Source organism: Ochlerotatus camptorhynchus, unplaced genomic scaffold, assembly GCF_037179485.1.
Source record: "Ochlerotatus camptorhynchus isolate MF236.1 unplaced genomic scaffold, CSIRO-AGI_Acam_v1.1 ptg000042l, whole genome shotgun sequence".
NCBI lineage: Eukaryota > Metazoa > Arthropoda > Insecta > Diptera > Culicidae > Ochlerotatus > Ochlerotatus camptorhynchus.
The window spans coordinates 4,135-76,223 of NW_027040533.1; the positions used below are offsets into that span (position 1 = coordinate 4,135).

At 38.5% G+C, this 72,089-nt stretch overlaps 3 protein-coding genes across 4 annotated transcripts; 2 read left to right on the top strand and 1 right to left on the bottom strand.

Annotated features, from left to right (window-relative positions):
* Positions 1 to 8,402: 8,402 nt before the first annotated feature.
* Positions 8,403 to 13,118, top strand: Spt5 (Transcription elongation factor subunit Spt5). The gene is made up of 2 exons (XM_065237103.1): positions 8,403 to 11,895; positions 13,024 to 13,118. Exon 1 carries the CDS (start codon positions 8,488 to 8,490, stop codon positions 11,752 to 11,754), a length of 3,267 nt encoding a protein of 1,088 aa, XP_065093175.1. The 5' UTR covers positions 8,403 to 8,487; the 3' UTR covers positions 11,755 to 11,895; positions 13,024 to 13,118.
* A 10,760-nt stretch (positions 13,119 to 23,878) lies between these two features.
* LOC135713899 (PC4 and SFRS1-interacting protein-like) lies at positions 23,879 to 32,756 on the bottom strand. 2 transcript variants are annotated; one of them, XM_065237125.1, is made up of 10 exons: positions 32,534 to 32,756; positions 32,420 to 32,475; positions 32,064 to 32,211; positions 27,413 to 27,484; positions 26,896 to 27,304; positions 26,698 to 26,835; positions 26,383 to 26,564; positions 26,184 to 26,310; positions 25,981 to 26,119; positions 23,879 to 24,309 (listed from the first exon to the last, which is right to left on the bottom strand). In XM_065237125.1, the coding sequence occupies exons 1-9, from the start codon at positions 32,612 to 32,614 to the stop codon at positions 26,010 to 26,012; spliced, it is 1,323 nt and encodes a 440-aa protein (XP_065093197.1). In that variant the 5' UTR covers positions 32,615 to 32,756; the 3' UTR covers positions 23,879 to 24,309; positions 25,981 to 26,009. The 2 variants fall into 2 exon arrangements, with proteins under 2 accessions (XP_065093197.1, XP_065093188.1); XM_065237116.1 differs by having other exon boundaries at positions 23,879 to 26,119.
* A 16,504-nt stretch (positions 32,757 to 49,260) lies between these two features.
* Cul1 (cullin 1) lies at positions 49,261 to 71,967 on the top strand. Its single transcript, XM_065237134.1, has 12 exons — positions 49,261 to 49,495; positions 49,634 to 49,719; positions 67,661 to 67,755; positions 67,823 to 68,312; positions 68,370 to 68,727; positions 68,787 to 69,050; positions 69,126 to 69,470; positions 69,537 to 69,668; positions 69,743 to 69,824; positions 71,303 to 71,429; positions 71,493 to 71,712; positions 71,786 to 71,967. Exons 1-12 carry the CDS (start codon positions 49,439 to 49,441, stop codon positions 71,864 to 71,866), a joined length of 2,337 nt encoding a protein of 778 aa, XP_065093206.1. The 5' UTR covers positions 49,261 to 49,438; the 3' UTR covers positions 71,867 to 71,967.
* Positions 71,968 to 72,089: the final 122 nt, after the last annotated feature.

The following is a 72,089-nucleotide window of genomic DNA, read 5'->3' on the forward strand; positions in this document are numbered from 1 at the left end:
GAAAATTATTAAGTGTTAGATATTTTTACGTTACATTCGGCCATTTTGAATCTCGCCAAATACTAATAATGGCGTAATCAATATTTTCCATCACTTCTAATTCACTTCCAATCGAAATGACGTTCGAGAAAAAGTTGTTGGAAAAAATTATTGCTTTTCAAGAAAAGCCGTTTATGGCAAAAAAATTCAAGTTATTTAGAGTAAAATGTTAAAAAATAAAATGAACCTAAACATTTTTTTTATATTTTCATTAAAAAGCTTATATAAATGCTATCTCATGTGAAAATTTCAAGTACGCTTAAAAATTAACAAAAATCATAGACCAAAAACTTTTAGTTATCAAATAAAACTAAACTTTTGGTTTTATTTTTGATCATTTTTTATAATTTTTTATAATTTTTATAATGGTTTTCTGTGCAAAACTTAACAAAAAAATGTTTAAGAATAAAAAATAAATTCTTTAAAAATAAAAAAAAGTTTTTAATGAAAATTATTCTAACAATATAGAGTTTTAATCACTACTTTGATTTTTTTTAGCCAAAATAACTTGAATTTTTTACCGTGCATAATTTTCCTGAAAAGTAATAAAGTCTTAGACGTCATTTTGATTGCATTGCAGGAATTTGTTGAACAGTTTCGAATACGCCATTTTGAAGTTTTTTGTGAGATTCAAAATGGCTTAATTTTAGCTCAAATGAATGATTGACCATAGCAAACAATTATGCAATGTTTCATGCAAATCGAAGAAGGTTGCATCAGACCGATTCGACATTTGGCGTCGAACTGCTCAAAGGTCTGAATTTCAATTGTTTCGATTGATGTAGACAATTTTAAAAGTTTAATTTTCTAACAATTTTGTGAACCAATGACTGTGAAATTTTGTAGTTATATTAAACAGTGTTTAGATCAATTATGGACACACCACTATGTAAGTGAGGGACATTCAATATTACATATTGGCCAATATCTCAGGAGTTCAATATTAATGTTAAGTGTAATTATGAGGGTTGATGATATTTTGGTTATTTCACAAGTCCTAAAAATTTAATAACAATTGGTTAAAAAACAATAGAGATGCAAAAGGGCCCGAGGAAAACAACCCGTGATACCCGTTAGAGATGTCTTCACGCAGAAAAATTTAACGTCGAAACAAAAATATTTGAGGTAAATTTAAATGTAAACTCAGTTTGTTCTGACCACAAACATAAACTAGGTTGATTTCAAACGTATTCTATGTTTGAATCCATTGATAATAATGTTTAAAACAAAAATAATGTTACGTTTATTTTAAAAATATTCGTGTTGAAAATAAACGTGAATATTTTTGATTTATTTGAAAACTATATGCGATCAAAAATAAATATGTTTATTTTATGTTTAAAATAAACAAACATATTTTGAAATTATTTTAGCATTTGAATGCGGGATAAAACAAAATAACATGGATAGCAAATAAATGGAAATCTGCAGACAGGGCATCTAAATTCCTGCGATTATGAAAAGTCTGTGGATGTTTGGATCCAGGGGGCCGTCGGGGTGGGTGTCCGATCCGATCCAGTTCAGTAAAATCAATGAAACTTTGTGATATTAGCGTCGTTTTGTCGTTTCTGACGCTGGTCCTCATACCGGCCCGAGGGGAGCGACTCTATCTCCGATGCAGGAAAGATTGTGTTTTGCTGTGGCTAGTTGCGCGCACACTAAGTGAATAGAAAGAAGATTGATGATGATTCTGAAGATTTCCTGCAAAAAGATGATGCGCGATGCAAGTAGATGCGAGAAATGAAAGATGATTTTCCCAAGATTAATTCGCTACTGTGAATTTTTTTAAGAATCAAGGATTGAAATTTAGATGTGTCGCCCCCCTTGTACCGGCCTCTTTCTAAGTTTGGTGTTCGGGTATGATCTGTTTTTCCTTCGACGTCGGGTGGGGGTTGAGGATGATATGGGGATCGGCTCCAGAAACGACGGATTGACGTTAATATTGTGAGGTTTCATCGGTTTTGTCGAGCTTGGAAGACTTGCTTGCGTGGGTTTCCGGACCCTCTACTTCGGTTTCGCCGCTTGCAGGTCGTTTTTGGTTAAGTTTGTCGAATGTAAACAAGAAGAAAAAAAGGACACACTAAAAATTTACTACCCAGATTATGTTTTGTTGAAATAAACATGCTTTTTCATTTAATTTACTTTCTTCTTCTTCTTCGCATTTCAAGCTTATTGCATATCGCATATTAGCTTATTGCGTGCTCTCAACTTAGTGTTCTAGATGCACTTCCACAGTTATTAATTGAGAGCTTTCGATGCCTGTACCATTTTTGCATTGATATGATTATGTGGCAAGTCCAATCATACTTCTATGCCCACGGAAGTCGAGAAATTTTCCAACCCGAAAAATTCCTAGACCGAACCGGGAATCGAACCCAGCCACCTCCAGCATGGTCTTGCTTTGTAGCTGCGCCTTTACCGACTGAGCTAAGGGAGGCCCCAATTAATTTAAGCATACATATTTTTGTTGAAATAAACATGTTTTTAATTTACTTTGAACTATTCATATTTTTATTTAATAAACATACATAGGGTTAATGTTGGCTTCGGCACCCATTGACTGTTTTCGGCAACCAAAATTTAAACGATAATTTCACTATGTTTTCCCATCAACACACTTCCCTGAATGTATTCAAACGATTCTTTAGTCTTTCAGCTTCAATCTGATTATATTTGTACGACCGAGCAATCCTATTATGCCAGATTTTTCTTCAAATGAAGTATACGCACTACAAAATGGGGCTGATTTCGAGTTGCCGATAATAGAACAGCTGGTTAACACGCAGTTCTAATGGGAATGTTGCCGAAGAAAAAGAGGCTGCCGACAATAGTCACACTCACCTGAGAAGTTTGGAGCGTTGTAAAATCGCTTTCAAACCGGTTTGAAAAATTCTGTCGATTGGAATGGATAGAGAAGCAAGCAGCAGATGAATGTTAACAAACAGACACGTGATATATGTGCGTAACGCTGACAAAATGCTAATAGAAGTGCGGACGCTGCTTAGATTGACGAGAATACGTAAATTCCCCTATATATTTTTAACTTAAATGAACAAAATTTGGTTCCGTGATAGATATATTATTAGGGGTATTATCAACAATCAATACGAAACTATCGATTTGAAATTCTCACTACTTGACTAGCCTATTGGTCCTAAGCAAACGATTAACATACCCCATTCTAGTCGGAATTCTAGTACTACACTATGTTTGTTTTGATTCTCTATGAAAGTTTGACAGATAAAATGAGGGGTTCGTGGATTTTCCCATGTTTCGAGGGGTGCATCGATTAGCTTTGGACCGAAGATAGTACCAGAGCTGAGCCAAAAAGTTGAGCACATTTCTTCGGGACCTTCTAGTCTTATAGTTACCTCTATGGTATTATTTGGTGTATAAGTATCACGTCAAGAGAAAAGCAGTAATTCGCATCACGGTTTATGAAAGATTCCCTTCCCTTTTTCTTAGCAACAGAGGACTTTTGCACCAACTTCAAATGAATTCTAGAGAGAAAACAAATTAGCGGCTGTAGTAAATCATTACATTAGTGATTTTTTCGAATTATCTTAACAACAAATATTATAAATTCTCTTCAGTGATCATTACCAAACGTATCCCCAAGCGTATCCCATTACAATTTAATGTTCACTGTGTGTTTATGATCATTTCTTCGATTATATTTTATTGCAATATCTTTCGTGGAGCGTTCATAGCATCGTAATGTTTATTTTCTTTGCACGATAGGTAGCCGGTTTGACAGTTCAAAACGTAGAACAGCGTTGCCAGATATACCGATTTATCGGTATTTATACAGATTTTTGAACTTGGTACCTTGATCTCAGAATACCGATTTTTGAGATTTTATACCGATTTGTACCGATTTTTTTTTAATAATCAAAACAATTAATGCCTGCTCACGTTGAAATGTCAGAGCAAACAATTGTGAGAGAATTTATCTTTTTAAATATCTCAAAGTTTTTGATCCTGCTCAAAAAATATTTATATATAAAAATGTCTTATGCTTGATACTCTTTCGACTAATGTTTCCATTTCCTCACCTTTTTTGGCTACCCATGAATCGAGCAACAGCTGATGGTTCATTTCGGTAATTCCTTGGGAATCGGTGAAAATATAGGTCCTTCCAAATGTTCATCTTATTATTTTCCGATTTCTACCACTGGTACACATGCACGGAAGATTGTTTTATGATCAATTTAAGAGTTTTCATAAAATGAGAAATTATAAAAAAGAGTTTTTTTTCCTTTGATTTGTTTTCCGTCGATCTTGTTTTCCGTGCTGAGCACCAATGCTACCGACGCCAGGGAGGCAGCTCCCACACCTGGACCCTACCTATCGACCCATCAACTCATGAACCGGGGACCAACGGCTTTACTTCCCTTCCGAAGGAAGGCGTGATCAGAGATGTTATGCCTCAGAACATCCTGGCGGCGCCGACTGGGATTGAACCCAGGCCTGCTGAATAAAAAAAAAAAAGAGTTGCCAAACACGTTAAGTACGGTTTGCCTCGCTGCCCAATAGCGATAGCAGCACGCGAAGCGTTTTTATAAATAAAAATCCACTTGGGGTTGCGGCACGGTAAAATACACACAAGACACCCGCAATTCCATGCCAGAACATAGATCCCTATTTATTATTAACTCTCCTTTGTTCTCAGCAGAAACTACAACTCTTTATTCCCATGGTGAAATTTCATAAGTTAACTGTAAATCTACAAGAAAATTCTGTGTCTTCCACACGAATAAAGCACAAGGATGACACGCATTGATCAAAGATATCGGTATTGGTGATGACGAGTGTGTTGATTTTGTATGCGGTTTTACGTGAGAAGGTGAAGGAGAGAAGAGTTTTTACTTTTTATTCACACAATAGTAAATATGAAACACCGTTGGAGTAAAGATAGTCTTCCGACTCAAATACAGTCGTCAACGTTAATATCGAATGGAAAATTGGGAAATCATTCACAATTAGGTTTTGCACCGTCGGGGTTAACCTCAATCTGATGACAGTTCAGTGGTACTGTTTACGTGGACTTAGTCGATTTTTTCTTGGGTGGATTTTCTCGATAATTTTTCAGACTGCAGTGAGATGTAAACAGCATTTCTGCAATGTTCACGAGCAACATCCTTGCAACGCGCTGTTCCTCGACAATTTTCAAGTTAAAATTCAGAAACTTTAGAAATTTTTTTTCGAAAAAACGACTAAGTGCTTGTAAACAGTACCAATGAACTGTCAAAAAGGTTCAGCCGTTTAACACTGAGTTCATTTGTGACGTCACGCTGCAGAACCTAATTGCACTTGCTCTATATCCAGAGGACCAACCAGTTCTCCCACTCCAGTGTTCTCTGGAGTGAGCTTCTGTGAGTTCACTGCAGAGTGCTTTTGAGCTCTTATGTCGCTCACTAGTTCCCACCAGTGTAGAGTGATCTAATCTCACCGCGCAGTTCATTCCAAAAACTACACACACAGTAAAGGGTCACCCACATTAGATCCGTTTGCGTTGCGTTGACGTAAATTTGACAGTTAGACAATAGATTTAGCTGTCACTTTGCCGCAACGCGTCCGATCCGGATCTAATGTGCGTGGGCCTTAAGGGTGTAGTGAATAATATATTGGATGTAGTGCTCTTTCTAGAACGAACAGAGCGAGAAGATTAGAATGTTAGCTCTTGTCTCTCACAGAGGAGAATATATGGATGTGAAGAAGGAAATCCCCACGTCATTACATTTCTTCAATCGCAAAGGAAATATTTTTTATGATGGCAACAAAGATAAATGTTTTCTGTGCAAGGCGGACGGACACCGGAAGCTTTCCTGTCCCAAGCGGAAGGCTCGGAAGGAACCGGAGAAGCAACTGAAGGAAAAGTGAAAGAAAACAAAACAGCAGCAGTACGTATGCTGGTGTAGTGGTGGAAGGTGCGTCGTTTGTCATTAGCGATCAGGAAACGGATACGGGGTTGGAGATGTTGAATGCAGATAACGAAATGGACGTGACTACCCCGACGACCGACGAGAGTAGCGGAGAGCATGCAACGGGAAACAATGTCCAGAAACAGCAGCAGCGATCACGATTCGGGTTCAATGGAAATGAGGAACAAATTCGGGAAAGCAAGAAGTTGCGTGCACGGGAGAAGATCGCTTTGTCGCCGCTTCGATCGCCACCCAGATAAATCATATGATAAAATATATTTGTACATATTTTTTTTTTTTTGTATTTTGAGTACCATAATTGGTATTCTATGTTACTCGGCTCCGCTAAGTTATTTTTATAACATTTGAGCCTGCCAAATAAACGAAATGAAAAAAAAAACCATTACCATTAATGTTCATAAATCATAAGTAAAAAGTTTCTAATATAGTTTTTTTTTCCGAAAATGTATGGAGAAAACAAGAATTTTTGGTTCTTAACAACCCATTATTTGTAAGGTTCACTTCCAAAAAACCATAATACATAAAGTTAAAGCTTTATCACACAAACGTTCGTGTAAAGTTCCATAACCATTTCAGTTAAAGTTTAGTAGGGATTATAAACATTTTGAACCCTTTTCGGTAAGGTCAAGCTATGGTTTGCGTTTATGCGGTATATTGTATCTGCTTTTTGCTATAGACGAGTGCACGGATGGATTTTAGTTCACTCTCTCGACAAAAATTGACACAACAGCGGGGCCCTGTTTACTAAAAATGAACACTTGATTAATGCACACGTAACATGTTAAAAGGGCCTATCAACTTTTGTAAACAACTTGCTAGGTGCTTTTCACGAGAACCGAAGTACGCTCACGCAAACCAAGGGCACTATTGGGAAGGGGAGAATTTACCCTACTCGATGGTGTTGTTAGTTTGCGTGGGCGTATTCGGTTCGCGCGAAAAGGGCTTAACAAGTTTTGTGTACAAAAGATGATAGGCCCGTTGCAAATGTTAAGCGAGTATTATTCATGTGTTCATTTTTAGGCTGTGAACCATTTGCCGAGTTAAATTTAACTCGTGGTTAAAAGTGACATTTCGAAAGTTATTTCTTATGTTCGAAAATCCCCGTGCTGGCGGTCGACCGATTTTCGAGCCATGGTTGTCAAAATTTAACTTCTTATCTGTAAGAAATAACCATGCTCGGATAGCAGGGTTAATCGATAACTTATCATCTGTCAAATTTTAACTAAAAGTTTAAAAAAATCGAAAAATGGTTCAGAGCCTTAGTAAACAGGGCCCCGCTGTTGTGTCACTTTTTGTCGAGTGAGTGAACTCAAATCCATCCGTGCACTCGTCTATTACACTGAAATAAAATCCATTGGAAAAAATACTATATTGCTGGTTTAAATTAGAAACACTCAGAGGGAGAGATGGGCGGAGAGAATGTTTTGAGCCAAATGAACTGTCAAAATCTGAGCCAGTCGAACATTCCAATTAGAATTTTTCCGATAATTTCTTATTCTTAGTAGAATAAATTTGAGAGTATTGCAATCGAACAGAAATTCAATCATCTTTATGTTTTGTGTGCTTCGCAAATTCAACTAGTTTTTGGAACCAAAAACAATATTTTAACTCTATTGACTAATTGATCTTCGTTGGTTAATAAATGGCACCAAGAAATGTGCAAAATATTGCAATGCAATCAATTATTATTTTGCACGTAAATCGAATCAAAAATAAATAAAAGTCATTTGAAATGCTAGCTTCCAGCAAGGGTTGCAAGATAATTTGGGAACAAATCCCTGCTGTCGAATTGTATTTTGTTTTCTCCGCCTATCTCTCCCTCTGAGTATTTCTAGTTTAAATTAAATACTTTCACTGATAGATTTTTGCAGAAAATAATTTTCATTAAATTATACTATTATTTACGTAGCATTTTGAGCAAGCATAGTAGTTTTGCTAGAACCATAGTAAATTTTATTAACATTCATAGTTAAATATATTTAAATCATAGTAGATTTAACGGTAATAAGCGTGGTTATATTGAAAATACGTGTTTTCTGCAAAATAGTATTCCTACCCTATGATAAAAATACCATAAACGAATGATTACCCAAATTATAGAACTATTCCACAAATGGTTTGAATGATACCCGGAACACGTCGTTAAGCAAACTTACCGTAACAATTTTATTAGGGTAACTATGATCCTTGTTTCAGTGCACTGTACATGTATACATCTTTATTTCATACATCAGCTTGAATTATGTTGATCGATATTACATTATTTTTTTTTTGCTGTGTACGGTCGAAAAAGAGAAAAGTATTTCTGCCCGTCTACCGCCAAGTTCTCTTTTTCTCTTTTTCTGTCAACGCTTTTGCAAAACCAAAGTTGATACGTCATTTTCTTCGGTCTCTTGTTCGTTCAGTCAGTTTCAGTTTTCTCTTCATTCGTGGCGGTGTGGTTCGGTTCGAAGTAAAAATCAATTTGGTAAAAAAAAGTGCTGAAAAGTGAACCAAGTGTGAAATGTCGGACAGTGGCAGTGGTTCGGACAATGATAGTGTCGTGTCGAACCGTTCCCGCAAGAGCGGAGGGTCCAATCGCAGCCGTTCGATCTCTCGCTCGGCCTCCAGATCGGTTTCGAGATCGCGTTCCCGTTCGCGTTCTGCTTCTCGTTCGCGATCACGCTCAGCGTCCGGATCTCGTTCCGGTTCCGATGTAGAGCAGATACGTATGAAGAAGAAACGGAAAATATCCGGTGGATCCGAAGAAGAGGAAGTCGAGGATGAACAAGAACCAGAAGGAGAGGATTTGGATTCGGAAGAATATGAAGACGACGAAGAAGATGACGACCGACGAGGGGGAAGAAAGAAGAAGAAGAAGGAACGATTCGGTGGATTTATTATTGACGAAGCCGAGGTGGACGATGAGGTTGATGAGGATGAAGAGTGGGAGGAAGGGGCACAGGAGATTGGAATCGTTGGTAACGAAGTGGAGGAATTTGGACAGACAGCCCGAGAAATTGAAAACAGACGTCGCGGAACGAACTTATGGGACAACCAGAAGGAGGACGAAATCGAAGAGTATTTGAGGAAGAAGTATGCAGACGAATCGATTGCCAGGAGGCATTTTGGCGATGGAGGCGAGGAGATGTCAGATGAAATTACGCAGCAAACTTTGCTGCCAGGAATCAAGGATCCGAATCTCTGGATGGTTAAATGTCGTATTGGGGAGGAGAAAGCAACAGTTCTGTTGCTTATGAGAAAATTTCTAACTTACTCAAACACGGATGAGCCACTGCAGATTAAATCAGTTGTTGCTCCGGAGGGAGTGAAAGGATATATTTACATCGAAGCGTACAAACAGACCCACGTAAAGGCAGCAATTACAAATGTTGGAAACTTGAGAATGGGTATCTGGAAGCAGGATATGGTTCCCATCAAGGAAATGACAGACATATTAAAGGTAGTCAAGGAGCAAACTGGACTCAAACCAAAACAGTGGGTCCGATTGAAGCGTGGTATTTATAAGGACGACATTGCTCAAGTTGACTACGTAGATCTGGCACAGAATCAAGTCCATTTGAAGCTGCTTCCGCGTATTGACTATACTCGTTTGCGTGGTGCTCTACGGACAACCCAATCGGAGAATGATGAAAATAAGCGCAAGAAAAAACGTCGGCCACCGGCAAAGCCATTCGATCCGGAGGCCATCAGAGCCATCGGAGGAGAAGTCACATCCGATGGCGACTTTTTGATATTCGAAGGAAACAGGTACTCCAGAAAAGGATTCCTGTACAAGAATTTCACAATGTCAGCTATTTTGGCTGAGGGAGTAAAACCGACACTGGCCGAGTTGGAACGATTTGAAGAGCAACCGGAGGAAATCAACATCGAATTGGCCGTTTCGACCAAGGATGATCCGGTTACCGCTCATACATTTTCAATGGGAGATAACGTTGAGGTGTGCGTTGGTGATCTGGAAAATTTGCAAGCTAAAATTATCGCCATTGATGGAGCACTGATTACGGTCATGCCAAAGCACGAAGACTTGAAGGATCCGCTTATCTTCAAAGCATCTGAGCTACGAAAGTATTTCAAAACTGGTGACCATGCTAAAGTGCTTGCCGGAAGATATGAAGGCGAGACGGGTCTGATTGTCCGGGTGGAACCGCAGCGTATCGTGCTCGTATCTGATTTGACCATGCACGAATTGGAGGTGTTGCCGAGAGATTTGCAACTGTGTTCTGACATGGCTACCGGCGTAGATTCGCTAGGTCAGTATCAATGGGGAGATTTGGTTCAGTTGGACCCGCAGACTGTGGGCGTCATAGTTCGGTTGGAGCGTGAAAACTTCCACGTCCTTGGAATGCATGGCAAAGTCATAGAGTGTAAACCGACCGCTTTGCAGAAGCGACGAGAAAGTCGTAATACAATTGCATTGGATTCGGAACAGAATCAAATCCGGAGGAAAGATATCGTCAAAGTTATGGAAGGTCCCCATGCAGGTCGAGATGGTGAAATAAAACATTTGTACAGGAACTTAGCATTCCTACATTCACGAATGTACACCGAGAATGGTGGCATTTTCGTTTGCAAAACAAGACATCTTCATCTGGCTGGTGGAAATAAGTCCCAGGCGAATGCCCTGATGCCAATGGGACAATTTGGGTTCATGTCTCCCCGCATACACTCCCCAATGCATCCATCGGGAGGTCGCGGAGGCGGACGTGGTGGTGGTCGAGGTGGTCGAGGAGGGGCCCGTGTCAACAGAGACCGGGAGATCCTGGGTAAAAGTATTAAGATTACGGGAGGACCATACAAAGGCGCCGTCGGAATTGTCAAAGATGCAACAGAGAGCACCGCTCGTGTCGAGTTGCATTCCTCGTGTCAGACAATCTCTGTGGACAGAAATCATATTGCCGTTGTTGGAACTACTCCGAAGGAAGGATCCGTCTCGAGTTACATTCGAACACCAAGTCGCACTCCTGGCAGCAGTTACGGTTCTCAAACGCCGGTATACTCTGGTTCAAAGACTCCATTACACGGATCGCAAACTCCATCGTACGATGTTGGTAATCGTACTCCTTATGGCTCGATGACTCCATCCCATGATGGCAGCATGACTCCTCGACATGGTGCGTGGGATCCGGCCGTCACCAATACGCCAGCTCGATCGAATGACTTCGACTTCAACATGGAGGAACCATCTCCCAGCCCAGGATATAACCCTAGCACTCCAGGGTATCAAATCAATACGCCTTTTGCGCCGCATACTCCAGGCAATATGTTCAACGCCGAAAACTACAGTCCGTATCAGCCGAGTCCCAGTCCCAGTCCTTCGCCTTATCAGGTTGGTTATATGGGCACTCCTTCGCCAAGTGGTTACTCTCCTGCTACTCCGGGAGCTCCACAGTCCCCGTACAATCCACAAACACCTGGTGCCAGTTTGGATTCACAATTCGGCGAATGGTGTACCACGGATATAGAAGTTAAAATTCGCAATCACGACGATTCGGATCTGGAAGGCCAAAATGGCTTCATTCGGACCGTCAATAGCGGAGCCTGTTCGGTATTCTTGCCCGCTGAGGACCGCGTCGTTACGGTGCTGAGTAACAATTTGGAACCAGCAATCCCAGGACCCGGAGATCGGTTCAAAGTTATCTTCGGAGAGGAACGCGAAGCGATTGGCGAGTTTGTATCGATGTCTAGCAACAAGGAAGCAATCGTTTCGGTCAACGGCAGTAAGAAGATCATGCCGATAAACTATCTCTGCAAGGTGAAAGTGGATTAAAAAGTACCGATCGATTACTATCGCTTGACACTGTTGATGGTTGATTTAAATTTCCGAGTTGAAGTGTGACATTGTAGAAGCCGATGGATCAAATGAATTTCGTTCGTTGTATGAATTAAAAAACATTAATGTAAACTTAAGGTAAGTAATGTCAAACTTAGACTGCTACCTCCCAAATAGATCTTCAAGCATGTACTCTCATCATAGTATTCTTTGAGCACTTCTAATTTGACCACCTGAGATTATTATGCTGTATGTAGTACCATATCTTTCTTGCTACTCTGGTACAGTATGGACAGTATTATTTTTACTGACGACCCCTTCTATGCTATAAAATAAAAAAGGCAATATTATACTGCTAAACAAACATGATTATTCAAGACTTTTCTGACATTAATGCCGCGGATACACTTGGATGACAATCTATGAGTATGATTATTATTTGTATAATAATTATAAGCACTAACCAACAGCTATACCAAAATAATACAAGTATGACCATTTATTATACAAATAATTATCATGTTCATAGTTTGTCCTACAAGTGTATCCGCGGCATAACGCTAAATAACGAGTACTGTTCGCTCTAATTCGCTAAAACGTAGGTCACTCAAAGAATGAGTAAAATTTTTACCTTGAAGAGAAAAATTAAACTATTTTCATTTTGCCTAAACTCAGTTAAATCATATCGAATGATTAAAAAATCATCATCTGATATTAAACCCAGTTTAATCATGGTTCATTAAATTGACAGTTATCTTGTTTGAATAAATTTTAATCTCTTTGGTTGATTTTTAATCTTTTTTGATCGTATATTAATATTCTAAACGAATAAAATTTAATACTGAAAAGATAAATTGTTATCACAAGTGATTATTTCTAATTTAATCACGCATGACTATTGCCTAAGTAATCATGGCTCGGACTCAATAATGTGAAGCGGGAATTTGCATACCCTAATAAACAAATACCATAAACGAACTGTATCCCGGATGGGTAAACTATCCCACAAATGGTTTGGATGATACCCCGAACACGTCGTTAAGCTCTCTTTTATGGTTATTTTATTAGGGTATTTTTTAAGTGTTTTTGATTTAATTTATTTTTGAGTGTACGTTTTTGCGAATATGAGGGAGATTCATATGCCGTGTATAGGAATTTCTATTCTATATCGGTTCGGTACCTATACTCTACATTTTTAAGTGGATACCTCTGAAAGACCTCGTTGGATATTTAAATTTAACAACACTTATTTTTATTTCCTTGCAGATTATCTCTCACTCACCACAGATGCAGAAGCCAAGGAAGAAGAAATCGGTCCAAGTAATTGTCTCTGCAATGGCCCATCTTGTATTTGCTGTATAGATTTCAACATGACCTACATCGACCTCGGTGGTCCAGGTTGGTTCGAATCGTTATTCTAATAGTAAAAGATATTTAAAAATCCGCTTCCCATGCATGAATACAGGTTGCGTCCGACTAAAGTATCTCTCGGCAGAGGAAGGAATCGCTCTTAACGTTTCCTACGGTGACAGCGTCTTACACAGCCAACGAGTCAAAGGTCCCGATCCGGCACCCACCTGTTTGAGCATGTTTGCTCGGCTGGCTCAAATGTGTGCCCGCTTCAAGGAGCTGCTTCCAACTGACGATGGTATGCGGGGCTGTCTGCAGCTGGAACCGATGCTGCTGGGGGAAGTACAAATCGAACTTCCTCTCGGTTGCTTCCGTATGGGACCTAAGGGAGTGGAACTGATCAAATCATCCGAAGACGAAATTCAAGAGCAACAACCAGTAGAAAGGTTGGTATATAAATATATCTACATGTTGATTGATAATGAGTAGACTAGCCCACAAAAATAAATGTTACAATTTTCCTCGGGCCAACCACTACATTTGTGCCATTAGGAGAAAAAACCATTCCCTGAAAGTTCAGTTCATTTGGTTGTAAGACGAAGTGGCGCTATTAGTATGCAGTTTGTATAGGAAATTTTGATAAAAATACATAAAAAAATGACACCCCTACACTCTATCGATCACAAAAAAGTTTCCTTATTCTCGACTTGACTCAGATTTTTAAAACTTGTAGTTCAAACAATGAGTAACAACTTTTCTGATGACTGCATCATGAATCCAGTTAGTTTTATTGAGATATTTGCTTTTGAATGTACCCTCCTTTTGGCTAGTTTTTGCTCCTTGCTGTTGGTGGGCGGACTTAATGTCATGCTTTATAGTGGAGTGTTGGAGACGGTACGTTTATGACCGGCGTTGCTGACCCATGCCGCGATAGAATGGCGCCATGGGCAGGCGATGTGGATTACTAAGCTTCCCCTCTCTGATGAACCACTGCATGAGAGAACCAAAGATCTAGTATGGCAATGATAGTATCACACTTGTTACTCCTTTGTTTGAGAGCCGCGTCGTAGTACGCTTACGTATAGGCACTGACGTTGGGTGTGATACTGGCGGGTTTTGCCGTAAATCACTCTTATTTTCTTTTATTTATTTTTACACAGATAGATTTATTTGGGATTGCAAGGGAATTATACTACTGAAATATTTCAGAAAGTGCCCAACAATGATCCTTCTACTTGCGTGCTTTCATTGTTGTTTTCATTGAAGTATTACTCAGAGAAAAACGTTAAACACCATTTTTGTACATGGTATATTGTAACTAATCTTATATTTGATTAATTTCGATTTGGGATACGTGTTGGAACTATGGCTCGGGATTTCCACTGTGGGGCGCTTCTATTGTGACATACCCATACGTATTTTTGTGGTGCGACATAGTGGAAACGTGTGAGCGTAATTGGAGCATATACCCTATATAATTTAAAAATCAGCTAGGAAACTAACTTCAAAGTGAAGCATTTTAGTCACTTGAAGGTGTCACCTGGAAAGATAATTAGATAGATTATAGATTTCATATATTTATTATGAGATATCATAATCATCAAATGAACTTAAATAAAAAAAATTATGCGGGGCTCCGCTTAGGGAGGTAACTAGTTGTAGAATAAATCTTTCTATTTAGTATATTTGTTAATTACAGGAAATGTCAACAGTGAAATTCATATCTTCGATCAGGCGCTTACGAATAAGTGTGGTTTTGGAAAGGATGTGTTAAATATGTTGATATATTTGAGGTGAGAATTAGGTCTGTTGTGCTTTAGTATGTTTTCGGTAAGGTAGGATATGTAAACCAATATGTAGAGCAAATTTTCGAAAATCAATTCATGAAATTTACAGGAAAGTAAGATCTAAATTGAATAATTTATTGAAAGACAAGTAGTACACTTTAATTGCTCTAATGAAACTTGACATGTCATACATCTAATATAGTAGTAGTAGCAGTAGCACTGTCACACGATCTAACAACAATTTCCTTGCATGGTCAGCAGGGCTAAATACGGATCAAAACTAACATAACTCTTCCTCATTTTAATTTAATTACCTTCGGTGATTTGATAGATTTTCCAGATTTCATAAAAAAATGATTTACAGGTATTGGCACAAATCTAAGGTTTGGCCCGTTGAAAAAAGTGATGATAAATGTCTAATAAGTCTAATAATGACTATATTCTAATACGGACATGAATGCATCGCGGAGATGTAAAATGTCCTTAATAAACAACAAACAAAACAAACAAAGTATATTCTAATGGATCTGTCGCTCTATTTTACAGCGTTGAGAGTGCACCTCTTACTGCCGATGAAAAGAAGGCAGATGAAGAACCACCGAAACCGATTGTACCAGCTGCCAACTCTACATCGCCCCTAGCACTTTTGGACAATTTGTCAACCGCAGACATCTTGGCGGCGGTGAGCGAATCGACCGACGAGGGTATTGCCATGATCTCCAACTGGCTTGGTTTGGGAATCAACACTAAGACACAAAGCGAAAGTACAGATGAGACGAGTGAGAAAAATGAACCGAGCGAAAGCTCACAGTAGATAACAACTTAAATAGAATTGATGGAATTTCTTAACAAGACCTATTTGATATAGGATCCGATAGAGAAGTATCTATTAATTATCGATCCAATTCAACATCTAATTTATGTAGGGTATTCCATTACAGAAGATGGTGCGAATGCATCTTGGACTAGTGTGTAGTTTTATCTGCTAATGATACGAAGACTAACTTATGATACGGTATTCATTTGATCCAACAACGACTATTTTATAAAGACTATATAGTTTAAATTCAGTGTATTTGTCACTTTGTTTTATATCACATTCATTCCTTACACACTTATCTTTTTTCCGACTTTGGTCATTTTTATCGAATTTTGTTAGCTACTTTTTTCGGCTCTATAACATTCCCCAGAAAACCATCCCCCCGAAAACCATTCCCCAGAATGCACCATTCCCCAGAAAAGTATGCCATGTATTAGATTGATTATTTTTGTTTATTATAGTCACTCCTGGAATCTTCTTTCGCGAATATACCTAAAGAGAATAGAAAAACTTCTTAATGGATCAAGGCGTTTTCCTTTCTTTGAAAATATAAGAAAAGGAAATAATAAATTCTTTGGATAAACGATAAAGATGGGAATATTCCCTGCTTTTAATATATGAAAGAGAACATGATTAATTAGTTAAATATATAATAAAGATGGGAATATTCTGTTCTTTGAAAATTTAAGAAAATAAAATCATTAATTCTTTGGATATAGGATAAAGAATGGAATATTCCCTTCTTTAAAAATATAACAAAAAGAAAGAATTTATTATTTGGATATACGATAAAGAAGGGAATATTCCGAGGGGGACGACTCTATCTACGTTGCAGGAAAGATTGTGTTTTGCTGTGGCTAGCTGCGTACACGCTGAATAGATAGAAAGAAGATCAATGACGATTCTGAAGATTTCCTGCAAAAAGATGCAAGTAGATGCGAGAATTGAAAGAAGAGTTTTCGAAGATTGATTCGCTAGTGTGAAATTTTTGGAGCATCTAATATTGAGATTTAGATGTGTCGCCCCCCTCGGAATATTCCCTTCTTTGAATATATAGAAGATAACATCATTATTTCGTTAAATATATGATAAAGAAGGGAATATTCCCTTCTTCGAAAATATAAGAAAAGGAAATAATTAATTCTTTGAATAAACGATAAAGAAGGGAATATTCCCTTCTTTGAATATATAAAAGAGAAAATAATTAATTCTTTGGATGTATGATAAAGAAGGGAATATTACTTTCTTTTAATATATAAGGAACATATATAATCAATAGCTTTTCACAAGGGATTCGAGGTAATGACCATTTGAAATAATAACGAGTGGAATAATGTTATAAATTAAATTTGTAATCGGTAGTTCAACGTTCCATGCACCGATTTTTTAATCCATCACGAAAAATTCTTCAACGTTACACTGTGTCGCACTCCCTTCCAAATCTGCCTCGGCCTCCCGTGTTGTTGGAGAGATTGGTATGGTTAGTTCTCAACCGCGATAGAATAACTTGGAGTCGGTGTTCAGGTGGATCCTCCCATTTCCTGGTATCCCCTTTTACCTTCTGCATAAATAAGTCATACCTTGAGATCGCATCCATTCTTTCTCCAGTCCAGTCCAGCAGTTCGATTCGTGATTGTGATCCGTCGGTTTCTGTCTTGGACTGGGACCTTTCGGGTGTATAAGTTGGACTGTCTTCTGGAAGCCGTCAGATTGTTTATTGTTTATTGAAAAATTCAACTGACAATTATTGTCTAAATGAATAAAACTTAAACTAAATAGTTACGGTCAACGGTACGGTAAAGGCCAAGTAGCCGATGACGAAACACGTCAGCTGATACATTGAAGTCGAACATATAAAAAAAAGTTGTTGAATTGCCGGTTGATTGCTCGAATTGGCTCGTGTTGTGTATAATTCCGGCTACGTGGTTCCAAACACAGAAAGTTGCGTTGACGAAGAGACCTCTCAGGGGCATACATATTTAGCTGTGACAGCAGTGTTGGACAGTCAATGTCACCCGTAAGCAGCTTTCCAGCGAACATAGCTTGATCGACCGTCCGTCTCACCTTTAATGGCTCGATTCTCAGGAGACGGCAACGCTCCTCGTACGGTGGCATGTTTGTTGGGTCACGCCAGTTGAGGAAACGAAGAGCATATCTCACAAACTTGCGTTGAACGGATTCAATTCTAGTGATCCAGCTAGCATGGAAAAGGCATCAAACAACTGAATTTGCGCGAGACATAGCGGGTCATGAAACTCGTCGGAAATTTTTAAAATAAAGCCCAATTGTCGATTAGCTCTGGAGATGATGTCATTGTAGTGGATTCTGAAAGTGAGTCTGCAGTCAAAAGTTACGCCGAGATCCTTTATGTGCTCTACACAAGCAAGACAGCGTCCATAGAGAACATAGTCATACATGATTGGTTTGATTTTTCGGTGATAGGAAATATTTCTATAATTTTTCTATGCTTAGACTCATCAAATTTCTTAAGCACCAGTCAGCAAAAATACCTAACATATTCTGGAGATCCCAGCAGTCCGAGAGGCTTTTAATAATTTTGTAGATTTTCGTATCGTCTGCATAGAAAACGCGGCATCCTGATGGTATCAGCAAGGCGACGTCGTTTAAGAAGATCGAAAATAGTAGCGGTCCTAGGTTACTGCCTTGCGGAACTCCATAGTTGTTTGAGAAAACATCCGATTCCGACGCGCCTATCTTGACATGTACATAGCGATTCACCAAGTAAGATCTGAACCAATTCACAGCAGTTGACGAGATGCCAAGTATCTCCAGCTTAACCAGCAAGATATTATGGTCCACCGTGTCAAATGCAGCTTTTAGATCCATATACGCAGTATCGACTTGCCATCCTGAATCCATGCATCGCAGACAGTTAGAAGTGAACTGCACCAGGTTCGTAGACACGGAGCGCTTCGGGTAGAAACCGTGTTGTTCTGTATCGATATAATTTTTGCAGCGTGCGAACAGAGCACCATTTATGATAATCTCGAACAGTTTTGAGCAGGCACATAGGGAGGTGATTCCACGATAATTTATGACATCGTGGAACACTTGCTTGAAATGACAAGCGAACAAGTCGCATTTTTCTCTTTGGCTAGTAGCCGAGTCTTTTCCGATAAACATGGAACAAGGCCACCCGGATTCCTTCCGTTTGGAGTTGACAAACGACCAAAAACTTTTCGGATTCGTGCAAAGGTTCGCTTCTGTGCGTCTCACTTGTCGATTATAGAGAAAACGATTGTAATTTCGATAACTACGACGCGCAAAATTGAACAGTCGTTTGTAGTACGGCGAGCGAGAGTTACAATACTTTAGGAGGGCGGCAGAGCGTTGACGTTTTAGCACGCATAGGTGTGGGTTAGACCATGCAGGCTTTAGCGGAGGTCGTCGAGCTGGGACAATGCGGAAAATAGCATCTTCCAGTGCAGCACTGATAAAATCCACAGTATCATTCACGCTAGCGGTTGTTTCGATAAATTGTCAATCAATTTCCGCAAGCGCATTGTTCAATGCAACATAATCGGTCCGGCGAAAGTCCAAAGAGTAGCACTCAGATGACGGCGTAAAAAGAATCGGCGTAGGTAAACTAAATGACACGACGAGAGCGGGATGATCGGCATCTAGATCAATCAGTGGCTCGACCGGCAAGGAAACAGAAGTGCCCGTTAGTGCGGAATCATTTGCCAGGACAAGATCTAGTAAACGAACATTTCGGTTCGGAAAAAGTATTCACTTGTGTGAACCCGTAAAGTATTCACTTGTGTGAACCCGTTTCCGTCAGCACAATCAAATCATATTCGGCCTCCGCAACAGCCTGGTAAAACGAGTCGATTTTAATCCTCAGCCCACGCACGTTTTGGTAGTAGGTCCGGAGACCATTAAAAGAGCAATCACGGGAACTAGAAATCGAAAGGACATCAGGTACCGAAAGCTCGGAATCGCTAACATAATCGCCTGAGGTTGCAGGCCGGAAGCCCCCGATACCATCACCGACCACAGGACCGGGATGATGACGATGGCGGATGTCTGCAACAAGCGCGACTGGGTCGGGAGGTTCGGAAACATCCTCAGTGCTTGTTTTAGGGTGTCCCAAATCCGACGAAGAGCAGGTGGCGGCATAAGGAGAGACTGAATCGTCAATATACTTGCCAGTAATAGCACAAACGAAGTGACAGACGGAGCGGCTCGAAAACTTTGGTGACTAACCTGCTATTGCAATTTTTCAGTGTACCACATGGCAACACCACTACTACTGGATTGTACCACATGGCAACACTACTACTGGATTGAACTAGCATTTTCACCAAATGTACTAGAATGTTTTGGTTCTATCTCTTTCACTCTACTCAAAACTGAAATGCATAAAAAATGACAAAATGATACACTCTTTGCACACTGTCAAAGATCATTGTACACAAAATCAACTTTGTGCAAAACCAAAACAAAAATACTATCCCATCTGGTTGATGATGGCACAAGCTTCTAAGAAAATTCTATTACAGCGAACCACATTATTTTAATTGATTTCTTCGCCAGTTAGTCGTCTGTCACTTCGTTTGTGATTCGGGAGTACCTGCTCAACATTGTTCCATGAATCGTTCTCGATGGCCATTGCCTCCAACCCGCTACGGACAGCTACAAGGACTCCTCCACCAACAGATTTACTGGAAATCACAGATACATCAGGCAATAACTGACCATCATCGAGTCTGATTGAATACTCGCCACATCCGACAGCAGATCCAGAACGACTATGGCGAACAAAGGCTGTTGATGGCAGGACTGAGACGGAGGGATTGGGGGCTTCCAAGAGTCTTTCTACGGTGCGTTCCGGGTTCCCAGGATTGGGTGTTATAGAGGCATCATCACAATGACTAACATAGTCCGAATTGCTGAAAATTTGATCGGCATCAGGCAGTGAATTGTCAATATATTGATTGTGCTTGTCTGTAGAAGCAAGCTGGAAGACTCCTGATTCATATCCAGTCACAGGGCCAGGACGACTATGCTGAGTGCTGGCAGGAATCGGCACGACTGGGCTGAAGGAACTAGGAGCTTCCAAAAGGCGGTCATAAGTGCTTCTCAACTGGAAACAGCCGACAGGTGCTTGAAGCGTTACACAGTAACACGGAAACTGATCAGACAAATGACTGTAACTAATGTCTGCATACTTCCCTGAAGACGATGCTTGGGAGACCCCACCACCAAACTCGACCGCAGGGCCAGAACGACTTTGATGGCAGGAAATAGAACGACTTTGATGGCGCGAAATAGCTAGCGCGACTGGATCGAGTGGTTCGAGATCTCCCATAATGCGACAGGCAGTGCGTTCTGCTCTACAGCGCTCTAATTCACAACGCAAAATCCAATTCTGAATCAGCAGACTGGGTCTAGTCCGGAAATGGGAGTTGAGAACTCGGAAGGTCCCGGAATAGGAGAGATCGTGATGGTAAGCGTGTTCAAACGAGGCAACCACATGTTTTTTGAACCGTCTTCAAATTCACGGAACAAAATTCCTTTCGGCCATGTATCCGATCTAAGAGCAGCTTCGCGTAGTTTGGGATCCATTCCGACTTTGTACGAGATGAAACTCATACTTTGTACAAGATGAAGCTCAGATGGTCGGCTTCCTCATTACCTCTGATCGCACAGTGTCCGGGGACCCAGACGAAGGCTGTTTTCTTAGGAGCGAGCGAACTGCTGGATGTCCTGAATCCAGGGGTGTTTAGTGGTTTGAGACTGAGAAGCTACTAAAACACTGGCAGAATCGAATAATATGGCAACGTGGCAGCAACAAGAATGGCGGCTGCTTCAACGGAAATTCCAATACCGACTATACCACCGCTTCGTGATCCGTCGGTGTATTGTGCTTGATGAAGATTATTGTATTTGGTTCTATGTAATTCGGCTACTGATCTCACTAATGCATGGGCAGTTGGTTCCCGCCCGGAAACTGTTCTTTATCGTTGGATCGTTGGAAGGTCCGGGTGAGTTCCAACCTCTGGCCACACCAGTGGACCCTACCTTCGGGGGGAGCTCCAGGTCGGCGGTATTCTTCATAAGATGGTTCGCCTCCATGAGGTGGGACACGACTTCACTGGTCCCACTTGTATTTTCTGCAAAGCCAACCGCGTTCTTGCAACCCGTTGCAACTATGTATTTTTCAAACGGCAGTCTTCCACTCTCCACGCAGAGGCCTAATGTGACTCTAATGGCCTGATGCGAACATAAAATATCATGAGAACACTAAAACAAGCTCATTGGTTGTCACATTGAGAACCCAGGACCACGGCTTTTTCAATTTTATTACGATGAGATATCGCTTTGATAAATTAGTTAGATATTTATTTAACACGTTAAAGAACGAACTGTGTACAAAGAAGGGAAAATTTGGTTTGTTGCAAGAATTTTTCCTTCTTTTTATCTTAGTTCATTGTTTGACGTATAATTTGGTATGTTCCATGGAGCTAATTACATACAATGTGTTTGTGTATGTGTTGGATAGGTACGAACGTTAAACTCTATACAAATAAATAAACGATACCATGCGTCCCCATGACATACATACTAGCTACATGGTGACTCCGGTTCTATAACATTCCCCAGAAAAGCATTCCCCACAATGTACCATTCCCCAGAAAAGATGATGCAATTAGTAATTTATCACTTTTTTTGGTCATTTGATATTATATATCAGTATTACAGAACTACCGATTACAAATTTATAACATAATTCCACACGTTATTATCACATATAGTCAATACCCCGAATCCCTTGCGAAAAGCTATTGATTATATATTTTCCTCATATATGAATAGAAAGGAACATTTCCTTCTTTATCGTATATCCAAAGAATTAATTATTTCCTTTTGTTATATTTTCGAAGAAGGGAATATTCCCTTCTTCATCATATATTAAACGAATTAATAATGTTCTCTTCTATATATTCAAAGAAGGGAACATTTCCTTCTTTGTCCTATATCCAATTATTTCCTTTTGTTATATTTTCAAAGAAGGGAATGTTCCCTTCTTTTTCATATTATTTACATATTTAAAGTAGGGAATATTCCATTCTTTATCGTATATCCAAAGAATTAATGATTTCTTTTTCTTAAATTTTCAAAGAAAAGAATATTCCCATCTTTAGTATATATTTAACGAATTAATGATGTTCTCTTTTATATATTCAAAGAAGGGAATATTCCCTTCTTTATTGTATATCCAAAGAATTAATTATTTCCTTTTCTTATATTTTCAAAGAAGGAAAACCCCCTTGATCCATTAAGGTATCCTAAAACCCCTTGACCCATTAAGAAGTTTTTCTCTTCTTTTTATATACGCGAAAGAAGATTCCAGGAGCGACTATAATAAAGAAAAATAGTCAATCTAATACATGGCATACTTTTCTGGGGAATGGTACATTCTGGGGAATGCTTTTCTGGGGAATGGTTTTCGGGGGAATGGTATTCTGGGGACTGTTATAGAACCGGTGACTTCTTATAGGCCGAATCTAAAATTGTACTGAGCACGAAGAATTCAATGTATGTTGAATAAAGATTACCGATTTAAGGAACTTTTGAACTTCACATGTAGCTTTAACGAAAGTCAAACTATTGTCTTTATTCAACACACATTAATATGTGTATTATGGTATTGTTCGATACAAGTAGTTAACCAGTAAAGATTCCCAGATTAGTTCAAATTGAACTTCTACTGCGTACAATCGATTTTCGAGGTTTTGATATTTCCTGAAACATGGTATAATTTTTCGGGAAAATGGTACATTCGGGAAATTATTTTCGGGGAGCTGTTCTATTCGGGGAAAAGTCGTACAATCAATTCCACATTCCGATTTTTTCGACTGAGTGGACGACACCCTGACTATACTGAAAAATCAGTAAAACTGGAGTCTAAACAACATTTAAATTGGCAGAGGAAAAAGCGAAATTATAAACGAAATGACGACTTCCACAGCACGATGTGTATGCAAACCTGGTTGAACTTTCGGAATAAATAATTGTCCATCGTTTGAAAACTAATAACTGATTATACAATTAATTCTTTTTTTACGAGATTATTTTTTCGGTCTTTTTTTAATCTTATGATTTCGGATTGCAACTTGTTTAAAAAAACAACGAAAAGTATGGTAGTATTGAAAATGCTGTACTCATCCTTTATGAGGAGAAAGGCAAAAAAAATGTAAATCACGTAAAAACAGAACTGCATGTATTGAGTTTTATATTAAATTTACAAAATTATAGATTTATAGCGCAGATAACTATGACTCTTCGTGAACCACTTATTGCATTCATACTTTTATAGATAAGACGATAATTTAAAATATAAGTGGTTTCTCTTAGTGTAACTAGTATCTATCACTAAAATCCCGAATCGAAGCAACTGCTCTGATTTTCTACAAGTTAACTAGATTATTCATTCCGTAATATCCCATTAGAGTCGTAGTAAATTAAGCTCAATGTCACTTCGATCTCAGATTTTAGCTTCTGGATGGGAGCTGTAACCCACATGTGTTCTTTTCGAATTACTAATCCTTGTTGGTTACCGATGTAAGTCTATTTATCAAAACAAAATATGATTGTTTTAAAAAATACAAATCGTAAACTTTTTTGTGAAATTATAATTTTGTTGTCCAGCGCATCTGATAATTTATTAAAGAACGAAAAGCCATCGCACAGTGGGCAAAAACTGACCCAGAGTCGCACTTATTTCGTACCGCTGGTTTCAAGAGGTGTGAGATACCCATCGTTATGTAAACAAATCCGGGGAATCGAATGCCGCTGGTTTTGTCCACTTCCCAAACTCTACACTAACCGACAGGCATGGAAAATCATTTGCATTAATTTCATACATTCGTTTACATTCATTTGCCTCTAACTTTTTTCATCAACAGCATTCCGCAAAATGATGTATAGAGCTTCTGTAGGTTTTGTTATTAAATAGCTACATATTTTGCTCACAACTCAAATCTGTATCTCTTATGCATCACGAACTAGAGCGGGCAGAACTTGTTACTGTTTTTCAGTGAATGTAAAATACATTCACTGAAAAACAGTGGTGGCTTCTGTTCGCTCTGCTTCGTCATGCATAAGAGATACTTGTTAACAGCTAACAACTGTTAGTAGCTAATAACAAAACCTACAAAAGCTCTATACATCATTTTGCGGAATGCTGTTGAAGAAAAAAGTTAGAGGCAAATGAATGTAAATGAATGCACGAAATGAATGCAAATGATTTTCCATGCCTGCTAACCGATACATGCTCCAATCGATTCGTTGGACTTTTTTTTACATAAGAAACTAGGTATGTGTTTTATGTCTAAAATCTAGCGGCAGTTTGCAAATCTATCTTTTTAGTTGTTATTGATTTTCTTGGCTTCCTACCATATCATCCACTGTATTTTATCGCTGTAGATAACCTTCAGTCGCATATAAAACCAAATAACTTCTAATTTCAACAGAAAATGGGGAGAAGCTGACAAAACCAGTGGCATTCGATTCCCCGGATTGTTTTGTATAAGAACAGGTATCTCATACCTCTTGAAACCAGTGCACAGTGGTCCAAAATGCAGATTTAGGTGGAAGGATACGGTTTGAGCCTGAAAATGAAATTTTAGACAAAAAGTATATTCTACAAAGTTTTTCCTTATAGTTAGGCCCACTATCGACTTTTTTGTTTAAAGGAATTAATGTATACATTATTCTGCAAAGTTATAGCTAATTTCAAGCAACTTTGTAAAAAAGAACTTGTTTGTATCTTTTTATCAATTCGATCGATTTAGAGCTATTTCCTTGAATTGAGTTAGGGTGACTTTAAAAAAAACAGTTGTTTTGCCCTAGTTGCTGCACAGAGCTTATAGATATCAAGAGTTATCGAGGTTTTTCTACTAAAAATATGCCCTGTTCAAATGTTAATACCTCTGGTTGGGGAAAAAATAGTTTATTCATTATCATAAAAATGAGGGCCTAACTATAAGGAACAACTTTGTAAAATACACTTTTTGTCTAAAGTTTCAATTTCAGGCTCAAACATATCCTTCCACCTAATTCTGCATTCTGGACCACTGTTCAGCGGCACGAAATAAATGCGACTCTGTGTCAGTTGCTGCGCACTGTGCATCGTTTTATATATTCTGCGCGTAGATCATTGTAAAGTATCGAAATAATAATTTCTGCAGATAAAATTGGGGTCCTCCTTTTTTCGAGTGAATTCATAAAAAATCTTACCGGTATTTTGTTTAGTTTTGAAAATAAATTTACGTCGCGGTTTCGTCACTTTGCGTGTTCTGTTCGGAATCTTCACTACTGCCTTCTTCCTTGATGTCACTTCCGTTATTCTTGTCTGTTTCTGAATCGTTCTTTATGTCTGAAATTGATTTGAAGGTTACAAAATGCATTCGAAACAGTACGATCATTTTTTTTCAAATCACCTGCTTCGTCCACAAGAAGGAAAAGTTCTTCTTGACTTAAGTTTTTCGTGGCTTGCTCAAACTTGCTCAATTCTTCGCAGAAAATCTCCCAGAACATAACGGCTCCCTCGGGTACTGGGAACATGGTCTAATGAAAGATAAAGAAATGTGTAATGATTTGCTAAAATGTTGCTATAAATACTCTTAAAATTGTCCTAACCTTGAACTGGGTGTAGATCTGTTCGGCCTTGACACGTATCTGCTGGGCGTAGAAGTCGAACCTAATCCGCTCTTCATCTGCCATATTCCAAGCTTTTGTATTTCCAACGTATTTTCGTAATCGCTTCATGGTTTCCACACAGTTTGGATTCTTTTTCAGCATGGTCGGTGTCACTTTCAGTTCTATAACATAAAAACATTGATTATCTGAGGAACTGTCCATAAACTATGTATAAAGTTTTAAATGAAGGGGGATCTACAATTTCTCAAATGAATATTTACAATTTACATAGTAAGGAAATGATAGAAATATTACTTTGATACTGCTCCATCAGCTCAACGCATCGCTCAGGGTCCGCGCATGCTAAACCAACACAAGACTTGATTTCCCAATTCAACTCCACAAGTTCACGCTCAAGCTTGAGAAAATAGACACGTTCGCTTTCAATTTTATCTAAAAATTAAACAATATAATTAAACTATGCACATGCAGAAACGTGCTTTGCACAGTTACCGAATGGATTAGCCTTCTTTGGCGGAACAACAGCAGGCGAAGGGGCTACTTTCACTTTTGGTGCTAGAACCTTTTTCTTGGCCGGTGGTGAAGCAGCTAGTTCCTCTTCCTCGCCATCCAGGAACCGTTTGGGCTTTATTTTACGTCCGCTTCTGCTGACGACCTCTGGTTGTTGCTCTTTAACAGGACTTTCAGGTTTTTCTTCTTTCACATTAGGAGTCACCGTGGGGCTCTTGTTGTTTTCGGGAGCACTGTTTGTGGTATTTTCTTGTTTTATTGAATTTTTGTCTTCCTCCTGTATCGATTTGCTAGAAGATTTATCGCCGTTTTGATTGTCCTCCTTGTCGGATTTAATGGAGGTCTGCATGGTGGTCGAATTAGCAGATATGCGAGATGCATTGAAACTTGTCTATGAATAAGAAAACAAACGTATATTAAGCCAAGCTCTTATATGGGCATAACTAAAAAGATTTGTTTTGTCACTTATTGGCAATACGGCACATTTCACTTTACTTGCCTCGGTCGCATTAAAGGATTCCTCAACTTTGACGCCGGATGGCTCAGCGGACGTTGAGGGTTGTGATGTAAGCTGGAATGATATTCAAAATTCGGAATTAATGCACGACACTCAAATCAGCTAAGAACCAATGCTATGTGGCTATCAATTACTTATATTACGCTGTTCAGAAAAAAAAAACAAGTTTCCTTAAAGGGATGTCAAGTGTTTGAAGTAACAGAATTGCATGACTTGTGGTTGATAAATGGCTGAACAATGTGTACCATTGGTACCAGTCAGCAAAGAGTATAAAAGGATCTAATCGATCTTGTAAATCAAGAATTATTAGGATCTCCGTATTTTTTTTTTATTGTGAGCATGCATGATGCTCTCCTTGGATTTAATCATTGATATAAACAAGGATTCAATTCATTCACAAACTAGATTAAAAACTGTTAGACTACAAGAAACAGATTTGGCGCATTTCTATAAATTTCTATTATTATTCATCTGAAATCTTAAAGAGCCTCTGATTTGAAATCCTACAAAATTAGGTTTTTGTTTGGTTCGTTTATTGGCTCTTATCGATGATGTCTTCATCAAGAAGACTGGCAACTTTGCCAGAATCCAAGCGACAGATACAATAGCGCTGCGCTTGAGTGAACACAGCAAAAAAAAAATGTAATATTAATCAATGTAATTCAAGCTGATGTATGAAATAATGATGTAATAGCAAAAAGCAGATACAATATTACATCAATGGATGTAATTTTGTTCGCAAAATCGATGTACATCGTACAACATTATATTGCACAACCGATGGTTGCAGCAGTTTGGATGTAATATTCAACAACTTTTTTTTCTGTGAAGGTGGAAGCAACGCATAGCAAAATGAGCAAACACACAAACTTTTCTTCTGAGGATGTAATCTTTGCTATCAAATTCGTTCGAAGCATTTACCTTTCCGCTTGCTTCGATGTTTACTTCGTTGCTACGGTTAAGCTCAGAGGTTGCCTGACGGTTGACGTCACGACGACTGCGATACCCGAGTAGAAATGTTTGGACCACTGACAGTGTTGGCATCTGGCTCGGCTGCCTCAGACAGCCGTTTTTGCTTACTGAGCAGAAAATCGTGGCCCCATCATACAAAAGAGTTTTATAATCACATTGCTTGCTCACCGTGTTCTAAGCTACGAAATGAAACCAATGTTTCCAATTCTGAAATAGTGCAACGTGTAAATTTAATCATTATATTCTACTATCAAAGTTACCCGTATTATCAAAGATACCCCGTATTTTACGGTACCGTTTGTCAAAGCATAAACGTACCGTTATCCAACAGTCCAGTGATTTTTCGTAGAAGTGCAGAGGATTTCTCGGTTTCCAACAAAGCGAGAATCAACAACAACACATTCCTACACAATCCTTCTTGACCTGCATTCGGACCCGACCGGCGCTGATATTGCCTAATTTTATCACCAGTTTTTACACATTGAGGATGATTGCTAGTACCAAGAATCATCTGTTGGTTCTCTGTAGAATTACAACTGATCTGGTAATAACGAAGTAACATCCGCGGGCGGTCAATCATGATCATGCTATGTCAAGGATCATGTCCAATCACTGTTCGTTAGACACGCATTTCTATCAAGATCGAATTGGACTCTCAGGTAGCAATTTAGGCGCATGTGGTGAAGGTTATCACGATTTCGAGCATGTTCTTTGGTCTCTGCGTGTTGTCAGATCTGAGTTATCCGAATCCCTCAGGGTGCGAGGAAAACAAACCGCGGTACCCGTATGAGATGTCTTGGCGAGGTCTCGAATTTATCTAATCTAATCCAAACGCAACCAGTGCGAGAAAACATTTTGGAAAATGATTAGGTTGGATAACGCATCATTTTTCTTGTCAATATTGGATTATTAAAAACGAGCGGCGCCGGTGGTGTGATAAGCGTGATTACCTCTCACCCCAGCCGGCCTGGGATCAATCCCAGTCGACGCCGCCGGGATGTTTTGAGGCATAACATCTCTGATCACGCCTTCCTTCGGAAGGGAAGTAAAGCCGATAATTAATAGTATATCAAATGTAAAACTAAAACATAGTATAATCAAACAATCTCACCATATGCCGTCAATGTTTAATACAATCCTATTTTCCATCTGAAATCTTGTCGTTAAAAGTCTCTTTAATAAAGAAATCTAATCTATTCTAATCTGACATTTTTTTGTCGGTTGCAATACACTGGCACTAGAATATAACAAAACACTGCATAGCATTGCCGTGTAGCTGATCAATCGCGGTTTCTATTTTCTTTGAAACACTCTCAAAAGGACCAAAGGACACATAACGTACAGCAACGACACGTCACATATTTTCTCGACACCTCAAAGCAAACTCATACTCATGTCGCTTGCCGAAGCATTTAAGTGCTTCGTGGAATACGATCTGAAATCCCCTGCACAAAATTTGGCTTGGCCCTGATTATAGCACTACTTTTCGTCTTCACGCTGAACTCCCAGCGTCATAAATGACAAACTCTTATACACATCCTACGGAAAAATAGAAATATTTGTCTAAACTATTCCAGGCACTTGATGTTCTTTTCAGTTGTTTTACCGATTGGACCTCCACATTTATGGTCTGCCAATTCCTTTCGCGGACTCCTATCAGTGATCGATTTTGTTCAAAAACGCTGCAAGCAAAACACGACAACATAATTATTCACAATTTTCAGCAATTTATTGGGCACCACCGCGAAGAAATTTTATTACCCAACCGAAAAAGTGTTTTAGACAGAAAACACACAGAAAGCAAACGAAATTCGTGAAAATGCCATGAATTTAATTTACGTGTTTTATTTTAACGGATCGATTTGAGGATCTAGTAGTACATATGTTGTTAGTGTTCCTCCAAGATGAAGTGTCAGCCCCCATCGGTTTTCTACCATAATCGTCTTTTTTTGTTTCTTTACAGTTTTGTCATCAATCGTCCACCCGCTTAGTTCGAGATCCTGAGCACTTGTCTAACTGCCCAGTGCATCTCCAACATTTGTGTTCTTAGTTCTAAGCCAATCATCCACCTGTTTATCTATTGTTTTGTTACCCCTAACATCGAGCAATCGGCCCCGCTCTACTAATTTCGGCTCCGTAAATCTACTGCGAATGAGCCTTGGCGAATAAACAAACTAGGGGAAATGGATGTAATGTCGGTCTAAATGTCCCTAATTTGGGCCCATACATAAATTCAGCAATCGACTAAATTTTCAATAGCGACCAAAAATATCCATTAGTACCGTCCCAATGACGCGTTCATATAGGTAAAATTGATAAATAGAAGATTTTTAGCGATGGGCCCAATCTTAGATCCATAGGCCAACATTAGAGCTATTTCCCCTATGAAAAAAAAAAAACAGATGCGGTATTCACCTAATATTAAGGGTCAGCTATTATGGTTCAGTCAGTTCTGCGTGATAATCAAATGGAAGTGGCCTATAATGGATCAATGAAAATGCTGAGGTTTTGACAGAACTATGTTGTGGCTACCACAGTATTTTACATTTGATCGTCCATATACAGTAGCGCCAAAAGCATGCTGTGGTGGGTTCAAAACTTGACCATATAAATTGATCAATTTAGATGGTCAAGTTTTATGCATTTCAAGAGCCACATGTGGAAAGGGCATACAAGCTTTTTGTAAACAAACCTTTGTAGGTTCTTTTCTCGCCAACCAAGGGTCGCCTACGCAAACCAACCACATCATCGGAAAGGGGAAAGTATCTCCTACCCTGTGATGTTGATGGTTTGCGTTGGTGTCATATGGATGGCGAGAAAAGGACATAAGAAGGTTTGTTTACAAAAAGCTTGTATGCCCTTTTCACATGTTGTTCTTGATTTATTGATTTAAATTTACGTATATTAAGGTTTGTTCGCTTTATCTGGGTAAACTATAATTTAAGGCTTATCGAATCTTAGCGCGCAGGGCCTAGTCAATTACAATAAATTAAATTGTACATAACTCACGCAACATTTGAAAAGAGCCAATCAGCTTTTGTAAACAAAACCTTGTAATGTCCTTTTCGTGTGAACCGAAGCTCGATCACGCAAATCAACAACACCATGAGCCATTGAAAATTCTCTTCGTCCCGATAGTGTTCGTAGGCGAGCTTCGGTTCGCGCGATAGGGTCGTTTTTTTATTTACAAAAGCGGATAGGGCCTTTTGTTTAGCAAATTATATTTATAACTCCGCTAAAAAGTTATGATTTCGAAATTTCAAAAATGTATCAAGCATCAGTCATGAACTTTTCTGGTTAATTGGGTTGGTATTTTCGGTTTCAACTATTTACATATGTTATTTAGGGGAGCTTTGGAGCTAAGGAAACAAAAAACCTTCTATAAACAACCGCAGCACAATACTAGATGAACATTTCATCGACATTCCCGACTTTGTTAATTACAGCTGCAAAAACATTCCCTGTTATGTTTGACGTTTTGAATGCTTCATAAGAAACTCCTAGCAGAACGGGTTCCAAAAGTGAGAAAAGCCCTTCTCTATCAAGTATAAGATGCGGAAACGGAGAAAAACCGAGAAGGCCTTTCCTCACTTTCGGAATCTGACCTGCTCGCACTTATTTTTGGAGAAAGGTCGAAAGCAAGTGCCCAACTATTACTTACCAATATTGGGCTAGGGTCTTCACCATTCAAGGCAGATTCAATTTGTATGATAGCTTCCTTGAATCCCTTGCGTTTCATTATCTTCTCGGTAGCATATTTATCCTTGGTATCGCGATACCCAAACAGATCTTCCAGTTTGACGTTAGCCCTGTGGAAAATGAAATTATTAGCCTCATACGTCTATATTCACCTACCTACACTCCCGAACGGATGAAAATATGCTAAAGGAATCCATCTTAGATTTTTTGTTCCACGCTTCCCTCAGCATTCCTCTGGTAAAGCTGGCCAGATTATGGCGTCAAATTTCAATTTTTTCGGTATCTAGAAGGTACCATGGTTACCAGAGAGTTACTTACGTTTCTCCTGTTCCGTAGAAGTACACATTGTATTTCTTTTTTTCGATTTTTATGATCTAAAATAAGTACAAATTTAGAAATAAGAAAGACGAAGCCAGGTCGTTACGAGCTTACCTTCGCTGGCCAGGGCGGATAACCTTTTACTTTGGCGAACACTAAATCACCAACATTGAATGACTTTTTTGGCGCTACCATGTTTCACCCAAGAGTGGTTTTAATTCCAAAATATGCAATCTTCCGGCACCGGTGGAATACAGCTATACGGCAAAAAGCGGGATCGACGTGAAGCTTTCCTGAATTTATAGATGATGCGAATGCGATGCGTTTGGAGAACTTACTGCTTTTTTTTGAAGATCTCCACACTACTCAAATCGAACGACGCACTAACACTATAAACAGTTCTGACACAAATCCATCACGCGTTACGAAAGAAACGTCGCGTCGGTCAAGATGAGTTGACTATTTCAGGTGTTCTTGAATCGTCATTTTGCTACGCAGCAAAAAAGTAATGACTAGAGTCGGTGTATAATGAGTCACGCCAAGAGTGAAGCCAAGTCTACCTAATGAACTGTCAAACCGGCTACCTATCGTGCAAAGTAAACAAACATTACGATGCTATGAAAGGTCCACGAAAGGTATTGCAATAAAATATAAAATATAATCGAAGAAATGATCATAAACACGCAGTGAGCATTGAATTGTCATGGGATACGTTTGGTAATGATCAGTAATGAGAATTTCTACTATTTTTTGTTAAGATAATTTGACAAAATCACTAATATAGTGATTTACTACAGCCGCTATTTTTTTTTTCTCGCTAGAAGTCATTTGAAGTTGATGTAAAAGTCCTTTGTTGCCAAGTGAAAATAAAGGGAATCTTTCGAAAACCGTGATGCGAGTTCAACTGTTTTTCTCTTGGCGTGACTCATTATACACCAACTCTAGTAATGACTTGTTCAAATACTGGGAAGCCTGCACGCTATTTCAAAACTACCCAAATTTGGGTAGAATCCACCCAGATCGGTCAAAACTGAACCTACCCAAAAATGGGTAAACTTGTATTTACCCAAATCTGGGTAAACGTACCTGCGACAGAAACTATATCTGCTACGCAGAGAAAATTGACCTTATTGAACCAAAAAAAAAAATATTATTGAAATATTTTGCAATGTCAATATAACTTTTTTTGAATTCAATATTTATATTTTGTAGCTTCAAAAATGTTTTTTATTGTTTTCATTGCAAATTCTGAAAACAAATATATTGTAGATTCAATAAAATATATTTTTGTCTTCAAATATTATTTTAACTACTTTTAAAAAATATATTGTAAATTTAAAAGCAACACTTTTCCAAAACATACACAGGCTAATTTTGTCAATGTATGTGTGTGTTTTCAATGCCTGTGCATGCTCGGCTTCCCAGTCTCGTTGGAAGAAGTTCTTTTTGAACAAGTTGCTTTCTTTGTAAGGAATTCAGTATTTGCATTTTAATACGTGTTTTAACGATTTTTTCCCCAATTCCAGCAAATCAATACACCGTGGAAACGTTGCCCGTTTCGAAACGCAAACTATTAATTTACATACCGTTAATGAGAGGTCATAATTTCGGTATTTTTTGTATAATTGATAAACCTATTTAATCACTATTTGTACCGTTTGTTAATAAATAGAAAATGAAACCAAAAACAATTTTTAAATTTATTGAAAATTATTTCTCGAATAGAAAAACTGCTAAAATTAAAAATTAAAATATTTATGCCAAACCAATTTTATTTTTAAATTATTAAAAACAATTTGTTATTTGCAGCATTTTTTTTTTTGAATAAAAAAAAGTTATTGTTGGTAGCAACTTATTTTTTTTATCAAAAAAAGATTTTGTCTGTTTGAAAATAAATATTGTAAATTCAACAAAATATATTTTAATTGCGTTTTTGACAGATTTTGAAAACAACAATATTTTATGTCCGAACAATAAAGATTTATTGTTGAATTCAATAAAAAAAGTTATTAGCCGGGGAATGATAATTTTTGTTGTTGTTTTTAATACATAATATCATTGAAATTAAAAAACTTTTTTCTGCGTGTAGTAGTGCGACTTACTAATAGCGAATTCGTTTATTATCGGGGTTGGAACCAGTTCCAACCCAGTGCGAAACCGAACTTTTTGTCAGTGCGAACCCAAACCTGAGCTAGGTTTTAAAAACAAACGAACAAACTGACGTTTGTCAGAAAACAAGCAGACCCAATCTTGATACACGATCCAGGTTGGAACTGAATAATAAACGAATTCGCTATAACTATATCTGCTAGTAGCATTCGCCATGATAACAGTTCCAGATTTTTTTGCATCAGATTTATATATTTTGCGAGATATTTTGAGCATTAAAACCAACCGGTGAACACTCCCCGCATAAATCACAACCATACGATTACCACATTAAAAATGGTTTATCTTCCTCTGAAAACCATAATGAGAAAGGTTCAGTCAACTTTAATCAAACCATACCTAGATAAAGTTTTGACCATATTGATTAAGGTTTTCGAAGACCCAACCATATGAACAATGGGTGGTTAAGAACGTTCACCATACGAAATCTCGCTTTTTCTCATACATTTTTAGCAAAACAACTATAGCCTTACCACATCAGAAAAGGTTCTAGTTGGATATGTGAAACTATTTCCATTAACTTTCGAATAAGGTAGTACGGTTTAGAACCAACCATTGTTGTTAACTTCATGATATACTATGAAATGGTATAAATTACTATACTTATTGACGTTATAATAAATACTGTCGTAGCTTATCCGGAATACAGCCATCATGGGTTGTTCTTTAATTTTAATGTGATTTACAAGATTTCTTTTTGTGGACACCTCCCTTGCTCTTGGTAACATGTTTATTGATCTAATATAAAATGAATAGATAAATGAATTTGCCCTGCAAAACAAACTCCATTCCATTTCTGGAAGATAAAAAGGCCCCGGCATAACGTACCTGCTTCGATTTCCTTTTTGGATGATGTGAGCCACCAACATCGAAATCTCCTTCACATGTAAACCGCTGTTAGCCCTGAATATTTGTGTAGAAAATGCATGCGCTTTTAAGAAATATTTTATGCTTTAAGCTAATATTACCAAGGGTTTTAAAAATAAAATAACGAACAAAACAACACAATGAACTCACGAGCACCGTTTCAATCAAAAGCGTTTTCTTCTGTTTGTACAAATTGTAAAAACATAAAGCAACCATAATCGAAACACGTAAGCGTTGTACAAGTTGTTTACAACTTTTATTCGTAATGTTTTGTAACAGTTCAGTATAGTTGATCAACCGTAACAAAATTTAGCTGAAACATACCAGAAACTGTAACAGTTGAAAGTAGTGTTTCTTTAATGTTTATTACATTCCATAAACCATAACAAAACTATTTTGTGAAAAGTTAACATAGCTAGTAAGGTGTCAGTGAAGTTTGAACTGTTCTAGAAATGGTATTTTTCTATGCGGGTCGTGTTTATTTCAGTTACCGTGGGGACGTAATTTGTGATTAGCCCTGGTCCCTTTCAAATCGTATCATTATTTATGTACGATCCTTATATTTGAAATGACGTTTCACATTCATATAGTGATGGCCGATTTTCATTCGAATAATCGATTAATCGATTAACGAATCGAAAAGTAAAATATTTGTAATCGGTTATATCATGCCGACATAAGCATTAACTTCTCCACAGGATCATCACCCATCGTTTCAAACATGTACTGCAGTCTCATTGGTGGAAAAATGGCAGCACAGCGAACAAAAAAATAATCGATTAGTTGTTAATCGAGTAATTAAAAAATGGGACATCACTGATTTTGTGTGATTGTATTGATAAAAAAGAGCGCAAAATTTCATCTCTACCGAGGGGGCAGCAAAACCACAAAGTTACCTTGAATACGGGGGGTATTCATTGGATGAAAGGGACCGTGAAAGAGGACACTAAAATAGAAAGTTTTTCTTCCGACAGTTTCATCTTAGTATTCATCTTTGTTAAAACTTTCACTGGAAGCGCAACAATCTTCCTTTCATAGTCCTCTCCAGGCGGGTTCGTATTGGTGCGATTTGCGTGTGTTAGTGAGATTTTTTTTTTTTTTAAATTCTTTATTTAAGAGATTTTTAGCCTTAGGCTAGTTCATCTCTAAAAGTGTTAGTGAGATAATTTTTTTTGTTAACTGTGAGAATTTTTTTTTGTTTGCTGTAAGAACTGTCATTCAGTTGACAGCTAAGCCCCGTGCGTGAAAGACGTGTTTCTTTTATCCGTCTCGTTATCAGGTTACAAGCTAATGAGTTTTCTATCATATGGGTGCTAAACGGGAGAACACCTTGGTAGTAGACTTTAGTGTGCTGCCGAAGCGACCAGATGCATCTGCCATACAGAAATTCATGCACGGTGAGTTGAAACTGGACATAGCGGACGCCTTAAACATCCAGTTTCACAATGTTAAACGCTGTCCAGACTGGAGAGTTATAACGTGTTATAACGGTTGTCAACTAATTGCAACACAGAAACCACCATCAAGATAGCGCTATAACATGTTATAACTCTGTAGTCTGAACAAGGCATTATAGTACGTTCAGACTACAGAATTATAACATGTTATAGCGCTATCTTGATGGTGGTTTCTGTGTTGCAATTATTTGACAACCGTTATAACATGTTATAACCATAGAGGTAACTCTAAGACTAGAAGGTCCCGAAATAACGTGCTCAACTTTTTGGCTCAGCTCTGGTACTCTCTTCGGTCCCAAGCTAATCGATTCACCCCTCGAAATATAGGAAAAACCAATAACCCCTCATTTTATCTGTCAAACTTTCATAGCGAATCAAAACAAACATTGCGTAGTACTAGAATTTCGACTACAATGGGGTACGTTAATCGTTTGCTTGGGACCAATAGGCTAGTCAAGTAGTGAGCCAATTTAAAATCGTTAGTTTCGTATTGATTGTTGTTATAACTCTCCAGTCTGTACAGCGTTTTAGAAACTGTATCTACGTCGAGATGGTAGATTCAGCAACAGCCAAGCGCTACTTGGCATCACACCATCTACAACACACTTTGCAGTGCGAGAAAAAAAGCTTACAAAATTCCCGTGCTCGTGGAAGACGAAGCCGTTAACGTGAGAATCCATGATCTCCCTCCGAAAACACCTAGCACGGTGATTATAGAAAGTATGCGACCATACGATACTATTCTTTCCATCAGCAGGGAAATGTGCAAGAATTATTTTCCCGGCATCTACAATGTAGTACGCGTAGTACGGATGAAGATCAAACAACTCATCCCTTCCTATCTGATGATCGACGGGGAGACAACATTGATTACATATCGCAATCAAGCTAAAAACCTGTAGCACAGACAAACAGACGTAACTCTTCTTTGTGTATCTTCGTTCACGCATTTAACGGTTGATTTGAATATTGTCAGTTTCGCGAACTACTCGCCGCAACGCTGGCATCGGATCACTTTGACGTTTCTATACATTCTATAGGACTTTCATGCAATATTGTTTGCGAGTTAGGGAGCAAGCTTGTTTTCCGCGAGAAGCCTGAAAGATGTCGCTACTGAGGTCCTATGTTTTGAGATACTATGTTTTCAAGAAAAACTTTTTCAAAGAGTTACGTCTGTTTGTCTGTGCCTGTAGGTTCTGTGGACAAAAGACTCATTCCCGACAAAAGTGCAATAGCCCTACATCACGCATTACTGTCAATGATCCTACAGACGCAGAAAAGGTCAGAAACGATGAAAACAACGAACAAACATTACTCGATACCAATCAAACCCAATCTACAATAGGCGAAACCAGCAAAAACACCCAGCACCAACACTTCAATGGAAACAATAGCACACAAGAATCGACGGATAGTGAATCGGATGAATTTCTAAAGGCCGGCGCACAATGCATACGTTTTCGGGTTTTTTGACAGATAATGCATGGGTTAACCACAGACAAACAGACGTAACTCTCGCAAGTTTTTCATCGAACAAGCATTTAACGGAAAATTTAAAAGTATCGTAGTTGGTAGTACCGCCACCTGCGGCACGCATAGTCAATTCCCTTGCGTTTGACGTTTACACACTACCGCCATCTGTTCAGTGTAGTGCCCACCACAGTGTACTCAACAGATGGCGGTAATGTTTTAGCGACGACGTTTCACAGTGAGAAATATTCAATGTGTTATGTCTGTTTGTCTGTGGGCAACTGTCAAAAAACCTGAAAACGTATCTATTGTACGCCGGCATTAACCGTCACCAACAAACGAAGGCTGTCAACGAAACAAAAACACAACAATACGAAACGATATGTTACGAACCAGGGTTGCCAGAATAATGAATCAGCAGGAAATGAAAATGCGATGGAAGAAAAAAAAGACGAATTGTCAGTTCCGGACTCACCAGTCAAGACGAGGAGCAAAAATAAGCAGCTAGGAAGAAAGTGAAAAAAAAAATTAATTTGAATTAACTGTATTTGTTGAAGAACTTAATAAGTAGGGGAACACTGTTGAAATTTGTATCCCGAAATTAGAACCCCATTAAAAATTGAAATGTTATACCTCCAATCCATAATGAGCCAAACGATAAGATACGAGAGTAGGTAGACTAGCTTATCACTCCATATCATTATCTCCTTTAGATCCGATCGCTTCACGATCGTGCCTTATAAACCCCGAACTCAACCAGCTAGGGAAAATAATGATCGGTTGGCCCTCGTTAAATCAGTATAAAATTGGTCTTTATCAAAAACACACAAAAAACCACCTTTCTCGTGTTCCTCACTGCATGGAAGAAAAGTACTCCACGAATTGTGTCACTAGTTGCCCCGTTTGTTCCTGCTTCGCTGACCACTGGTGTAGTTCCTGCTTTGCTGCTGCCCTGTTCGCCGTGTCCGCCGCTTCATCCAGGTTCGCCAACAGTATTTTCATATATTATTTTTCAGAGACGAACCAGCCTACGGCTGAAAGCCTCTTTAATAAAGAAAAAAAAAACTGTCAATCTAAAGTAAAAATAAAAACAAAACGAAAACAAACCCTACGCTTGCACGGTAACAGCAACAATCAATACGAAACTAACGATTTTAAATTGGCTCACAACTTTAGTAGCCTATTGGTCCCAAGCAAACGATTAATGTACCCTATTCTAGTTGAAATTCTATTACTACACTATGTTTGTTTTGATTCGCTATGAAAGTTTGACAGATAACATCAGGGGTGTGTGGATTCATGCAGAACATGCAGGGGTGAGTGAAATAGCTTGGGACTGCTTGGGACCGTTGTTCTGGTACTGAGTGAGCCAAAAATAATAATGAATTTCTTCGGGACCCAGTGGTCTTAGAGTTACCTCTATGGTAACAGTCAAATACCCTTTTATGAGTAAAAGTTAGCCCATTTTTAATAAAAGTGGTTTTAGTCATTAATGAGTAAATTATTTTAACAACAATGAGTTTCTGCTAACAGTTATAATAACAATCAATACGAAACTAACGATTTTAAATTGGCTCACTACTTGACTAGCCAATTGGTCCCAAGCAAACGATTAACGTATCCCATTCTAGTCGAAATTCTACTACTACACAATGTTTGTTTTCATTCGCTATGAAAGTTTGACCGATAAAATGAGGGGTTATTGGATTTTCCTATGTTTCGAGGGGTGAATCGATTAGATTGGGACCGAAGAGAGTACCAGAGCTGAGCCAAAAAATTGAGCATGTTATTTCGGGACCTTCTAGTCTTAGAGTTACCTCTACTTAATTGGTATAATAAGTTACTCATTAATTAGTAGTGCCACTTTTATTGACAATGGGTTCACTTTTACTCATAGATGGATGTTTGATTCTTACCGTGTACATGACAGTATACGCTAGTGCGTGTAAAATAATATTATTAGTATAGTGTTGGTGAGATCCTGCTTGGAGAACTCAATAGCTCCACACTCATAAAATTCGACACATTTTTATTGGCGAGTTTTCATGTAAAATTCCACATGATTATCATGTGCCCACACATAACAGAATCCACTCAGCAGTATACATGAAATTTATGAGTTAAATGAATAGTATATCGAGTAGTACATGTGGTTACACATGAACTGAAACACATGACTACACATAAGAACTATGTATCCGACACATATATCATTTGTTTATCACATTGCAAAAAATCATGTACTACACATAAAAATAATCATTGAATTTTTATTAATGAAAAAAATGACCTAGCATTTTAAGGTATTATTGCCCTCGTACGCAATGTTACCGAAGTTAAGGGCCAAACCAGACCCCCTTCACTCTTTGGAATTTATAGAGACAGATAACAGCGCCAATAGGTCTTTGGCGATACAACGTTGAACCATAGAGGTAACTCTAAGACAAGTAGGTCCCGAAGAAACGTGCTCAACTTTTTGGCTCACCTCTGGTACTATCTTCGGTCCCAAGCTTGTCGAATCACCCCTCGAAACATAGGAAAAACCAATAACCCCTCATTTTATCTGTCAAACTTTCATAGCGAATCAAAACAAACATTGCGTAGTACTAGAATTTCGACTAGAATAGGGTACGTTAATCGTTTGCTTGGGACCAATAGGCTAGTCAAGTAGTGAGCCAATTTAAAATCGTTAGTTTCGTATTGATTGTTGGTTGAACTGCAGCGTTGGAAGAAAACACGCACACCATCATCTATACATGTACGAACCCACACCACTGAGCGGAGGGTACAGCGCAAATCAAAACACGAAGTGGTGTCATTACTCATCGTCATCACTCAGCTTCGGCAGCCTTATTTTACGATTTAATTCGCCGTCATTGAAAAATACCTTCTTTATAAAATAGAAAAGTAATCATTATTCCAACGTAATTTTTGAATAGCCAATAGCGTGCAGCGTTGGCCAAGGAAAACGGCATATTTTATTACGTTTGTTTAGCAATGATTTCGATACGTTGCGTTTTTTCCATGTATACTTCTATGCAACTTCTATTATGTTGAGCAACAGCTTCATAAATCATCAATTCTCGATTACTTTTTCGAAGGGACGTATCTGCATTTATTATTGTTTTCTCAAGGTTTTCTGATGCGTATAACGTGGTAATGATTAAAATGGATGCAATCATAACGAAGTGAGAATCTTGCTATCGCAATATAATGATGATGACATCGATCATCCTCTTCCCTCGGCTGATCATCAACGTCCACGCTGACATATGTCATACTGACACCTGTCATTTATTGAGCCCTGGTGGTAAAGTTGGCGGGGGACTCCCAATAGTTTTAATGTGCACTCACGAGATGGCACTGCGATCACATAAGGGTGGTGTATCCATTGCCTTGTTCGAGGAATTGATTTGTGGGATATCTTGTTAATGAAATATCTTTGGCCAAACCCAATGGATACGTTGCGTTTGCGTTTGCGTAGATTTGACAGTAAACCCATGGGTTATCTATCAAATTTAATTAAACGGAACACAAACGTGCGTGGTGCTTCACACTTGCTAAGCAAAAAAAAGCAGGATAAAAAGTGCTGCCAGCCAAAACCGAAGCCAAAACTTTGCATCGGATTTCTGTCTAAAGGGCAAAAGATCACTGCGTGAAACCCACAAACGAAGTGACAGACGACTAACTGGCGAAGAAATCAATTAAAATAATCTGGTTCGCTGTAACAGAATTTTCTTAAAATCTTGCGCCATCATCCACCAGATGGGCTAGTATTTTTGTTTTGATTTGAACAAAGTTGATTTTGTGTGCAATGATCTTTGCAAAGAGTATATCCTCGAGTGTATCATTTTGCTATTTTTTTATGCATTTCATTTTTGAGTAGAGTGAAAGAGATAGAACCAAAACATTCTAGTATTGCGCGTTTCACACCAAATTGGACTAATAAGCGTGTTTTCACTTATTAAAAAGTGTGAACTGCAAGTTTACGTCTAATCGTCTTGATGTCTTCGGTGCACTTATTCCTTGTGATGCAAGCAATAAGTGCTCCGAAGACATCAAAACGATTTGACGGAAACGTGCACTTTTATCACACTTTTTTGCATTTTTGGGACAGTCCAGTTTCATACCCCGTTCACATTACAGCGTATATCACGTGATATACGCTGTCTTGCAATGAGCACTCATGCATCTAGTTTTCACTGGAAATCCTATGTATGAGTGCTCATAGCAAGACAGCCTATATTACGTGATATAGACTGTAATGTGAACGGGGTATCAGATGCAATCAGCAATACATTAGGTGTTGCCATGTGGTACACTGAAAAATTGCAATAGCAGGTTCGTCACCAAAGTTTTCAAGCCGCGCCTGTCTTTTCGTTTGTGGTGAAACCTATTCTTAGGCTGTTTCATTTCAGTGCCAACATTTCAAAGGGGCGTAATTGCATTTGTAAACAATGTCTTTAGCCGTCGATTTCCCGCGAATAAAAGCTCACTCATGAAAAATAATGACACCAGCAGGTAGAGGAATGTTTCCTCTACCAGCTCGCATTGTAATTTTGGAGAGGTAAGATTTCATTCGCGAGAAATTGACGACTAAAGTCATTGTTTACAAAAGCAATTACGCCCCTTTGAAATGTTGGCACTGATTTGGTGAATTTTTACCTAAATTTGACACTTTGAAAATAAATTATATTTTTCGAAAATCCATCTGTTGTTGACCGTCTGATTTTCGAGAAGGTGTTTCTCAAAATGATTCCTGGTCTGTCAGAAATAAGTCTGGTACAAAAGCAGGATTTTTTTTTGAAAATTTTCCATCTGTAAAATTTAAGTGAAAATTTACCAAACGGTACACAGCCCAACTCTCCCCGTGATTGTTCCTCACCCGCGAATTTCGACAGTTTTGCTGGTTTTTTTTGGCTTCCGTTCGTTGCTATCTATTCTTCTCTCTTGACTTAAAGCACAGACAAACAGACATAACACATTGAATATTTCTCACTGTAAAACATCGTCACTAAAACATTACCGCCATCTGTTGAGTACACAGTGGTGGGCACTACGTTGAACAGATGGTGGTAGTGTGTAAACGTCAAACGCAAGGGAATTGACTATGCGCGCCACAGGTGGCGGTACTACCAACTACGATACTTTTAAATTGTTCGTTAAATGCTTGTTCGATGAACAACTTACGAGTGTTATGTCTGTTTTTCTGTGCTAAAAGTAAGGATGGCTTTTAGAGCACGTGCTCTATAATCTATTTTGCTCTGCGACCACTTTCGGAAAGGTGATAGTTGCCCCTATTAGATGATATTGTTGGTTTGCGTGAGCGTACTTTGGTTCGCGTGTAAAGGGCCTTCCCGCATAAACGCGAACCATAAATTGACCTTACCAAAAATGGTTAAAAATTGTTTATAATCCCTGCTAAACTTCAACTGAAATGGTTATGGAACTTTACAAGAACGTTTAATGATAAAGTTTTAACCATATGTATTATGGTTTTTTGGAAGCGGACCTTACAAATAATAAGTTGTTAAGAACCATTACCATTCAAAATTCTTGTTTTCTCCATATATTTTTGGGAGAAGGACTATATTAGAACCTTTTAACTTATGGTTTGAGAACATTAATGGTTATGGTTATGGTAGTCAGTAAGGTTCATGAATAGTTTTGTAACATCGATCAACTTTATGTGGAATATATCGCGAATTGGTTGTCTGTAAATTACTGATTACCAATTCACGATATATTCCACGTAAAGTTGAGCGATAATACAAAACCATTAATGGACCTTACTGACTATCATAACCATAACCATTAATGTTCTCAAACCATAAGTAAAAACGTTCTAATATAGTTCTCTTTTCGAAAATGTATGGAGAAAACAAGAATTTTGAATGGTAATGGTTCTTAACAACCCATTATTTGTGAGGTCCGCTTTCAAAAAACAATAATACATAAGGTTAAAACTTTATCACACAAACGTTCACACTCAAAAAATATTGAAATCTAAATAGTATAAAAGTTACGCTAAATCGCAACTCTCCGTACCGACGCAAAGGTCGGTATAAAGGAGGAGAATGCAAACTTAGTATAAAAATGGTTTATGCGTTCCATAGTATAAAATGGAAATATACTTACAATGCATAGATACGGTTTATTCGAGAGAATGTATTTTTCGCTTCTTTATTTTATTTATATATAGGGTATATTATTGTTTTCAAATAAAAATAAAAATTGTCTCATCAATAATAATAATAACTTTATTTTTTATGAACAGCATTTAAAACGATACTTACAATTTCGATGTTCATTATGATGAACTCGTGCTCACGCAGTCTAGCTGCCCAGCAGATCATAGGCGCAGTAGAAATCCGGTGGGACGAAGCTCTTCACCAGCACGAAGCTCCGAAGAGAATCCAGATATCCTTTTTCCTGTCATTTTAGTAAACACTGATCGAATTCCACTCCGTTATTCGGACTTAGTATAATTTTGATGAAAATTTTAATCGAACCAATGTATAAATTTTGTAAAACCATAAAATGCATAAAATTTAATCTATATCGTTTTGTAATATTTTTGAGTGCATGTAAAGTTCCATAATCATTTCAGTTAAAGTTTAGGAGGGATTATAAACAATTTATAATTATTATCGGTAAGGTCAAGTTATGGTTCGCGTTTATGCTGGTTAGAAAGATTGTTTACAAATGCTTTTGTGCCGTATCAAATGTTATGCCTGAATTGGCAATTGAGTTCTCCAAGCAGGATCTCACGAACACTACACTAATAACATAATTTTACACACACTAGCGTATACTGTCATGTGCACGGTAAGAATCAAACGTCCATTTATGAGTAAAAGTGAACCCATTGTCAATAAAAGCGGCACCACTAATTAATGAGTAATTCATTATGCCAATTAAGTAGTAACTGTTAGCTACTGTTAGCAGAAACTCATTGTTGTTAAAATAATTTACTCATTAATGAGTAAAGCCACCTTTATCAAAAATGGGTTAACCTTTACTCACAAAAGGGTACTTCACTGTTAGCGTGCAAGCGTAGGGTTTATTTTCGTTTTGTTGTTTATTTTTTCTTTAGAATGACAGTTCTTACAGCAAACAAAAAATTTCATCTCACTAACGCACGCAAATCGCACCAATACGAACCCGCCTGGAGAGAGCTATATTGAAAATTTTGATAACTTCTTCTTCTTCTTCTCTATTTGAGCTATCATTTGACAGCTCCTGGGAAAGGGCAAAGTGACAACGACTATTGGCAAATCAAAGTTGGCACTCGTGGAGAATAGAAGAACTATGAGAGTGATGATGGTTTCAATATTTTCCACGGGGAGGTATACGAGTGCAATCTTAAAATGCTTTTATTTCGCAAATGGAGCGTTTTATTTAAATCTGGTTGCTGCTACAGTTGTAGAAAAGCTGAAATCTATGTATACACATACAAATCGGAAAAGAAATTATTTTTTCTGTATTATATGTCTATTGAGTAGTCCTTAAGTTTTCTACTAACGTACCACTTACCAGATTTAAATAAAATGCTCCATTTGCCAAATACAAGCATTTTAAGATTGCACCCGTATACCTCACCGTGTAAAATTTTGAAACCATCATCACTTTCATAGTTCTTCTATTCTCCACGAGTGCCAACTTTGATTTGCCAATAAAGCCCTATTGATTTATCTCTTCGTAGCGTATTTGGTTCACGCATGGGTATTTAGCTCCAAAAGACAGGTGTCGTTAGTGTTCGGATTACCCAGTAGTCTCCAAACGAACCGTCACTGTAACTGGAAAGTACCCATTAATGGGTGAAAAAGTGCCCATTTCGAAGTAAAGTAGGTAAACTCATTTAATGGGTAAAACGTCTTTACCCACTAATGGGTAAAGACCTTGTACGTCAAATCATGGGGTACTTTTTTACCCATTTTTAAATAATAATTGGCTTTATAAAATGGGTACAAAGTACCCAATTTTGAAATCCTTAAACCAGGATTTTTCTTTTAGAATTTGTATGATTTATGGATCATTGAAAGAGCCACAATGAATAGTTAAGAATACAAAACGTTATTTATATTTATATCTTTATTTCACCATTTTCCATCCAGTGGTCTTTCCATCGTTCGTGCAACAAATGGTGCTCCCAAAGCTCTCCTGGGATCTCCTTGCTGATCCGGCTAGTTCTGTGCCTGCAAGTTTCAGATTGATTTTTAGATGTGGGCAGAAAGAAATAAAATAAGAAATACCTACTTTTCAAACGAGCAATTTCCATTCGACATCGTTAAGACACTTTGCGACTGAAGCGAGGACTGGAAGATGTTATCTAAGTTGCTTTTCACCCATTAATGAGTAAAAAAGTACTCATTATTCTCGCCCGAAGCGCTCTGAGAAATGGGTAAAAGAGTACCCATTATTTGAAATTGAACTTCACCCATTATTTGACAGCCTCATATAGTCATCAAAAATGGGTCCTTTTTTACCCATTAATGGGTACATGGCAGTTGCAGTGTACACACCCCTGGAGTCACCGACGTTTCAAAATCGAATCAAAAAATTGTTAAGAAAAAAAAAAGAAAAATCGACTAAATGTCCATTTTAATTTCTCCTAGAAAGGTGCAAACTTCGACGTAAAAATTCTAATCTCTGCTGTTGAATAATTCAATTAAAGTACGGAATCTATTATCGAATGAATATTTTGCTCGTATTCGTCCAAATCTACAACAGTGCAACACAATTGGCAAATCAAAGTTGGCACTCGTGGAGAATAGAAGAACTATAACAGTGATGATGGTTTCAAAATTTTCCACGGGGAAGTATACGAATGCAATCTTAAAATGCTTTTATTTTGCAAATGGAACATTTTATTTAAATCTGGTTGCTGCTACAGTGGTAGAAAAGCTCAAATCAGTGCCAACATTTCAAAGGGGCGTAATTGCTTTTGTAAACAATGACTTTAGCCATCAATTTCTCGCGAATGAAATCTTACCTCTCCAAAATTACAATTCTAGCTGGTAGAGGAAACATTCCTCTACCTTCTAGTGTCATTATTTTTCATGAGTGAGCTTTTATTCGCGAGAAATCGACGGCTAAAGCCATTGTTTACAAATGCAATTACGCCCCTTTGAAATGTTGGCACTGAAATCTATGTGTACACCTAAAAATCTGAAAATAAATTAATTTTTCTGTATTATTTGTCTATTGAGTAGTCCTTAAGTTTTCTACTAACATAGCATCAACCAGATTTAAATAAAATGTTCCATTTCCAAAATAAAAGCTTTTTAAGATTGCACTCGTATACCTCACCGTGTAAAATTTTGAAACCATCATCACTCTCATAGTTCTTCTATTCTCCACGAGTGCCAACTTTGATTTGCCAATATGCTCACCATTTTCAGGCTCATCACAAGTTTCACAATTTTCGTCGTCAATTAGCTTCATTTTAGCCTTCCAAACTTTTGACCAGTCGTGACCAGTTAGCAATCTATTCAGCAGCCTTATCTGGTAGTTGTTCAAATTTTTATTGTAAAACCAAGATACGTTTTCGATAACGATTTTGATAACGATTTGGCAACTCTGATTTGTTTTGACACCGACGGAGTGTCTCTGAAGCAAAAAATAACAGTTTTGAACTGGTCTAACCTTTTCATCTGGCAATAATTTCTCATTCGTTCTTCCTTCAATATCGCTTTCTCGTTTTTACATACACGATTATGCGAATAGACCCGAGTGTTGTTTTCTCTGTCTCTCCCTGTCGCTGCTACTGCCAAGAAAAGATAGAGGAAGAGATTATTTCTCAAAGGGTAGCTCTGTCTACTACTCTCCACAAAAGTGCTAGGGAGGAGGAAAAAAATTGCATTAGTTTTCTGCTTTTTGAATCGACAAAGAGCCAATTTTGTATCATTTGTAGTGTTTTGCGTGAAGTTGAAACATTTTTCTAGTGATTTTACGTATTTTTGTTTGAAACCAAGTGCTTGAAAAGTAAGTTTGGTGCATCGATTTTTACACTAGGTATTTTTTTTTCTTCAGCAGGAAGAGGAATAGATTGGTTTTGAAACAAAAGAAGTGCCACTCTCTCGCTTGCTCGTTTCTCTCATTTACACTTGCTGTGTGAGCAAAATAGTGCTGCCAGAGCTTTTGTTTTGAAAAGTTACTGAGCAGAATATAGTGAATCCAGATAAAATTTGTGACGAAGAGAACGTACACAGCAAAAAAAAATGTAATATCGATCAACGTAATTCAAGCTGATGTATGAAATAATGATGTTATAGCAAAACGCAGATACAATATTACATCAATGGATGTAATTTTGTTCGCAAAATCGATGTACATCGTACAATATGATTTTACACAACCGATGGATTGACCTGGTTGCAGCAGTTTCGATGTAATATTCAACAACTTTTTTTGCTGTGTATGCGTGGATGGATTGCGCATTTCTCACGAATCTGGAGATCTAACCGTGTTTTAACTTATTAAAAGTGTGATAAACGTGCACGATGATATCAAATCGTTCTGCTGTCGTCGGTGCACTTATTCCTTTGAAGCTAGAAAACGATTTGACGTAAATTTGCATTTTTTGAGGAACCCAGTTTTAGATGCAACCATCAATATAAGTTGCTAAAACATATTGTTTATGTCATGTTGCTTTGTAATTTGTAATTTATTGATAGCATAACGAAAACCTGTCAGTTACAGAATAATAAATCAGGTCAAGGAAGCATGCTTTGAACTATGTTATTTTTGTTACTTAATTTGAAGTTTTAAATGATATTCAAATCTCAACTTCTGGCATCATTGTGCATGATGCAGATTTCAGGGCAGGCAGACAGTGAACGAAAATACATTTTTGATTTGTGTTTGACGTTTCTGGTTTCTGCATCATCCATGTTGTTGGCGAGAGCTGACGAAAAGAGAAAAAGGAAAAACCAGTCACTGCCTGGTTCGCTCGGCTCTTCCTTCCTATTAACTAGTTTTTCTTGTGGTTTGTGAACTTTTTACAGGAATTCTACACAAAAAAACTTCAAGAAACAGTTCATCTGGTTCTCCGATGTCTAAATTAAACTCTCATGGAGCGACGGGTTTACGGAACATCAACCTGGAAGAGGTAGGTCATTGCTAAAAGATGATAGGTGTTTTCGCAATCGAGCGAAAAGGTTTCGTAATTATTTTTTTACATTAGCTGAGCATTGTATCGCAATTTAATGGGGCCGTCCTCTACCTGTGCTATTTTGCGTATTTGCAGATATGGGCCGACTTGGAAGGTGGTATAAAGCAGGTCTACAAACAGGAGCATAGCCTAAGCCCCGCTCGTTACATGCAGCTCTACACGTAAGTAATACACATCTTTTGTTTTTCAAGTGATAAAAAAAAACCTTCATACAAAGCTAACGTCAGTACCGAGGTACTAAGACAAGATAGTTCAATGGATGCCGAAGATTCGAAACAGTGGCAACTATTTCGACGCAAACATGAATATTTGCGCGACAATATGTTTTATCTGTGTTTATTTGCTGTCGTCGGGAACGTCGTTTCGTTCCATATTGTAAAGTGCATAACATAAATAAAGTGAGCGACGAACTAATACGCATAGGAATCAACAAATGTGTACATTGTAAGTGCTATATTCTATCGGAACCCTGGTTTCTCGTTTCTAATGTAAATGCACCTTGGGTTATTGTTAAATGTTTTTATTACAGGCATTACGTCTTATGTATTGGGGTATTTCTTCAAAATTTCACGCGGCCTTTGCTGTAGCAAACGACGCGTTCTGCTTTTTGTTCAAAGTTTACTAGACCCTTATGGGGAATAAAACTGCAACCTTTCATTTGGCGTGGTTTCATATCGAAAATCAAGGACCGGCTGAAACTTTCGACAAAGGTCCTTTTCGGAAAAACCGAAAGGCCACGCGGTGTATCAAATCCATTGAATGTTACAATTTCTTGAACACCTCCAGTGGTGTATTGGACCACCGTAAAATATTTCGATCCTAATCGACCGCTTGTTTCGGCTTGATTTGAGATTCGTATCGACTTGCTGGATTTCATTGTTGAGGCTCCGCAAGTGTTTGCTTGCAAATTTATTTTCTGCTCCTTCGTAGTGTGTGGCCGATCCACTACTGCTAACGTTCACGAATTTCTGTTGACATTGACGATGAAACTTAGCATGCACGAGGCCACCAGGCACGAATTGTATACCGCAGATATCGGTTAAAACGCTGGCCAGACTGAGCAATTACAACATGCTATAGCCTATCTTGATGACATTTTCCTTGTAAATACATATTATAACATGTTATAACTCTGTAGTCTGGACGTGGTATAATGAAGACCTGCTGCAGCTTTTGAGTGGTCTCTGCTGATACGCGTATAACAGAACAGATCTCAGTTAAAAATGGCAGCCGGATTTTGGTGTCACCTGATTTGATATCCAAATATTTCGTAACTTCGCAAAAGCAGCCCTAGTGCCCCTAGTCTTCTTAATTTGTGCACCTATGTCGCTCTTGGTTTTGCCATCGGACACTACCTGGCTGCCGAGATATTGCAAACTTTCGACTTTCTTCATTTTTTGCCTACCTACTCAACCCTTTACTTCCCAGAAGGTTTTTGTTTTTTTTTTGACTATATGTTTTAGTATTACTTCTACGTGAAGTCAACGATTTACATAGTTGAAGATGCTAATTTCAAATAACAGACTGTAGTGGTAATTTTTATACGATGGATGGAGTAGATGAAAGCATAGAGTTGATAGTTCCGTTAGAGTACGGCAGTGTGAAGATTGCATATAGATATTCGGGGTTAGTCAATTAGGTACTGCAGCGTGACGTCATAAATGAACTCAGTGTTAATCGGCTGAACCTTTTTGACAGTTCAGTGGTACTGTTTACAAGCACTTAGTCGTTTTTTCGAAAAAAAATTTCTAAAATTTCTGAATTTTAACTTGAAAATTGTCGAGGAACAGCGCGTTGCAAGGATGTTGCTCGTGAACATTGCAGAAATGCTGTTTACATCTCACTGCAGTCTGAAAAATTATCGAGAAAATCCACCCAAGAAAAAATCGACTAAGTCCACGTAAACAGTACCACTGAACTGTCATCAGATTGAGGTTAACCCCGACGGTGCAAAACCTAATAGTTCGTACTGCGCTTCGATTAGGTTGTCGATTGCTTTTATCCGAGACTCTTTTACGACTCAGGGCGCCCCACAGATTCTCGTGATTGAGTCGGCCAAAAGCTTGTTCATAGTCATAGAGCCAACCATTATAAACAGGTACCTTACACGATTCTGTGACACTACCCCGAATGTCACTACCCCGAACGCCATAACCCCGAATGCCACTACCCTGAATTTCCTACTACCCCGAATACCCTACTACCCCGAATGGCCATAACCCCGAAATAAAGACAAATGGAAGAACAGCATGCGATAAATTTATAAGAAGAAAATTTTCTTTTGTAGTTTCAACTGAATACAAATGATAAAAATAAAAATTTAAAATTGATTTCTGTAAATCAGTGATGCAAAAGTTCACTAGGATTCGCGAGCTTTTTCCTAGGTGAACATCGTGAAAATTCGCGAACCCTTCCAATGCTGTATTTTGTATTTTTCACAATGACACTCGCTAAGTTCTTATAAAATAAATTATTAGATTCTATAACATTCCCCAGAATGTACCATCCCCCAGAAAAGATGATGAAATTAGTAATTTATCATTTTTTTTTGTTGGTCATTTGATATCATATTTCAGTTTTATATTACAGAACAGGCGTCCATAAATAAACAGGTCCGCAAGTATCTTGCACACTGAATAATACATCTTCTGAATACCAATTTTCTCGATAAATTTTACCCATATGATTTACTATATTTTTCATGACAAAATTCTCTGATTAGTTTCACTTTACTATTGATGATACACTACGTTTACTTTTATGGAACTATGTATTTATCATTTCCAAACCATTTTATATCATGCAATCCAATTCAACCAGTCGGAAACTGTTAAACCTTATCGAAGAATTTCTCGTGCTGGATTAAAAAATCGGTGCATGGAACGTTGAACTACCGATTACAAATTTATAACATTATTCCACACGTTATTATCCCAAATGGCCATTATCCCGAATCCCTTGCGAAAAACTATTGATTATATATTTTCCTTATATATTAAAAGAAGGGAATATTCCCTTCTTTATCGTATATCCAAAGAATTAATTATTTCATTTTATTATATTTTCAAAGAAGGGAATATTCCCTTCTTTATCATATATTTAACGAATTAATGATGTTCTCTTTTATATATTCAAAGAAGGAAATATTCCCTTCTTTATCGTATATCCAAAGAATTCATTATTTACAGCTTTTGGAAATCAATTCGGGGTAGTGGCCATTCGGGGTAATGGTCATTCGGGGTAGTGTACTATTCGGGGTAACAGCGTTCGGGGTAGTGTACCGTTCGGGGTTATGGCGTTCGGGGTAGTGACATTCGGGGTAGTGTCACAGAATCACCTTACACACATGATATCATAGCTGCGAACATTCCACATAAAGTTGGGATGATAACCCGAATATATTGGTTAGGTGCTTCTTATGGCTAGTTTTATGCGGGATTACATGGACTGTTTGTTGACCTGCTCCAGGCTGATACGGAGCGTGACAATATGGTCCACACAAAATCTTCCGACAAGGAATCCTTCCTGCTGCACCTGAAAAGTCGCGTCGATCTTCTCCTGTAGCTGATTCGTGATGCCCCGAAAATGTTCGCATAGCGGCGCCCGTGGTGTAGTGGTAAGCGTGATTATCTGTCACCCCAGCAGGCCTGGGTTCAATCCCAGTCGGCGCCGCCGGGATGTTCTGAGGCATAACATCTCTGATCACGCCTTCCTTCGGAAGGGAAGTAAAGCCGTTGATCCCCGGCTCATTGATGGGTCGATAGGTAGGGTTTAGGTGTGGAAGCTGCCTGCCTCCCTGGCGTCGGTAGCATTGGTGCTCAGCACGGAAAACATATCGCATACAGTCAGGTTCTTCTTCTTTGGGACCTTCACTAAGACGTCCTGCATCCAGTCGGCCGGCAAATTCTTGGCGTCCCATCCCGGTTTCTGCTGATATGCAATCGAGGCATGGAGATGGAGCCTTGTTGGGTTTAACACACACACACACACACACACACACACACACACACACACACACACACACACACACACACACACACACACACACACACACACACACACACACACACACACACACACACACACACACACACACACACACACACACAAAATCAGTTAACCGAAAATAATCGGCACACGTAATGAAACGAACAATATTAAATAACATATATTATTTTTATCATCATGTTAGGGAAGAGCCATTAATTATGTCACGCAAATTTGTCCCATTTTCAACCCCCCCCCCCCCCCCCCCCTTTTTGTCACATTTTTTGTATAGACCTTATTTTTTATGGCTCGTCACAGTTTTCAATCCCCCCCCCCCAGCGGTTCTAAAACTCAGTATAAAAATTGGAACAGGGAGGCCGTGATTTTATGTCTTTGCTTTTGGCTTTTTGTTACGTCCCTTACTGGAACTTTACGCCGGCCCTCAAAACTTATTGTTCTAGATGCACTTCCACAGTTGTTAATGTAGAGCTGTACCATTTTTGCATTAGATTGATTGTGGTGTGAGTACAATCATACTATATGCCCAGGGAAGTCGAGAAAGTTGTCAACCGAAACATTCCTAGACCGGTTCGGGAATCGAACCCAGTCACCTCAAGCATGGTCTTGGCTTATAGCTGCGAATTTACCGCCTGAGCTAAGGGAAGCCCATGATTTTGTATGCATGCATCGAATGTTCGAATAGCTGCTTTTATCGATAAGCAACTGACCAGTTGTATCTTTCATTGTCATTCTTGGGTTCATCCTTGCTACTCTCAGGCGATAGAGTAGAGGAAACGGATATCACCAGTAGTTGCGACCAGAGTAGGTAACGGTCAGTTTGGTCAGTGACGTTTGTCGAAAACCAAAAATAAATTATCGCCGTACAAAAACCATTATTTCCATACATCCTTCGTCATTGACGAAAAGAAACCGACAGTAATCTCTTTGAACAAATCCTATCGCATCTTTTACCTTCACCTTTCACTTTTACTTCACCGGCATGGACAAAAAAAAAACAAATACCGTCGAACGTGCATGTGAGCACAATATGAGCGCTTTTTGTTTTCCTTTAGCTTTTCCTTTCTCCTAAGCGTTGATAGACCAGTGGTGAAGACACAAGCCTGTTAATCTCAACGTTGGTGGTTCGTATCCGTTTTGTGCCCATTTTAAGTTTTTTGTGTTGCTTCCAACGATCATCATTTTTTTTTGTCAAATAATACGGAACGGCTGACTAAAACGTGCAGTTTTTAATCCTCTCCGAGAAACCGACAGATCTAAGAGAGAGAGAGAACGTACTGAGCTAGTTTTTTTTTCACGACGTAAATGAAAGAGGACTGTCTTCATACGGAATTTGTCATGCGCTGCTTGGAGTGCGACGAAGATAGTAGGGAAAATGACGGCTTCGGCATGACAGACTATTTTCGGCAACCCAAATTGAATTGCTAATTTCATTGGATTTTCTCACGTAAGTAAACACTTCCCTGAATGCATTCAAACGATTATTTAGGCTTTCAGCTTCAATTTGATTATATTTTTACCACTGAGAAAAAGCAATCTAGCAGGGTTCTCTTGAAATGAAACACACGCACTACAAAATGCTGCTGATTTAAAGTTGCCGATAAAAGCACAGCTGTTTAACACGCAGCTCAAATAGAAAGGTTGCCGAATAAAAAGATGTTGCTCGCAATAGTCGCTCTCACTAGAGAAGTTTTGAGCTTTGTAAAAGCGTTTCAAACCAGTTTTGACAATTATTTCGGCTGAAATTGTTAGAGCAGCTGACAGCAAAAGATTGTAAACAAACCAATACTGCATATGTGTGCGTTCCTGAGGCTATAGAAAGATGGTCGCTGCTGAATACGTAAATTCCCCTAATACAATATTTTTCATCACTAACTTTGCTCTCTCTACGTTGATGCAAGACAGCCCTGGTTGCGACTTTCTCTTTTCATCGGTCAGGCAGGCCACCCACGCTGATGATGATGGTGGTGCCACCTATTCATCTATAAAGGTTGGAGCTGGACAATTGATCTTTAACATATGACATCTTAAGCAGATTAGCAAACAAAAACGAACTGGTTACAATTACAGATATAAATGTGAAAAACTTAAGCGTTCACCTTTTTGTTCACCCTTTTGTCTTTTCACAAGTACATATTTCCAGCGATCAAGAGTTCGTGAATAATCAACAAAGCATCCGATTACACTAGTAACCCCACAATATTATGATGCTTTAACAATTTTCAGCAATGTCAGGAAGGCTCACAAGTCCCGACATTCAGCCAGAAAACTTACTACTAATTAAAGGCATCTTCCAAAGTTACATTTTTTTAAATCAAATGTTAAATTTAGTCCTACATAATCGTGATACGCGCGCGAGACTCAAACTTTTGTAGACTACTCAAAATTACTTTTTTTAAGTACTTCATTAATTGAATATCAAAAATTCATTATATAAAGTTTTTGCAGTGCACAATAATTTAATTACTAAAAAGTCGTTATGACAGCTATCCATCCAAAACAATCCGTTAGAGATAACTTCGTCAAATGATAGAACAATTCCACAAATGGTTGGGATGATACCCTGAACACGTCGTTAAGCTAAATAACCATACAAATTTTATTAGGGTAACTATTTAAAAAATTAACACCATAGTCAAATATACAATTCTTTGTTTCACCGTTATCCACTGTAAGGCGTACAGCATAAAAGTTGAGAAAGTGAATCTATTACATCTCAACATCAAACGCATTATTTTATTGTGTAAGTGCTTTAGTTTCGATATTTGTGTTTCATTGGCCAAACATAATATGAAAGGGCAAAAGTCTAGATGAGAAGAGGTGATTGATTTATATAGCTGTAGGTATTTTATTGCTCAACTCATTTTTTTTTTCAATTTTTGCAGATGAGCAGTTTGGATTTCGCCATGAGCATTTAACTACACGCAGAGAAATGATTTTTAAATTCAAATGCATATATTTTTGACTCAGGGCCAGGGCTCTACAATTTCGAAGCTCTAAAATGAACTCGTGTTTTGTTTCTCTCATACATACGTGTTCGACGCTTCATTTCTATAACGCCTAGCTAGACTATCAGCAAGAAACGAAAATAAAAAAGAAGGACGCTTAGAAGGAAAGGCTGGCTGTGGAACTTCTCGTCGTTGCTTTGCTTATAGCTTTCAATGTAACTAACGTCGATTTTCTAGTTAAACGAACTTCATTATGGCTTTCAATCCCCTTTCACGAACACTCTATCACCGCTCTTTCAATTTGTTTAAAATGCGTTAGGTCCCGTTTTCGATCATTTTTTTTTAGATAAATATATGGATGGAAGATAAATTAGAAATATGACGTGTAATCTTCAAGTGTTTTGACGTGAGAAATGCTTTAAATGTGTTATTTCATTTTCCGTCATATACGTCATGAAACCTCTGTTGATGTGTTTCATGAAAGAGAAAACTATCAAACTCGAGCGTTCTTTCGCTCATCCATTTCGACGAAGCTTGAAAGGAAGACCAATGGAGCGACGGGAGAAAGAGAGACAAGCGATTGAACATTTGTTTGTGCACGCCGACTGAGGTTCTAGAATGCTGCGAAGCTGTTCGACTTTAACAGAAAAAGAAAGCCAGCAGTCTCTTCGTCGCATCTATTTGGTCGATTGAAGCTGATATTGTGACGCCCTGCTCAGGGCCTAATATATTTTTGGTATTGATTTAAATATATTATTCGGTTAATTCAAAGAAAAATAGTTTTGAATCAACAACTGCAGGGCTGTTACAACAGGCGCGGATTTTTCGATTTTCGCGGATTTGTTGCGAATTTGAACTTTCAGTCGCGAAAATCGCGGAAACATTAAATGATGTCGCGAAAATCGCGAAGGGACTGATTTACTGTCAGAAAAATTGTGGAATTCATTGTAACCTTTCCGTCCCGGATTATTTTGAGGTCATCAATTTTGTTGTTCATTTGGCTCTCAATTTTTAACCGTTTCAAACCAAACACACTGCAAATAATCGAGAAATGATCTCAATTCCATAAGTCACACCGGATTTACACTGAAATTTCCTGAGGTCTGTCCAATGTGAGACATTTTTCTTTTTTTTTTACAATATGAGCATAGTATTTTTCGTTGTCAAATCATAAACGAATCGTATATATGCGAGTAATTTTTCCATGTATACCGGATACTCTAGGTTCTCCAAATCTTCCGGGAGTTCAGGTGATTTTTTCTACTATATCAACCAAGACTCCAATAGTGTGTGTAGTATCGAAATATGTCCAAACAGATTCAAAGTGTCTATGTGGATTGTACCCGACCTATTGATACGTATACAAGATGATCTGAAATCATTCTGGAGATCAGATTATTTTTCTACTAGATCACCCAAGACTAATTCAATATCTGTAGTATCGAAATATGCCCAAACAAATTTGCAGTGTCTATGTGGATCATGCCAATCTATTTCCGTGTATGCCAAATGTTCTAGGATTTAGAATATAGATATTATCCTAGTCTTTGTTGATCTAGTAAAACCAATCATCTGAACTGCTGGACGATTTGGAGAACCTAGATCATCTGGTATACGTGGAAATAAATTAAACATTATCTATACAGACACTATGAATCTGTTTGGACATATTTCGATACTACAGACTTTATCCCAGTCATGGTTGATCTAGTAGAATAAATCATCTGAACTCTAAAACGATTTGGAGAACTTAAAACATCGGGTAAACATGAAAATCGTTCATGCATGATCCACATCTGCCTAGAAATATTTCGATACTAAGGACATTGTCCCAATCTCGGTTGATCTAGTAGATCAAATTATCTGAACTCCAGGACGATTTGAAGAACCTTGAGCATCTGGATTACTCGGAAATAGATCATGCATGATCCATATAGACACTTTGAATCTGATTGGACATATTTCGATACTACAGACATTATTGCAGTCTTGGTTGATCTAGTAGAACAAATCAATTGATGTCCTGGATGATTTGGAAAACCTTTAATTTCCGGTATACATAGCAGTGGCGTTTCCTTAACCTCAATCTATCTGTGCATCAACTCTCAAAACATAAACAATTATCAAAATATTGCTTGCAATGGATAGATATCGAGTAAACTAGAAGATTAAGTGTTTTTTTTAACCGATTCGAGTATGAATATGGCATTAAATCTGGTTTTGAAAGTTGGTGCATAGGTAGAAAGTGAGGTTACGGGACACCACTGATACATAGTAATAAGTCGTGCATGTTCCACAATGTCACATATATACGATTCGGTCATGATTTGACAACGAAAAGTGCTAGGTTCGTATTATAAATAGAAAAAAAAATATGGAAATGTCTCATCATTGGACAGAACCCAAGGAATATCCGTGTCAATACACAACCGCGACGTGACCAACAAGTGTGACTTATGAAACTCTTGTAACTTCTCGGTTATGTGCAGGGTGTTTGCTTTAAATCCGTAAAAAAAAGTAAGAAAACTAAAGCCAAATTAGCTACAACATTTAAAACAGAAAAATACGTCAGAGACGCAAAGGTAAATTTCCAAGAAAATACGCTTGTCAAATGAAAATGAATTATTTGTTTTTTAAATAATGTTTCATCAAATCTTGGCCGGTATCATTCAATAGAATCTCATAATGTAAGGGTGTTTTATTATGTTCACTAATGACTCAGAATTTATACTATACATAAATAACTGAAGATGATACAATTTGTTTTTCTAATTTCAAAGGTTACAAACGATACTCCTTTAGCTCAGTCGGAAAAGGCGCAGCTACAAAGCAAGTCCATGCTGGAGGCAACTGAGTTCGATTCCCGTTCGGTCTATTAATTTTTCGAGTTGGAAATTTTCTCTACTTTCTTGGGCATAGGATGGTACAGGCATATAAAGCTCTCAATTAAAATGTGAAAGTAGTTCAAAGTTGAGAGCAGGCAAAAATCTTATATGATATAAGCAATAAGCTTGAAATGCCATGTAGTAGTATACAAATGCTTTTTTAGGTAATGAAAATAGTTTTTTTTGTCGCGGATTAGTATTTGATGTCGTGGATTAGTATTTGATGTCGCGGATTTCTTTTGAGAAACCGCGAATTTCGCGGATCAAATTTAGAAAATCTTGTAACAACCCTGCAACTGGTTGTAGAGCCAATATTCTGTTTGTTGATTATAAAAACCATTTTGTTGATTCAAAAATATGTTTTGTTGAAATAGTGATACAATATGTTTGAATCAATAACAAAATACATTAGGCCCTGATGAAAAATCTATTTTTCTGCGTGTACTCATCAACTCTTAAGAGTTACCAATTTAATTCGTCTGAATTAATCTCAAATCTGAAAGCTGCTCAACTGGAGTTGCTCTTCTAGACATAAAAAATGCATTCGACAGTGTTTGACATGAAGGTTTGATTGCTAAGGAGTTCCTCAGGGTAGCATTCTTGGGCCTATATTGTATAACATTATCACTTCGGACCTCCCTGATTTGCCTCCGGGTTGCCACAAATCGTTGTTCACCGATGACACAGGCATTTCTGCTAAAGGAAAAAGTCTTTGTGTTATTTGCAGCTGACTGCATAAAAGTTTAGATATTTTTTCTTCTTATTTACAATAATGGAAGATTTCTCCCAACGCTTCCAAAACTCATCTTATAATATTTCCACATAAGCCCAGAGCTTCCTTTTAGAATCCTAGTAGTAGTCACATAGTCACTATGAACGGAGTTGCACTCTCCTGGTCAAACCAAGCGAAATATCTTGGATTAGTATTAAACCAAAAATTAACTTTTAAAGATCACATTGAGGGCATTCAAGCCAAATGTAGCAAAGTTCTCTTGCGAATCTTCGTCAGTATTCCTTTGAAATTATTGTCATAAAACTCTTTAAATTCAGGAAGGAATTCTCCTTAAAGTTATCCCCACAACTACCTTGTAATTCTTCTAAGAGCTCGTCAGGACTTAATCTTAGAATTAATTTAAGATTCTTGTCAGAGCTCCGTTGAATTTTTCTTCAAGTTCTTCTCAGAATTTGGAATGTTCAACTCAACTCAACAATTGGTGACCAACAAGCACATATACCGTATGCGTGATAATATTTGCACCATTGAGCAATGTCAAAATTTAAAAAAATCTCAAAAATTTCGTGTTCGAGTTTTTTTTTTATTTATTGTTTATTGTTTATTGTTGTTTTACATGAACAGGCTGGATAAAGCCCCAATGATGTTAACCTGATCAACTATGGTAAAAAGAAAAATACATTCAAGCATGGTCATAACATAAAAAACATTAAAAAACATATCAGGCATAACATTTGATAACGGCACAAAAGCATTTGTAAACAAACTTTCTAAGGCCCTTTACAGGTGAACCAAAGTACGCCCACCCAAACCAATACCACTTTCGGAAAGGTGATAGTTACCCATATCAGATGATGTTGTTGGTTTGCGTGGGCGTACTTTGGTTCGCGTGTAAAGGGCCTTAGAAAGTTTGTTTACAAATGTTTTTGTGCCGTTATCAAATGTTATGCCTGATATATCTTATAGTCAGTTACTCCTGCCGGCGAAAAACAGAAGAAAACTTTCGACGAAGCGCATCACGGAAGAGATGAAAGTCGAAAACAGATGCAACTTTGTTGAGTGTTCTCTGCAGTCCGCAAATCGCACCGAGTGCTCCATAATTTGTGCGACGTAAGGCAGTCTTAGCATAAGGTCATTACAAAGCGGTCGGGGTTGAACATTCAGGTCAATTTGCCTCAGGATAGCCTCGCAATCTGTCCTTCCTTGCAGGATATCGGCCACGGTTAGGGCTCTGCTTGTGTCTCTTCTAGTCCGGAGAAGTTCTAGGTCGATAAGTTGACAACGGCTTCCGTAACTGGGTAATCGAAACGGATCATTCCAAGGCAATCTACGCAACGCAAAACGAAGAAAGCGACGTTGAACAGATTCAATTCTCTCGGCACCGTTGTTGTAGTTTGGGTTCCAAACCGCTGAACAATACTCAAGCGTCGATCGAACAAGCGAACAATAGATATCAGTGAAGTTTTTAGCTATCCTAAAAATGAACCCTAAAATTCTTGACGCCTTATCAACAACATATGCAATGTGCACCCAAGTCTTTCACCTGATTCACGCTTTCGATTGTCGAGCCAAGCAGGTCATAGCTAAATATTATCGGTTGTTGTTTTCGTGAGAACGTAATAGCGGAGCGTTTGGCTGGGTTCATTACCATTCTGTTTAACCTGCACCAACTAGCGAATACATTCAGTTGACGTTGAAGAAAGTGACAGTCAGCAATGAAGCAGATTCGTAGGAAGATTTTGAGGTCATCTGCATATGATAACCGAGGAGCTTCGATGACCAGATGCACGTCATTGAAGTACAGTATAAAAATTAACGCTCACATGTGGCTTCCCTGAGGTATACCTGATGTGGCGAAGAAGCTAGCTGATCTGCAATCTCCTATGGCAACGTTTAGTTGCCGACCGGTAAGATATGATCGAAACCAACTCAGAAGATAACCGCATACACCAAGCCTGCCGAGTTTAGCAATCGCAATAGCATGGTTCAACTTGTCGAATGCTGCGGATAGGTCTGAATAAATAACGTCCGTTTGAACCCGATCCGACATGCTTTCGGTTATATACGATGTGAGACACAGCAGATTGGTGGTCGTAGAGCGGCCGACAGTAAACCCATGTTGATCAGCACTCAAATACTGCTTGTAATGAGATAGCAACGGTTCCATAATCACTAGCTCGAATAGCTTCGAAACGGCACTTAACGATGTAATTCCTCGATAGTTATCCACAGCTCGTTTCCTTCCTTTTTTGTGGACGGGAAACATGTGCGCAAATTTCCAGCAAGCTGGAAATATGCCACCTGAGAGAGACATTCGGAACAGGCGAAGAAGCGGAATTAACAAGCTAGCAATATTTCTCTTCAAAAATACAGATGGAACTCCATCAGGTCCAGGATTGAAGGATGACTTGAGTAGAGTTAAAGGGGGGATGTTTCTCAGAGTCTGAAACTATGTTTATCATCGATCGAGTTTCCACTTGCTGCAATCACGGCCTCCACACGCTTCCGGAACGCACGGCAGGTTCTAATAATGTAGTCTGGATCAATTTATCTCAAGGTACGGGTCAATGTTTGTCTGAGGCTTGCTGTACTCGGGTGGCATCTAGAACAGGCCTTGACCTTCATGACGCGCCATATTGAGTAATCCAGCGGATTAAGATCGAGCTGGATGGCGGTCACATATCCTTCGCCCAGAACGGAAGATGTTCCTGCAACCACTTCTGAGTGCAGTTCGAGGTGTGGCACGGAGCCCCATCTTGTTGAAATACAACATTTGGCTTCGGGCCGTACTGTTCTTTGATCCACGGAAGAACATACTTACTTAAAATCCCGATGTAGACCTCTATTCCATGCCACACTATACATTAGGGAACTTGCGTCGTGCAAGGATTTGGCTAGGGGACTTCCTAGACCAATTCAACCAAACTGCGGTTGCTGGTGACCAGTGGTAGCACCAGGGCGCATCGGTTTGGTCAAGTTGGGTATGTGGTATCTAGTAATAGAGCACATTCGTTCCTTGTCGATGCTTGTCGAAAAAGCCTTTATTTCATTCAACTTACAGGGTTTATATAGCCGAAACGGCTTCAGAGTTTACAAAGTTCTTACATTGCATTTTCCTTAAACTAGTGAGTTAAAACGAGAAAGAACGAGACGCCTGGGAAGTTGTTGACAAACATTGAACATTTTGGTTATTTTACATTCTACGCATCCATCGATAATGTTTTGCTATTTGACACTTTTCGTTTCCTTACTGGGTCCGCATACACGAGACCTCTGCTATGTACCGGCGTAGGAAAAATGTTAGAGTCAGCAAGACAAGTGTTTGGGTCGTTCGCATTCATGCATTCGTACCACACATGCTTTCCTGACCTACCTCTCTCCGTTGCATTTCGGTTTGCTTATGGTTCAAAATGAAATGAGTAGTGACGTTAATATTTGTAACATGAATTGTGAATAGTGTTCTGCTAATTTATTGCATTGGGAAGATGCATAGCACACCTCCGTGTTGACCTTGTCGCCTTCTGGAATGAACACCGGGTCCATTTTTTGCCATCGGAAGCCACCAATCCAAACACCATAACGCTACACAGCAAAAAAATAATTTTGATATCACATCAAAGTGGATGCACTACAATCATGTCGAAAATTTCATGTAATTTTTATGACCACATAAATAAACAAATGCAGTAAAAGCAGCGTAATTTGTTTATTTGTTTATTTGTTATGGTTGCATCAACAGACTAGAAATAGTCCCAATGATGTGTTGTAAAAAAGTACAGATTATACAGACGACATACATATACTACAGTTACTACAGTTACAAACGAAAATAACTTGGAAAGCATTGTCAAGTTACTAAAAATTTATAAGTCTTAAATTTTACACTTAGCTGTTGGGTATCAAGCGCCTTCGGTCAGCAAAAAAGGCAGAGAATCTTCGGCGAAGCATATTCCGTGTCAAGTGGAAATCGAACATCGACGCTACTCGGTTGAACACTAGCTGCAAGCCGTAAATAGCGCTCCCTATGCTATAATTAGTTCGAAGAAGTGGAAGTCTCAGCATAAGACTGTTGCGTAGTGATCGAGGTTGAACATTAATGTTCACTTGTTGCAGAATTGCTTCGCAGTCAATTCTTCCTTGCAGAGTATCGGCGACGGTTAAGGCTCTGAAAACATCTCTTCGGATACGTAAGGGCTCGATATTGATCAATTGGCAGCGATTCTCGTAGCTTGGAAGACGAAGTGGGTATCTCCAAGGCAGCTTACGGAGCGCGAAGCGAAGAAAACGTCGTTGAACAGATTCAATTCGCTCGGCCCCATTATTGTAGTTCGGGCTCCAGACAGCAGAGCAGTATTCCAACGTAGATCGTACGAGAGAGCAATAGAGCGATTTCAAGCAGTAAATGTCCGTGAATTTCTTAGTAATCTTGAAGACAAAGCCAAGCGTTCTGGACGCTTTGTCGACGACATACGATATATGGTGTGAGTATGTCAGCTTTGAGTCTAGAAAAACGCCTAAGTCTTTCACGCAGTGCACCCGTTCGATAGTCGTGCCTAGTAGTTTGTAGTTGAAAATAATCGGTTGTTTCTTGCGTGAGAAAGTAATAACTGTACACTTAGCTGGGTTGACCACCAGTCGGTTTAGACTACACCAGTCAGCAAAGATGTCAATCTGATTTTGGAGAGAACGGCAGTCGGCGAGTGAGCGGATGCGCAGAAAAACTTTCAGATCGTCTGCAAACGATAATCGTGGCTCTGTGATAACATGGTGAACATCGTCGAAGTAGAGGAGAAATACCAATGGTCCCAGATGGCTGCCCTGAGGTATACCGGACTTTGCGCAAAAGCTTGCTGAGCGACAAGTACCCAAAGTTACTCTCAATTGGCGCTCCGTGAGGTATGAACGAAACCATCTCAAAAGATTTCCAACGATCCCTAGCCTATCAAGCTTAGCGATCGCAATTTCGTGGTTCAGCTTATCGAAGGCTGCCGTAAGATCTGTGTAGATAACGTCCGTTTGGGTCCGAGCAATCAAACTGTCTGTGATGTAAGACGTTAGGCACAGCAGGTTCGTAGTTGTGGAACGCCCAGTTATGAATCCGTGTTGATCTGTACTTAGATATTGTCTGCAATGCGCATTTAGGGACTCTATGACAACCAATTCAAAAAGTAATGTCAGCTCATGCATTGTATTAATGATAATTTTATCCTTTTTAGCAAGTAATATTACACCATATTTTCGACATGATTGTAGTGCATCCACTTTGACGTGATATCAAAATTACTTTTTTTGCTGTGTAGCAGGATGCTTGGTCAGATACACGTTCTTGTGCTCGTCGGCCACGTCTTTTACCGGAAGAGAACTAATATACCGGTCGGTTCTGGAATTTGATGTGAGATCGACAGTGAACATGCTCTCGTCAGTGAACAGGATTACCGGATTTTTTCGCTTAATCATGTGACTTTTTTTCCGTGCCCTCAACTTCGCTCCGCAATCTTCCTTTACGATCTTCCGTGCCGTAAAGTCACTGATCCCGTGTTCCTTTGCCATTTTCCTTATTGAACGCACTGGATTCACCCGAATCTTCCTTTTGAAGCAGCGATAACTCTCGGAACCCGAGCTGACCGCAGACGACCTGTGGCCACCTTCGCGGATAGTTGTCCCACTTGTCCTTTCTTTTCTCAATCTAAAACCCTTATGACGGTCCACCGGGACGCTCCCACGGCGATTGAAATATCTTTTTGCGACATTTGCGCGTGGGACAAATCACGAATACGCTGCCACTTCGTCATGGTGCAACTGTCAAACTAAGTAAATCATTTTCTTTTATACACAGCCTACTACGGTATGAGCTATAGGTTACGTGCATGTAAAGAAAACCAAGGCATTGTATGCACAGGTGAAACGAGAACCTTATTTGTACGATGGTGCAAACATTATCACGCATACGGTATATTGGCAGGCCAACGTGTAAAATTAAATCAGAAGTTCAGAACTAAACTTTATGATTGAACGTTAAATGAAAATTATTTGTTTTAGTTGAAAAATGTCAAATAACGGACCAATCGAGCACCAACAATAGAAAAGAGTACATCGGCTTTTGCGAACAAAACTTCGGAGACCATTTTCTCATAAATCAAGACTCGTCTACGCAAACCAACACCATCATCGGGTTGGGGAATGTTTCCTCTATGCGATGATGCTGATAATTTGCGTTCGGTTGGTGTGGAAAGAAGTATCAAAGTTGTCTTTTATAAAAGCTGATCCCGTGGACCCCCGGTAATCTGACCGTTTTTAATTAAGTGTGCACACTATTTAATTTGAACCCTGCTAATATGCACGCTGTGCAAACTAAAAATTGCTCAGACATCATTCAGCATATGGGATGGAGGAAAGCGAAATGGGACGATGCGAAACGGAACGTAAAATTAAAACAAAACAGAAAATAAGTTTACCAGAAACAAATTGCTGATGCTTATAGGGTTACTAGAAGTGCAAATTAAAAATGAACCCGTTTAATATGCATGAAGTGCCGTTCAGACTAACGGGGGTCCACGGTAGTACCTTTTCAATTGTTGGTCTACAATATATTGAATAGGTTCCGCTTTTTAATAGATCGCATTTCTATCCGCCATACTGTAAATATAGCGACTATACGCACCATGGCTTAAATTCATTCAAAGCCAAAATAATTGGAGTTTTGAGTGGTTTCCGAATAAAATGTAACTATAGTTTTGGGACGCGTATCATTTTTCAAGAGGTTTAAAATATTTCTGATATTAAGAAGTTTAGAATAACGTGTTTGAAGGTAAAAAAGTGGTATACAAAAACTCGCGGGTGGGGCTTCATGTGCTTGTACACTGGAGTCGCTTTTTACGCGGTTTTTTTTACGTGGATTTCGGAATTTACACGGTTTTTTTACGCGGATTTCGGAATTTACGCGGTTTTTTTTAACGCGGATTTTGGTTTTTTTTCACCTACATACATATTTTACATCAATAGTCAACATCCCTAAATTGTGTGTGTATTTGATTATTTGATATGTTAATTGACAGAATAAAACTAGATTCATTGAAATAATTCGTATAATTTTTATTTAACCTTTCGTGTGTCCCGTTTTTTACGGGTACAAATCTTATGAAATTTAACTTGTAGTTATTTTGGTGTATGTGTTAGTCGTGAGATACTACAACAATTTGATGATTTCATAGGCAGCCGTTCACTAAGATAAAGCAAAATAGGACATTCAATGTACACGTGATTTATTTAAGATTACAGAGATTGAATAAATTTCTCAATTCCAATCAATAAATTACGTGTAACGTATGTAAAAAGGCCAATCTGAAAATCGAGTCAAGAGAGGAAACAATCAAACGACAATTATTATCTAATCGGACGCACAGACGAAACAAGTCATCTAACTAACAGACGATTTGTTGGCACTTGACCAATTGATTTGGTATTAGGTATACTATGCGAAGACTCGTCTAATTTTAGTATTACTTTTTTCTTATTTACCATTTATCAACAGTCATGTCTACAACTATTGTACAAGCGTTCATCAACAGCCGGCTAACCGGCAAACTTCGTCCAAGGTTTCTAAGAAGGGAACGGCTATTCCTTCCGGTAAGTATCAATTAATGATTAATCCACGCGTATATCAAATCTTATGGTGTTGTTGAATTGTGTGCAGGTGGAGCTCAGCTTGTGGGACAGGAGTTGTACAAGCGATTGAAGGAATTTCTCGAATGCTACCTGATTAAGCTTCAGGAGAATGGTATCGATCTTATGGACGAGGAAGTACTAAGCTTCTACACGAAACGATGGGAAGAATACCAATTCTCGAGCAAAGTATTGAACGGCGTATGTGCCTACCTCAATCGACATTGGGTGAAACGTGAGTGTGAGGAAGGTCGCAAGGATGTTTATGAGATCTACCAACTCGCGCTTGTAACGTGGCGTGGAAATTTGTTCAAACAGCTGAACAAGCAGGTTACCAACGCTGTCTTGAAGCTGATCGAACGGGAACGCAATGGCGAAACGATCAACTCACGTTTGGTATCCGGTGTGATCAACTGCTATGTCGAACTGGGACTTAACGAAGAGGATCCCAATGCCAAGGGACAGAATCTATCAGTGTACAAGGAAAGCTTCGAGAATATCTTCTTGGAAGATACCGAAATGTAAGTTGAATGGAAAATGTCTAATTAATGGTAATACTAATTTTGGTTACTCATCAGGTTTTACACCCGCGAAAGTGCGGAATTCTTGAGAGAGAATCCCGTCACTGAGTACATGAAGCGTGTGGAACTGCGATTGAACGAAGAACAGAAACGTGTGCAGGTGTACTTACATGAGAGTACGCAGGACAGATTGGCCAAAACGTGCGAACGTGTACTGATTCAGAAACACTTGGAACAGTTCCGCACCGAGTTCCAGAACTTGCTTGACTCCGACAAAAATTCTGATCTGCGTCGCATGTATTCGCTTGTGGCACGCATAGTAGAGGGACTGGTAGAATTGAAAGCAATCCTCGAAACTCACATTCATAATCAAGGACTGGCTGCGATTGCCAAGTGTGGCGAAGCTGCGTTAAATGTAATAACTGGTGTGTTTTAGAATCTCGTTCAATTATATTAAATTTGTCTATTCCAAAGGATCCCAAAATCTACGTCCAAACCATTTTGGAAGTTCACAAGAAGTACAACGCTCTGGTACTTACGGCATTCAACAATGACAGCGGCTTTGTAGCTGCACTGGATAAGGCATGCGGTAAATTCATCAACACAAATGCAGTTACTGAGGCAAGCAAGAGTGCTAGCAAAAGCCCAGAACTTTTGGCCAAGTACTGTGATCTGTTGTTGAAGAAGTCCAGTAAGAATCCAGAGGAAGCCGAACTAGAGGACACCCTGAATCAAGTGGTGAGTAAAACTAATCTTGAGCTTATAACAATAGTCAATAGTAGAGCGTATGAATAATACCTTCCTAATTTACAGATGGTCGTTTTCAAATACATCGAGGATAAGGACGTGTTCCAGAAGTTCTACAGTAAGATGCTGGCCAAGCGTCTGTGTCATCACATGTCCGCTAGTGACGACGCTGAAGCGTCCATGATTTCCAAACTGAAGCAAGCCTGTGGCTTCGAGTATACCAGCAAGCTACAGCGAATGTTCCAAGATATTGGAGTTTCGAAGGATCTCAACGAACAGTACCGACAACATGTCAAGGGACTGCGGGACGCATCTAGATCTACAGGAAATGAGATCGACTTCAGTATACTGGTTCTATCCAGCGGTTCGTGGCCGTTCAATCAGAGCTTTACGTTTTCTCTTCCATTTGAGGTGCGTAATAATAGGTGACCCTTGTCTGTAAAATACATGCAAACATCATTCGATTACAATTTTCAGCTGGAACAATCTGTTCATCGATTTAACAACTTCTATGCAAAACAACATTCCGGACGCAAGCTCAATTGGCTGTACAATATGTGTCGTGGTGAACTGATAACGAGCAGTTTTCGAATGAGGTACACCCTGCAGGTACGAACGCATAGTTAATCAGATTTTGAATATTTAACATTTGGAAGTAACATTTATGAAATAACTCATTTTAGGCTAGCACTTTCCAGATGGCTGTTTTACTTCAATTCAACGAACAAGAATCGTGGACTGTTCAACAGTTAAGTGAGAATACAGGTAGGTTTGATTGGAACAATGTTATTACATATGGCAAATGTGGCCCATTTAGCTTGAAGTTTGATGTGCTTGCATAGAACGATAATTACGTATCGTATCACCATTCAGAGTGTATTTTTTTTTACCCATTAATGATTAACTATTACCGTTGTCAGGGGCTACTTTTGATTCTTACTTTGTACTTTGGACACAGTAAAATTTGTTGAACCAAATGAAGTAGATTAAAGAATCGATTGAATGTTTATCCACAATTTGCTACTGGAACTGCAGTATACTCAATCATATAAAATCCTCAGCAAATATCATTAAGTGCTTTTCAGAACTATACTGAAAAGTTAACCAACGAGTTTTATAAAAAGTGTACCTTCTCAAAAATTTGGCCCAAAAAAAACTTGTAAAAACACTCGGTCCTCGGGAGCCGATAAGCATTCGTAATACCGGATAGTGCATGATATTCCATATGAAAATTGTTCACAGTAATGTCATGCAATAGAATTGAATTTTGTACAGATTTGGTTTCGGATGGAGGTTATTTTGTCAATTTAATAAGCAAAACAAAACAAAATGTATCACATGTCCTAAGTAGCCCCTCTCCGGTTTGATGGCTATTAATTAATTTCTTTATTAGACTTTTGTTGTCTAAATAAAGATTAATGGGGAAAAGCCTATTTGGCAAATATTTGCGTAAAAAACCCATATCTTTTCATCAAGGAACAATACCAAAAAGGACACAAAACAGAACAATTATAAAAAAACACCGAATAATAATAATAAAAGGTTTGGTAATAATAATAATAATAAAATTTGAAGGTTGTGTCGATCCGTATCGTCACCTACCTATCTAGCAGACTACGTTGAATCCGAATGCATAGAATTCTTGAAACGTGCAGCCATGAATCATATTGGATCATGTAACCCGTAATTAACTGCGCGGGGTCCAAGATGCAGGAAACTCCTCGATCGTAAACGCATCTCTGATCCCTTAACCAACTTGGATTAACGCCTGTGGGTTGTTGAAAACACTCTTGAAGTGCTCTGCTCTGGAGGTAACATTTTTCTAAAGAAGTGTTATCGCTTAGATGAATTTCAACCGGTAGCCCATACTCTTTACTTTTTGTCTTCACAAACGTCCAGAATTGCTTAGGATTACGCCGGAGATTAGTCTGCATACTTCTTGTATAAAAAACGGTTGTACATTCGATAGTCATTACTTGTTAACGAAAATAATCGCTTGGTGAATGGATTACGGCACTGGGTGTATTTGCGAAAAGCCTTCGATCTCACACGCTTCAACTGTCGTATTCGTGCATTAGACCATGCAGGTTTTGGAGCAGGTCTCGGTAATGATTCTTACCAAATTACAATGTCCCGGAAAAAAATTGTTCTGGCTATTATGATTACAGAACTGACCTACCAAATATGCATAAATACATTTTTTGAACAATGGCTTCGAACTTTGATTTTATCGTTTATTACAGGCATCAATCACGAGAATTTGGTTCAGGTACTGCAGATTCTGCTTAAGACGAAACTCTTAACATCTTACGACGACGAAGCCAACCTTCAGCCAGCTTCCACAGTTGATCTGAACACAGGATTCAAAAAGTATATTATTGGTGGAATATATGCATGAATATAGTTATACTGACCTTTTTTATACTATTGTAGCAAAAAACTTCGAATTAACATCAACTTCCCATTGAAAACGGAACTGAAGGTGGAGCAGGAAGCAACTCACAAACACATTGAAGAGGATCGTAAAATTCTTATACAGGCAGCTATAGTCAGAATTATGAAAATGCGTAAGGCTCTGAATCACACCCACCTTGTTGGCGAAGTGCTGAATCAACTTTCGACTCGTTTCAAGCCTAAGGTTCAGGTCATCAAGGTATGTACATTTTCCATTGTTTCAATATGTCGCAGTATCTGAAGTTTTTTTTTTGTTCGCAATATTTACACAGAAATGTATCGATATCTTGATCGAAAAGGAATATCTCGAGCGTCAGGAAGGACAGAAAGACACCTACAGCTACCTGGCTTGATCAGTTGCTGGAATACTCTTCGTAGCTATCTAAACAAATCCGTGGAAAATAGTATCGACCGTAGAAACAAAATAAATCTGTTAAAACACAAAAAGTAAAAATTTCATTATTGTTCTATATGGTTCTAGGCAAAATAAAAAAAAAACAAACTGTTCATCCACTCATGCTCATAAAATTTCATGAAACTACTCCAATCCGTAAAGGTATAAACAGCCTGGAATAG

Coding starts and splice junctions, on each gene's coding strand:
- LOC135713899 (XM_065237125.1), bottom strand. CDS start 32,614: ATGGTAGCGCCAAAAAAGTCATTCAATGTTGGTGATTTAGTGTTCGCC. Junction 27,305..27,412: donor AATCCTTTAATGCGACCGAG/GCAAGTAAAGTG, acceptor TCTTATTCATAG/ACAAGTTTCAATGCATCTCG. Junction 26,311..26,382: donor AGATCTACACCCAGTTCAAG/GTTAGGACAATT, acceptor ATCTTTCATTAG/ACCATGTTCCCAGTACCCGA.
- Cul1 (XM_065237134.1), top strand. CDS start 49,439: ATGTCTAAATTAAACTCTCATGGAGCGACGGGTTTACGGAACATCAAC. Junction 49,720..67,660: donor CGTTACATGCAGCTCTACAC/GTAAGTAATACA, acceptor ATTTATCAACAG/TCATGTCTACAACTATTGTA. Junction 69,825..71,302: donor ACAGTTAAGTGAGAATACAG/GTAGGTTTGATT, acceptor CGTTTATTACAG/GCATCAATCACGAGAATTTG.
- Spt5 (XM_065237103.1), top strand. CDS start 8,488: ATGTCGGACAGTGGCAGTGGTTCGGACAATGATAGTGTCGTGTCGAAC.